The 70,081-nt window shown below is 48.8% G+C and overlaps 4 protein-coding genes across 5 annotated transcripts in view; 2 read left to right on the plus strand and 2 right to left on the minus strand.

Moving 5' to 3' along the window:
- The window catches only part of THNSL2 (threonine synthase like 2), a 7,698-nt gene extending 3,002 nt beyond the window's left edge, over positions 1-4,696 (minus strand). Inside the window, exons 1-5 of the mRNA XM_084263541.1 lie at positions 4,459-4,696; positions 3,595-3,789; positions 3,173-3,325; positions 2,258-2,488; positions 1,281-1,429 (exon numbers count right to left, since the gene is read on the minus strand). Coding sequence (XP_084119667.1) covers positions 1,281-1,429; positions 2,258-2,488; positions 3,173-3,325; positions 3,595-3,789; positions 4,459-4,681 — 951 coding nt within the window. The 5' untranslated portion in view covers positions 4,682-4,696. The remainder of the gene's footprint in view (positions 1-1,280; positions 1,430-2,257; positions 2,489-3,172; positions 3,326-3,594; positions 3,790-4,458) is intronic.
- Positions 4,697-15,954: 11,258 nt separating this feature from the next.
- FABP1 (fatty acid binding protein 1) lies at positions 15,955-20,104 on the plus strand. The gene is made up of 4 exons (XM_084263762.1): positions 15,955-16,098; positions 17,159-17,331; positions 19,348-19,440; positions 19,965-20,104. The coding sequence occupies exons 1-4, from the start codon at positions 16,032-16,034 to the stop codon at positions 20,013-20,015; spliced, it is 384 nt and encodes a 127-aa protein (XP_084119888.1). The 5' UTR covers positions 15,955-16,031; the 3' UTR covers positions 20,016-20,104.
- Positions 20,105-22,092: 1,988 nt separating this feature from the next.
- Positions 22,093-46,998, minus strand: SMYD1 (SET and MYND domain containing 1). Of its 2 annotated transcripts, XM_084263081.1 has the most exons (10): positions 46,554-46,998; positions 38,021-38,197; positions 37,171-37,384; positions 35,467-35,597; positions 32,794-32,832; positions 29,667-29,859; positions 26,849-26,941; positions 25,525-25,688; positions 23,912-24,080; positions 22,093-22,504 (listed from the first exon to the last, which is right to left on the minus strand). In XM_084263081.1, the coding sequence occupies exons 1-10, from the start codon at positions 46,688-46,690 to the stop codon at positions 22,346-22,348; spliced, it is 1,476 nt and encodes a 491-aa protein (XP_084119207.1). In that variant the 5' UTR covers positions 46,691-46,998; the 3' UTR covers positions 22,093-22,345. The 2 variants fall into 2 exon arrangements, with proteins under 2 accessions (XP_084119207.1, XP_084119208.1); XM_084263082.1 differs by lacking the exon at positions 32,794-32,832.
- A 9,306-nt stretch (positions 46,999-56,304) lies between these two features.
- On the plus strand, positions 56,305-59,936 carry KRCC1 (lysine rich coiled-coil 1; the record flags this gene model as incomplete). The annotated part of the gene is given in 5 exon segments (XM_084263287.1): positions 56,305-56,314; positions 58,403-58,506; positions 59,347-59,356; positions 59,663-59,881; positions 59,884-59,936. Coding segments are annotated over 5 exon segments (396 nt in total).
- Between the last annotated feature and the right edge of the window lie 10,145 nt (positions 59,937-70,081).

The following is a 70,081-nucleotide window of genomic DNA, read 5'->3' on the forward strand; positions in this document are numbered from 1 at the left end:
TTGGAAGACAGATCAAGCTGGGAACTGTTCCCAAGGAAAGTTTTGGCACGTAGACATGACCTCAGGGCCAGAAAACAGCCCCTGGTTGGCTTTAGGTACTGCAAAGACACTGCATCTGCTGTGATTCCCTTGGGATGGCTCCTTACAAGGCTCAGCCACACGAGACTTTCTGCTTCGCCTTCAACTCTTCAGTTGAAGTAACTCCAGTTACTTCAGTTGAAGTAACTCCAGTTACTAACTGGAAAGTTTTCTCTGCTTTAGCTTAGCCTGCAGAAGAGACAACTCTATATCACTGAAGGTTTCCAGCACCTGACTGGACAAAGTGCTCAGCAAGCCAGTCTGATGTCAGGGCTGACCCTGCTCTGAGCAGGTGCCAGCTAGAGACCTCCTGAATTCCCCTCCAGCACGAATGGTCTGTGGAAATACCTGCTATGGAGCCATGGAAATATCTGCATGGATGCTTCAGATGTGAGCTGAAATACAATGTCCCATGCAGTCATGGAGAGGGATGTGCAGAGGGCTACACCCATCCAGCTCCTCATGGATGTCTGGACATCACCTGCATGGCAGTTCCTCCAGGCTCCCAGGTGCTCCCAGTGTGTTTGCACAGCTTTTGGAAAATCCAGGTAGCTTAAGGCCAAAGTGATACAACACCAAGTGTTTCACACTTTGGTGTCACTTGTTTGGAAGCAGATCCAATCCCTGTGGATCACAGGGTACATGTGAGATGGGAGGTATTGGCTTCCAGATGTCTAGTTTCTGTAGCTCCATGGCTTTTCATTTCTGAGGCCTTCACCTGCCTGTTGAGACTTGTTCTGCTCTGAGCAAACTACAGATGGCCACAGATGAGGCGTTTCTTTTGGGCTTCCCTGCCTGCTTCCTGGTCTCTTCTCATGCATTTGGTGAAGCCTCTCAGAGCCATCAATGAAGCCCTTGAGACATGATGGGGTTTATAATTTTCTAAGGGTCACATTTTGACAAAACATCCCCTTCCTGCTAACCTTGCACACAGTGAAACCCCAGAAATCCAGCATTTGGCAATGAAGATGACAAAGTAAAGCTCCGACAAGTGAGGAAGAAGGTGTCTGAACTATCTCAGCTCAGCAGTCTGCAGCCTAAATGCTCAGTATGAGCACCTCTTAATGCATCCCTGAGAGGCATTGCCAGGGGCAGAATTATGCTCTCATAATCCAGGTAGAGCAGAGTACAAGAGGAAAAAAAACCAAACAAAAAACCCAAAATATTTTATATTCTCCCATTTTGGCCAGTTCATTACACACCTGAATATCCATGGCTGATGCTAATGTGGCCTTCACACTCTCTGACAGTGAGAAATCTCCATGTTGAACAGTCCTGTGAATGATGTCATTGCTGTTGACCACAGCAACAAGCCGAATCGGGAGACCCATCTTCTGGGCAATACAGCCAGCTTGGAAAAAGAGTGAGAAAATACAACGTATGCTTGGTGAAGAAACATTCAAAGGAATGTTAGCTCATGAAACTAACGTTTAGGGAAGAAGCTACTGTAGAAATTGGTTGAGCATATAGTTCAGAAGCAGACACAAATCACATTCCCTAATGGCACTCTGAGACACTACAAAATCCAGGGGTGCAATGTTTCCACCTGCCATGGACCCTTGGGCAGCTCCATAGTTGAAGACAGATGGGCAGGGGATGGAAAGGTCAGGCAGGTGCTGTTCAAGCAAGAGAGGTGAAGCTTTTGGGCTCCTGTGGTTTATTGATGCTGCCTCAGATGGGCAGACTGGAAATCGAGACAATGCGGTTGGGTGCAGTGAATCCTTTCATAAGGCAGTTGCACACCTAACCTGGGATGGAAGCAATCAAGGGCACTTAGAAGGCCAGTTTATACAACTAGGAGTGGTTCTCTTGACTGCACACTACCATGCAAACCACAGCAGGACCAGGCTCCACACCCCTGCTGATGTCTCAATTAGGAAATCAGAGGCACGGTATTTTCTCTCTTTTCTGGATCAAACACATTCTGTCCTCTCCATTCTCAAGATAGCTACAAGTCATCATCAAAGGGTGGTTTGGGCTTTTCTGCACCTTGCATCAGTGACATCTAAATGAGTAATAACCATACATGAGTAATAAAATATCAGTGGTTCTGAAGAAATCCTACCAGTGAGTGGGTGTTTTAATAAATAGCAATACCCAAGCATCTGCAAAGTGCTTTTAATCCACAGGTCACATCACTCTCTCTCTTCCCTATCTAACCTATCTTCTTTCTCTTCACCTGTGATATTTCCTCCTCCTCCTGTTGGCACAACAATTTCCACCACGGGCAGCGGGGTGGTATCCAGGGATGGGGTGCACTGAAAGTAAGCGTAGAAGTGGTGAGCAATCTGCACCATAATCCTCGACCAATTGACCGAATTTAGGCTCATCAGGTTGTATTTCCTGGCAAAATCCACATCAGCAAACAGTTCCTTGAGTGGCACATCAATTTCATCGCTGTTCCCACGAGCTGTGAGGAGGAGAAAGGAAAGATTAGATCTGCCAGTATCAGCTCATCGGGCACTAAGTGTTTCTGCTCTGAAACAGGGCCAGTCTCAAGCCCTGGGGTTTGCTGTGGCCAGGGGTGTCCTGAGCTGCCCACCCGCCTCAGGGGCTGTGCAAGCCAGAAGTCGAGTGGCACCATGTGGATGCTGGGTGGTTTCTGCACATGTAGCACTCTGGGCTCTCTCATATTCAGAGTAAATATACACCTGGCAAACACCTGCATCCCCTGTGACATGACCTGGTGAGACCTGTCTGGGCAGAGGAGTCCGTGGGACAGCTCAAGCACTCCATAGTGATCCCACAGGGATGGCCCAGCAGTAGGGAATGGACCACACATGAAGGTGAAGAGATGAAGGGAAGGGGTGACTCTTGATTCATTCAGTGCCAAGGAATGGGGCTGAATTCAGCTAAACACCAACTGCCTGCACGGAGGCAGATGGCCAGGAGAAAAGGAAGTCTCAAACCATTTGGCCATCAAACTGGGGCCATCTGCTACAGGCTTCTGTTAGCCAGATGTCTGGGCAGAGTCACCATGATGGCAATGACCTGTCTGGCTGGAACTGCTAAAGCAGCAGCCCCCTGAGACTTTTAGGGTCACGGTTTCAATACAGCAGGGCCATGAAGTGGACAGTCTAACAGTAATGCCAACCAGCAAAGACATGGACATTGTCTTCAATGACAGTGGTCATCTGAAGTTCCTGTATCTGGGTGCAGAGCCCCTTGGGCAGCAGAACAAAGATGTCCATGTTCTTCTGCCCTCTCACGCTCTCGATGGCCGAGCTCCCTGTGTCCCCTGAAGTACCTGTTTCAAAGTGAGGGAGAACAGAGAAAAGCAAGAAATTGATGGTGTCAGTCAAAGCTGCACTGCTGCACTTCAAGAAAGACACGCAGAAGATGTTCCATGAGATACTTTTGGCTAGAGCAGCCACCCTGGCATTGCCTAGAGGCCACTCACCAGCCACCCACCAGGCAATACAACCCCAGGGCATTTATGAGGAGGGCTGTGGGATCATGGCTCTCAAGGTGAAGACCTGCCCAGAAGTTTTAGCCCCCACAAAGAGGTATACTCACCCACCAGAATAATGACATGCTTCTGCTTTTTCTCCAAGAAGTACTGTAAAAACTGCCCCGTGCAGGACAAGGACAGATCCTTAAAAGCATAAGTAACCCCGTGCCACAGCTCCAAAACATTCAGACCATCTTTCAGCCTGGACAGATGGATGACGTCCTTGTGTCTGAACCTGCTGAAGGCCTTGTCAATCAGGTCTAGAGGGAAAATAGTGAAAGTGGCTGTTAGGTTGGGTAGACGACTATTTTTCTGACCCATAACTTCCTGCATTTCAGTTCTTCATGCTCCTGGGAAGCTTTCTGCACAGCCTAAGACTCTCAGTTGCTGGAAAGGTGAGAGGTATCCAACAAGTTATTTGTAGTTATTAGGAGTAAACTAGCCCACTTTATTAGCTTCAACAGCTCTATGGTGAGAGACCCCAGGGGACACCCGGCACAATCAGAGCAAACTGTGCTAGAACACAAAATACAGGAAACAACTTTATCACAGCGCTGCTGAGACAGGGGCTGCAGCTGCCCTCTGGTGGAAGGGACAGCTGTTAAATACCAAAAATACTACAAATCGGATCTCAGCGAGATCATAGGGCAGCAGACAGCCCTGGAGCAGTGAGCAGGACCATCAGGCATCTCTACTGCAGTCACCCCAATCCCTATTTACACCTAGAGGACACCTCTTCCAGAAGCTAACAAGCCCCATCAAAGGGACAGAGGAGAAGAGGGTACGGAAAGGAGCAGGCAACGGTGCAACAGGCTCCACCCTGCAAGGGTCTGCAAAGAGGGCCGGGTGAAAGCAGGCAGATGCATCTGAACGCCCCCAAATCCTTGTGTGCATCCCTGTGAGCAGCTCCCTGCATGGCTGAGGCTCACCATCCAGTGTGTCCCGTGGGATCAGATCAGCAGTGATGAAGATGGAGCACAGCTCCTTCACCAGCTCCCGGTAGGAGAGGCGGCTCCACCTCCGCAGGGTGTCCGGGTCCAGCGAGGGGATGTGCTGGGGCATGAAGAGGCCCCCATCGGGCGCGTAGCCGGAGAAGAGGGCTCCCTCAAAGTCAACAGCTCCCACACCTCCCCGCGTGCTGACATACTCCATGGGTGCTGGGGAGGCACCGCAATCACTGCCAGGCCCCCAGAGCATCCCCCGCACCAGTAACAGCCCTTCATCCCAACCTGACTTCCCAAAAAACTTCCCATGTGAATAAAACGGAGCTCCTCAGGGAAGAAACCACCTCTTCCCCCCGCCAAAATAAGCCATGGGGAGCAGCTGGGGATGGAAGAGGGCATGCAGCATGTCACGAGCAGTGGAAACGCTGCCTAGGATTTGCACTGAGGTGGCCAGAGCCTCTCCTGCATCCTTCCCAACCCTGCTCCGGGCACCTGAGTGGCACAAGAGTCCTGTCACAGGCTCTGAGCAAAAGCTGGAGGGGCTTTTTTTGGGGGGGGGGAGTTAAAATAACTAGCTAAAAGCCACCAGCTGTTTTTCCCAGTGGGCTGGCTTCCTTCGGAGGGGTTAAACCAAGGCTAGGGTTTAACTCCAAGGGCTCAGATCAAGCCTCCAGCTTGATCTCTCCCACGAGAGAGATCCTTGAACCCCTTGAACCCTTGATCCCCTGAACCCCTTGATCCCCTGAACCCCCCCCGCCGTCCTTCCCGCCTCAGGCACCCCGGTCTGCACCGGTAGCCGGGGTGCCTGAGGCGGGAAGGACGAGGCGGTGGGGGCTGCAGGCCGCTCGCCTGAGGCAGGAAAGCGGCCTCGCAACTCACCACCACCGCCACCGCCTCCTTCTTGAAAGCCGGCCCCTTTGTGTCCCAGAAATCCTTCTCCCCGCTGCAAGCCGCCGCCGGCGTTCCCCTGGAGAAAATGGCCCCTCTGCCCGGGAGTGGGAAATATAGGGGGAAAGACGGAGCCAAGCTGCTCCCTCCACCCCCAACCCCGGGTGGTGGTGGTGGGGGGCAAGGGGCAGCAGGCACGGGGAGGTGCAGCCGGGGAGGAAGCTAGTTAAATATTAGGATGGAGATACTCAACCGTGAAGGGTGGTCGAGCATGGCGGGGATGGAGAGCCCCAGAGAAACAGCGTTCAGCTGGGGGAGCGCGGCCCCACCTGATTTAACCGTGGGATTGGATTGAAAGTTGAGAGTTGAACCTGTTTAAAGCAACGTTCGGGTTGGAATCCTCCAGAGGTTTCCCTTCCTAGGAAAATCAGACAGCGATTCGGCTGTGCAAAGCCATGTGTTCAGCCTGAGAGGCTGGGATAGCATAACCGCTCTGTCCCACCAATGGGGAAACTGAGGCACGGAAGGGAGACAGGACATGTGTGGGGCTGTGCCCTTCTCCTCCCAGGGAAGGGCTGTGCATCCCATTCCTTGCTTTTCAGTTGAATAAACAGTAAGTGTTTTTTGAGAGGCAAGGTCAGTAGAGGACTGGGGCTGCGTGGCATGTGCTGCTGCAGCATGAGCAGGGACTTCAGCCCAGGAAGGCAAGGTGCAGAGGTACAGGGGATGGTTGATAACAGCCAGCAGTGAGTCAGGAAGCCCACATCTACAGTGAGGGACACATGGCCTCAGAGTCTGACCTGGCACGTATTGCCTCCCTTACCCTGACAAGTAATCAGAGCCATCAGAAAAGTCTCCAATAGAGAGTGGTCAAGTTCCTGCCTTGAGCACCAACACAGAAACCGGCTTTTTTGACCCCCAACATCCCAAAAGGACTGTCACTGCAAACTCTGCAGCAGGAGGCAGTGGCTCAAGGTCAGGCTCTGAGCACTTGCCCATGATGGTGTTACTGAGTGGAATGGGGCAGCTATAGCAGAGCAGGAAGCACACAGCAGCCTTTTAATAATATATCTGAACTTACCCAGTGGGTCAGAGCAGTGTTACTAATCTCCATTTTCTGACCACCTCTAGGAAACCAGCTGGAACGGGTTCTAATTATCTGTATCACCCAACCAGCCTGCATCTCCCCACCGTAAAGAGATCTCTGTGCCCTGTGTTTACAGTGCAGAGATGAAGCCTGATCCACCAATCCCACTGTGGTCCCAAGGTCCTCCCCATGCCTGCAGCTGCTGGGTCCTCATTGGCATGTAGTGGGGTGCTGATCCCATACCGGTGCTCTGTTCCCAGCCCAAATGTTCATCCAGGTCCTTTCACAAGACACTGGGAAAAAACATGCAGCAGGGCAGGACCCCACTTTTCTGGGGTGGCTCGGGTTTAAATCAATAGTGAAACCTCCCCAAGGTCATCCCCAGAGTCACCTAAAGCATCCAGCACCACTGTGGCAAAGTGGTATAAATAGGTGATGTTTTAAGTCCAATATGTTTTTAACACCCTGTGTATTTTTGGAAGGGGAATGATCCTTTAATACCCAGTGAGATATTCATTTGACACCCCATCATGCTCCAGTGGTAGCTGAGACAAAAACCACCAAGTAACACCTCTGGAAGAAACAGTGGAAGAATAGAAATGAAGAAGATACCAAAAGCTGCAGGATACATGGTTTGCTTCCTCTGCCCTACTGTCTCCCTCTACCATGCCAGCATGCCAAGGTGAATTCAGGATTTTCCTTCCCTGCAGCAGTCTTTGCCCACGCAGAGGCAGAACACGCTGAGCACAGCTCAAATTTAGACCAGAATAAGGGAAGGATCAAATCCTTAGGAAAAACTGGACAAGCTGAATAGCTTTTATTACTGATGCAATAGTTTAACATCACCAGCATGCATCTGAACGTCTCTGCAAGGTGCCTCAGCCCCACAGGGTCACCCAGCACATCCCAGTGGGACCTCACCTACTCCCAGCACCGTGGGACTTTATGCCTCTGGGCATTTACTTACTGTGCATTTGATACTTTTAATGAGTGCATCAGCTTTGTGAGCTCATCAATTAATCTAATTATTGTTTTTAAGCATTACATCCCTCTGGGCTTCATACAGGAATTCTGGAGGGCAGGAAAGAAGAAAAAATTATACTAGGACACCTGTTGCTCTGCACTCGCAGAGAGAAGTAGCAGCAGCAAGGCTGTTGTCACAGCTTTATCTACATGCTGGGCCTATCAGCAGTGATAGCCCTGGCTAATGAGATCATGGGTTCCTGCTGTGATGCCCGGGCTTGCTTATGTGGCAGCCCCAGGGGACTGCAGGGCATGGGACGTGCAGCAGGATGACAGTGGCATTTGCTGGGTGGGCTTTTTGTGCTTTCTTTAGTATTATTTTGGATTTCAAAGGACGGGAGGGGAAGAGCATGCCCATGCTACCGTATGCCAGCCTGCCAAGGCTTACCCACCATAGCCACCGGTCAAGAGCTGGAAACCATTACAACTTTGAGTTAACCTGCCCAGTGCCTCTGTACTCCTGCTAGGATTTGCAGTTGCACTTTGGACCTTGCCTGTTCGGAGCAGTTCATGCTCTTCGGACTCTCCTGTCAACCATCAGCTCCATTTGCATAGCCCAGCTAAGGCTGCTGTCAGATTTTCCTCACTCTTTTCCGTACCGCATCGGGTTTTACCCCTCCAGATGGAATTTCCTCAGCCTCTCCCAAATCACGGTGAGGAACAAGGAAGCAGAAGGGTGCAGACAGCCGTGAGAAGCCAAGTTCTTCCTGCACAACCCTCCCGAAGACCTTCAGGAGCCTTGCAGCACCCAAAGGAAGCACCGCAACACCCTCGGCTTCGCGTTCGCCCAGCAGCTTTCTGTCCTCCCCACCAATGGCCCCCTCCGTGTGTCCCGAGCCCAGCGCGTTGACTTTGGGCCCCCTTCCCATTACCCCCCCGCAGAGCATCCCCAGGCCCAGGCGCGCTGGGGACCACAGGCTCTGTCAGAGCCACCAGCGACTCCCCGTGTCACTAGATGGCGGCAGTGCCCCGTGTCCACGGAGGAGGTGCAGGAACGCAGCCTGGACCTGCTCACAGCCTTTCCCATCTTCCCACAGATCCCTCCACCTGCCAGCACACCCAGGCGTCCCAAGGGGATTTGAAACATCTCTCCAAAGAGCCCCATTTTAAGCAGAGGAAGAGGAGACGCAGGCCATGTGCTGCAGCAAGATGTCAGGCTGAGAAGCTGGGTGTGTTCATTGAAGTAAGAAAGAGGTTGGTCATGTTGACCCCCTGCTCTCCCTGAGATCCATCCTGGGATCTTTCACCCACTTTCCACTGGGATCTACCACCCACTTTCCAACACAGTCTCTCCTTCCCTGGGGGTGTCTGGGGGCTACCCCCAGAAAGGGGTGCATGGAAAGACCCCGAGTCACAACCAGGACCAGAACACAATAAATTTAATAAAAAAGCATCACATAAAGCCTGAGCAGCACAAAAATCTCACACAATCTCCCAGTCCTGTCTCTGCCCACCAGCTGTCTGGTGTCTGAAAACCATAAATAAACAAAAGCCTTCAGACCTCTAAGTGACCCAAACTACACCAGGCAGGTCCAGCAAGCGAGTGATGTTTGGGGTTTGGCAGTGCCATTTACTACCCCGTGCAGAGTACGTCCCTGTGAGAACCATGTTATGTTGGCTGAGAAATATATGCTGGTCACTGAGGGTTGTTGAAGAAGTTAACATGTCCCCTGCCCTCTCATGCACAGAAGTATGAGCTTTCACAGAGGAAACGGGGAGATTTCAGATAAAAACTGTAAGGTTTTGGCCAGAAGTAAAACTACTTCAGTTTTGCCTTTCCCAGAGGCAGACCCACAGGTCAGTGAGGTTTGGAGATCCATAGCAGGAAGGGGGCTAGGGAAGTTTGCAGAGAGGGTCTGCAGCTGCACAAGCAGGCGTGCACCCAGAGTCAATTCTTTGAGCCTCATGTCAAGGAGATATAAGGGAGAAATACACAACTGTAAATGAATTAACATGCACAAAGCTGCCCCTTCGTTACAGTGAATGTGGCGTTTCCCCCTTCTTTCTAAATATGATAAAATTGCCAGCATCCCAGCTGACATGAGGTAGGACTTCCACATGGGACAACACTTCTTCTCACCTACAAATGTGCACACACATACTTTTCCATCTCTACCTCTGGTGCTTTTGCAGGGCAAGGAGCTGCCAGTGCTTCAGCCCTTTCCCCACGGCTGGATGTGATGCTCTTTCCTCCTGGCAAGGTGTTTCACAACAAGCTCAAGGACATCCATGCTGCAGTTTGGGTCTTGTAGACCAAAGTGCAGGACCCACTTGTAGAGGCAGAGCAGAAAGGGAGTGCGAGGATGGGATTGTGCAATGCTGGTTCCTGTGGTGGGAAGTGGAAGATGCTATTACCTGAAGAAGGTTGTGCAATCTGCTCTGGGAGAAGGTTGTGTAATCTGGTCCTACTATTCCAAAGTTTACATTAACACCCAGGGCCAAATTTTATTTAGAGGCCATATCCACCAGGATATCTGTGCTCAGGGTGCTACTTTGGCTACAGTGTCAGTGTCCTGCCTCGGCACTAAGCCTCTGGCTGGTGCATCACACTTGTGCCATTGCTTTCTCCAGGCAAGGGGCACCATCTGCTCAAGAAGGTCTTGGGGGCTTGTGTTTGGACTAGTTACTTTGTTCAAAATATAAACTGCAATTATATATTTGGCTCAGAGAGAGAGAGAAACAGTGGTCCTTGGCATGGCACACCTACACATTCACTCTGGAGTGGTGAAGATACATGGGTGATCACCCCAGAGATAAGGCTCTTCTAGATCTCATGGGTGTGGGACACCAAGTCAACTGCTTTGACAGTGATACCACATTTACAAAAAAAACCCCACTTCAGGGAACAGGACATTGATACAGTGCACACGTGTGGTGAGATGGGTTGCATGGCAGGACTCACATGCAGACAGCACGGCACACAGACACACAGGGTCCACCTCATGCCTGTACAGGCCTAAGAACCTCTCCTTGACAAATCAGCAGCAACTCAGTGTAAGCAGTGATTAAGCTGGCTGCTGTGCTTGATAAAACAGGACTGAGGAGAGCAGGGGCCAGCTGGAGAGGTGAGCACAAGCCCACAGCCACAGCCAGGTGTCCCTCCAGTGCTGGAGTTCACCTGACCACCTGTAGGCACTTGGACACTCATGCTCTTTGCATCCCAACACACAAGTGTCCACTTGGCCAGATGAAGGTTTACTTACCCTCAGTGTGTCTCAGGGGCTCTTCCTGCATCTGGATCAGATGGAGACATACGCACTGAATGTGTGGTGGGGCAGGATGAAACACACGTGCCTTGGCTCTGCGCTGGGGGCCTCTCCCACACCTTTCTCACTCAAGAACGTTAACTGCCAATGGCTCCATTTCTTTCTCAGCATTTTATTTTCCTGGCCTGGCATGATCTAGCTCTGTAAGCAACCTGCACCATTTTCAATCCCTGTCACCTGCCTGCATGAACCGGCCAGTGGGATGGAAGACATCCTCATCCCACCAAAGGTCAGGTTGCAAGAACAGTACAGACCCTCTGAGGGTCTCTGTGCCTGGGGAGAGGCAACAGCACTATGCTGCAGGTATCTGGGACAGGAGAGTGGGAGTGAGTAGCACAGCCAGCAGCTCTATTCCCGCTCTAGGGCTGGACCCCAACAGCAAAGGCCAACTCTTCTGTAAACTCTGCTTCCCGGGTGACCGTTGGCCAGCAGAGCTAAGGCGATGATAGGCCTCACGCTATCAGTGAAACGGCTGCCTTGCCCTTGGAGAGGCAATACTGAGCCTTTGCTCCCTTTGGGACCTTTGTAATAATACAACAAGGGTGAGGGGCTGCCCTCCACTGAATTTCAGCAGTAATGGAAAGCTTTATCAAGCAGCAGTGCTCCCTGCAAGCTGCTGCTTTCGGCACTCTTATCAGGGCTCTGATAATGACATAACCAATCTCAATCAATAGGAACCAGCATGTCACTGGCTTGGAGGCAGCCAACCTCTAGGAGACTGCCATGGGCATTTCAAAAGGAGAAAAATCTGGGAAAGGTGCCATATTTCATCTCAGTGCTGTTTTGGTAAAGAGGGAAAAAGAGCTCATGGAAGCAGCAGCATCTTTTCCCATCACAGCAATACAGCCATGTGGCCTGCTGAAGAAACTTTTGTTCCTCAAGATTAAAAATAATCAGGGCAAAGATGTGAGAACTGGGCAGCAGACCAAGTTCTCAGGTACAAGCACACCAGAAAGATGGATGACCCAAGCAATAATATGGGTTGAGACAGAGGGAAGCCCACCTGGGCATCTGTGGTTGGCAAACTTGTGATCAATGTCTTAAGAAAATAGCTGGGGGTTCTGGGGTGTCCAATGAGACCTGCATTGGAGACATCCATGGCTGACTCAGGAAAAGGCATGGCTTGTAGCCTTTCACATTTGGGGTAAGAAAATCCTTGCATGAGCCCAGTCCCAGCTTTCCAAAGCATTGAGGTGAAACCAAAGGTTTCACAAAGTCTGGGTGGGTTACTGATGGGATAGAGAGAGGAGATAGAGGTGAGGTGCATGAAGATGCCAGGCTGCCAAATACCCTGTCCTGGGCCACAGCAAAGTGCCTCTTGCCACACGTTCTTCCAACTATGAAGTCCTTTCCAGAGTTCAAAGCTTAAAAAGAGTTTTAGTTCAGACTGGAGGAGGAGTTTTGCTGCAGGAACTCAAAATCCTGTTCCAAACCACAATGTCCAAATCATTGATAAGCAGTGTGCATAGGAGGGTTTCCCTTGCCTTGGCAGACACTGAGTAGGTTTCCCCTGCCTTGGCAGACACTGAGTAGAAGTGGGAGCCAGTGCCAGGAATCCCAAGGGAGGGTTGAGGGAAGGTGATAACACCCTGCAACTGCTCCACGGGCAGCTACAGAGGTGATGAAGCCAAATTCTTCCTGATTATGGCAGATGTTATGGGGCACCAGCCACAAATTACACTTTGGGTTCTCTTCAAGAGGTGGGTGATGCACCTCCAAGATGGGTACCCAGAGAGACAGAGGAGGTGGGGTTTGATAGGCTGAGCCACCCAGCTGGTGTTGGTGATGTTCTTGCTTTGAACAAGAGATTGAACCAGAGACCTTCAGGGGTCACTCCCAACCAGCATCTCTCTGATTCATCACCTTGGGACACAGAGCATTCAGATACCTCCATGGTGAGGGGGGAACTGAGAAGTTTTGCACATCTAAATCTTTGAATCAAGTGCAAAAAGCAGAAACCAGACACCTGAGTCTGTTTTTCTCACAAGCTTCTAAGATCCTACACTTTATTTTCCAAGCAACTTAAACACAACAGTAGCCACTGGCTTCCCACAAGACATAGGTTCTGCAATGGGTTTGGAAAACCATTTCTACACACCAGATTTTAGGGCATAGATTTACTTTTAATCAAATGGCCAATGGACTTGGCTTTGTGCTAATGCAATCAAGTGCATTTTCTTAGCCCTGGAAAGTTGAAGTGCTGTCATGTTTTAAAATACCCTATATTCCGGTGGAGAGATGTAAAAGTGTTCTGAACTTTGCTTTTGAGATTAGGTTTATCTCACCTGACATTTGCTCAGCAGTCCTGGCTAGATAATAATTACCCTGGCCAAATTTTGTCCAGCAAGAGTTTCTTTTTCCTATAAGAACTTCTGCATTTCTGTTCTTGGGAAAATAAAAGAGCATGAGTCCAGCAGAACACTTGCAGACAAATCAAAGAGGGTTTGATCATTGATCAAAACTCAGCTGGTTGCATTTCTAAACTACCAGCAATGATCCAGAGTTTATAATTACCCAACACACCGAAGCTGGGAGCATAGATATATTATATCTGTTCACAGTGAGAAGGGGAGAAGAGAAAACAATTTGGGTCTCAAGTGGGAGGAATTCTCTCATGAATTGCCCATTTCTGCCAACCAAGAAAGTCCTGGATAATTTAACATCTGGTGGGCAACATCGAGACCTTAGAAGGCTGGTCTGCCCAGGAGGAGTCCTTACAGAACTTCTGGTGGATTTCTCAGCTGCCCAGAATAAGCATGATAACCATTTAATGTTTTGTGGGACAAAACCTGATGGGCTTTTCCAAATCCTGTCTTAGGCTTAGGTCTCACTAGCTTGGTGGTTTTACCTCCTTTCAAGCTGGCATGGGTCTCCCAAGGAGACTGTGGGCCTGGGAAGTCTGCAATGGCTGAGATGGGTGGCCAGGAAAGATGCCAGGCACCTAAGATAGATTCATCTTGGCTGATATGAAGCACTTACAAGTGTCCTAGTCATGTAGGCTCCTTTTGGAGAGGCTGGACAGGGACAGGCAGCCCTGGGACACCTCTCATGATGTGTTTCTCCTATTTTTCTCCTTCAGGTCGTCTAGACACCAACTCAGAGGTACTCCTTGCACTGGACGTGGCTGAGGTTACCTGAAAAAGGTCTCTCCATTCTGACTTAGTGGCCACCCCTTCTCCCATGTGGAAATGGGTGACAACTGGGCATCCTCCCCAGCAGTGGGATGTATTCTGATGTGGCCACTCTGTGAGTGTGTCTCACTGAAAAATTAGTTAAACCCACAACTCCAGTTTGCTCCACTTGACAATAGTGAGGGGGAAAGGAGCCATGCAGAGGTGGGGCTTTCCCAGGGGGATCATCACCCCACAGTGCATCGGGATCGCTGGGCTCCAAAATGAGTCAAACAGAAAAATACTCAGGTGCTTTTGCAAGATTCAGTCTCTCTCTCCCTGTCACATAAAGAGAGGAGACCCAAACTGCCTGGAGGAGCAGCCAGGACTCCAGGGCATGAACACACAGGAGGCACACGTGTCCTTCCAGGTCGCAATGGCCAGAGGATATATGCTGGAGGGAGGCAGGGAGCTGCCAGGACCTGGCTGGAGAGGTCAGTCACCACTGTCCCCATGAAGAAGGCACTGAAAAGGGATGTATGGCAGTGCAGCACAGCGTGACCACGGGGTCTTCACCCACAGTGGGGCAAAAAATGAAGCACAGTTCCCACGGTGATGTAGTTCCTGTTGGGAAGCAAGGGGCAAAAGGGGAAAAACAAACCCTGAAATCTGTTTGGAGAAACTGCTGAATCAACCCACTGAATCAACCCACCCCCCAGGAGTGGTCTCTGAACCTGCCCGGCCCCCTCCATGGTGCAGAGGGGTGATGTCCCCTGCAGACTCCCTCCCCAGCCAGCTTTGCCCACCGCCCGCCCACCAGCAGTGGTTTTCCCTCTCCTGCCTGTACTAATTAACCAGAAACTGAGGCTGAATCTGGCCCAGGCGGTGTCACTGTGCAGCTCAGGGAGCAGAGCTGGGCAGCAGCAGAGCCTGCCAGAGCTGGATGAGTGGCTGCAGGGGGCTCTGGCAGCATCTCCAGCTTGGAAGGAGGTGTTTTTTTCACACTTGTCCACGATTTCACTTTTTAAAAGGCCAAATGTGCTATGAAACAGGCAGAAGGGAAGAATTGCAAAGAAGGCATGTGAGTGAAAACAGGGAAAATCCCTGAGCTGGGGAGTTTGGGAGGGAGGAGGAATCCGCTGGGGCAGAGGAGGAGATGGGAGCAAGAAGCTGAGCCTGGGAGTCCGGACCCAGAGGATGGATGCTCAGATACCGTGCAGCAACCCAGGATGCTCAGCCAAAGGGACCACACTGGGAGAGGAGCCCAGCCTGGAGTCCTGCTTTGGAGGGAGGAATCAGGCTCAGTTTGGAGGCTGCTGCTGGCCCTACATCTGGAGTGGCCATTGGGAGAAATGCAGCTCCAAGGGCCGGGATGCTCCTTCAGTACCAGAGTGACTCTGGTTCTTCTGGGGAAAGGAGGGGAAAGGTGGGGGGGGGTTAGTGGCAGCTCCTGGCAGTAGCCTTGGATGATCCCTAATGGCACCAGTCCATCTATCCACACGAGGCCCCATTCTGGAGGCAAGGCTGCAGTGATGGAGTCTGAATCCAGCTGCTGTCTTCAGAAGAGTCTAGTTCAAGCTCAGGACTTGATTTCGAGCCGTGCTTTTACCTCAGGGGACAAGGATGGCTGTGTGACTTCTGCCACAGCAGAGTTACATCAAAGCCCAACACTGCAGAGGGCTGTGAGGCAGCTGCAGAGTGACTGAGTTAGTCCTTGCCAGCACCCAGCCACTGCTCTTCATACCAGTGCACCAGTGAGCCCAATCCCCAGCTCCAGGGGACAACAGGGGACAGTCTTCCACTGCTTTCTCCTCTTCCAGATGTGCACTGCCAGCCTGCAAGCTGATTAGATGATTAATTATCATTCCTCTGATAATTAATCTCTTTGCACAATTATGTTTTTATCATTTGCTTATGGATGCCACGTTGCTGCCCCCATAAAATGGGTTTATGGGTCTCTCCCTGCCCCCCCACCCTCCGCTGTAAATCGAGGTCTGTAAAATGTAGAGCAATTTATCACTGACCATTGCCCACTTTTGTGTTAATGTTTGAACATGGCCATAAAAGAATTACATCATCTTACCTCTGGCCAACTTCTGGGGCGAAAGGACCTTATAAAACCAAGCTCTGCTTACCAGCAAGGGCACCTTCTCTTGTGTTGGGAGCACAGAGAGCCTTGCCATCATGAGCTTCACTGGGAAGTACGAGCTCCAGTCCCAGGAAAACTTTGAGGCTTTTATGAAAGCCCTTGGTAAGTGCCTGCATGCTTTGCCATGGGTGTGCTGCTTTGCCTCTGCAAATCCCACTGATGTTTGGGGCAGGGGGGAGTCTGACTCTGCTGATGTGCTGCTGATGTGGACAGAAAACCTCCCTCAGATCTCCTGTCAGCTTGCAGCCGCTGGGTTTTTGTTGGGCTGGCTTTCCAAATGCACGTGCACGGAGATGGGATCCCAAAATAGAAGAGCAAGCACGTCTCTGGTTGGTGGCTGGAGGTCAGGAGATGCCGGGTGAAACTTTGGGGCTTGCAGGTCACTCTGCAGGCACGGGCCAGCACGGTGGGGCTGCACACACACACACACACGTGGCAAGCTGGCAGGACCTGCTCAGGGCTGCTGCCACCTCAGGCAGTGATGTGAGAGCAAGCAGGACATCATCAAGCAGGACATCATCAAGCAGGACATCGCTCAGCCCACCCTGCTGCTGCTCAGCGGTGCTGCAAAGCCCCACGTCCCACCATTCATCCATTGGGAGCACAGTCAGGTTGTTTAAATGCTGAATGAGCATGGCTGGCTGGACTTTCCACACAGGATAGTGTCAGGGGAGGTGTTCCTGCAGGAATTTTGAGGTGTTTTGCACTATTTCTGCACAGTTATGTGCCAGAAGGGCTCTAGCAGGCAGATCAGCTTTAGGCTTTGGGGAAAGGCTTCAGTGAGCTGGTTCTGAAGGACTCTAAATCTCATTAAAGAAACACTTGGTTCTCTTCTTCTGCCTCAATATTTATTCCCTTTCCTCTGCTTGCCTCTCACTGAAGGAAGGAAAACAGGGTTTCTTCTTTCCCCCCATTGCTTGACCGGGGAGGCAGACAGCTCATTCCTCCACAAACCCAGGTTGACAGTGTTTGTTATTCTTCCTCCCCAGAAGACTCCAGACTGTGTGATCCTTGGGGAACCATCATCCTTGTGAGGCTTTTCAACACTAGAATAGAAATCCTCCCAGCTGTGGGTCCCCAAACCCCACTGTGTTCAGTTGGCAGTAGCAATCTGCCTACCGATGGCTCCAAGATCCAACTAACATCTCGTGTTCTGGGGCAGGGCTTCCTGATGACCAGATCCAGAAGGGCAAGGACATCAAGAGCATCTCAGAAATCGTGCAGGATGGGAAGAAGTTCAAGGTTACTGTGACCACTGGCACCAAAGTGCTGCACAACGAGTTCACCGTTGGGGAGGAGAGTGAGATGGAGCTGCTGACGGGAGAGAAAGTCAAGGTGAGTGATCAACTCCTCCTCTGCCATGGCTGCAAGGGCTCAGGGACATCACATGTCCCTTCCTGGCACTCCCCCTGCACTTGGGCAAAACCATGGGTGTTAAAACTGACACAGGGCAAACACCTAGTGCTCTCTCTTACAGCTTGCATGCATATTATAATGGGAAGGGGCTAATCCAAACCAAGCCTGCAGATGTGACTCCTGCTCCCCTGCTCCCTGCAGGTCCTCAGCAAGGCTCTTAGGGACACATTTCCAAAAAAGATGGTCTTATTTTTGAGCCACCTTCCTGGAAAACAGAGCCTGACACTCTGAAGTTCCCACCTCCCCTCTGCTTTCACAGAACCCCATACAAGCTCCCCAGCCAGCACGTCTGCAGATGAAGCCTGGCATTGCTAAAGCTATTTTAATGGTGTGTTTGGAAAATACTGGAAGTCAGTGTTTTACTAGCCTGTTTGGAACAGGGGTATAGAGATGCTTTGGTAAATCCTTCTGACAGCAAAAGGTCCGAAAGATTTGAGGTGGAAAAGGATTGATTTTCTGTCATATTGCAACATGAAACATACCCCCACCTTTGTTTTGTTGACTTAAAGGTAGCACTGGAAAGTCAGCCAAAGAATCACAAAGCAATAAATCTCTCCTTTTGAGTCCCAGGAGCTGTTAGCTTCCCTGCTAGTTTTTTCCACTGCTTCTGTTTACACTGGGTGAGATGATTTGGCAAGGTGAGGATTTATCACCCTTGAAATTGGGTAAGCTCCAGTTCCTGGACATTAGTTTCCAGTGGTTCATAAAATGTCAAGTCAGCACCACTGGCAAATGCTGCCTCTCACCTTGGCCTCAGGAGAAGATGATATTGGAGGGACTTTTGAAAGCAGGATGAATGGTCACCCAAGAAACAACCCTGTGAATTGGGATCCAACCATCCTGTTGGCTGTATCGTGGTGTCCCACATCTCTGAAGTACCTTGTGCATGAACCAGGGGAAAGAGTCGGTAGAAGAGTTTCACCTGCCATAAATCAGCAGCTCCAGGGCAGATGAAGATGTCTTACAGCTGGATAGACAGATGAACAGAAGTGGGGTTTGCTGGGTTGTCTAACAGAGTCATTTCAGTGACCAGCTGTCCAGGGGGTGTCTGTCCTGCCTGTAGCCTTTTTAAACATGCAGCTCCTTGGGGGGTCAGAGACTCAGCAGATGTGCCCACCCCCCTGAAAGCTTCCTGGCTGTGACAGTGTTTCTGAAATCTCCTCAAACTGATTCCCACCTTGCCCCAGGCACTGTTGCTAGATTCCTGTGACCCCAACCCCAGCCCAGCTCAGGAGACTCTGCAGTCCTCTCCCTGGAGGCATGCATGTTCTCTTGGCCTTGATGCTGCCTAAGGAGCTGCTCCAAGGAGCATCGGGGCTGCACAGAGGCACTGCCACTGGCAGGGTGAAAAGCCTTCCTTATTCTCCCCCTAAACTCAGGTTGGTGTGATTGCCAAGGATTGGCAAGAAGTTTTTTTCCAGAGAGAGTGGTGAGGGGCTGGAACAGGCTGCCCAGAGAGGGGGTGGGTGCCCCGTCCCTGGGGGTGTTCAAGGCCAGGTTGGCTGGGGCCCTGGGCAACCTTGTGTAGCTCCAGGCCTGGAGGTTGGTGTCCCTGCCTGTGGCAGGGGGGTTGGAGCTCTGTGATCCTTGGGGTCCCTTCCAACCCAGACCATTCTATCATTCTATGATTCTATGATCCCTGCTCAGGCATCTAACAGTGCCAAAGCCATGAGTGAGTCTCTGTTTGGAGGGGTGAGAGGGAGGCATGGCAGCAAAATTGCACCCTGTAGATCCCATAGTAAACATCCATCCCCTTGCTGTGTTGTGGTCACCACCAGCACAACCCCAGGAAAACTCCAAGGAAGCAGCTTGCCCCATACAGCTTGCAGAGAGGACAGTGATGACTCCTTACAGAAGGGGAAGGACAAGATGCAGGGGGGTGATGTGGTCTGCAGTGCTAACAGGAATGCCTCTATCTCCTCCCCTCTCTACCAGGCCATTGTTCAGATGGAGGGTAACAACAAACTGATTGCAAACCTGAAAGGGCTGACATCTGTCACCGAACTCAACGGAGACATCATCACCAATGTAAGTGTGGGAGGGAAGGCCAGTGGCTGGAGCAACAGCAGCTGCAGCTGCCGTGGGGGTTCTGCCCCTCCAAAGCCTCCAGAGATGCTGGGGACTTTGGAGAGGTGCTGGAGTTGAGCACATGCTCACACTCAGGCTCTGTAGCCAAAGCTGCTCAGCTGGCCAGGAACTGATGGCAGGTTTTGGTACAGTTTGATCCAGTAATATTCTTTGAGGCCCCAGCAGGCGTTTCTGATCAAGTTTCATGCAGTGGTGGATGTTGTCACCCACCCAGATGTGCCTGTGTGTGACTGGGCCTGGCACTTCTGAAAAAGAGAAGTGCAGCAGAGTGATGCCAGCTGAGTGATGTCAGACAATCTCTACCTGCTATGGGGCATTTATGAAGAAAGCCACAACTTTACTAATTCACTTTATAGGAGAAGGACTGGGCACCAGCCCTGCTTTGATTTGCAAACCAGATCCTTCCCCAAGCAGAGCTGCAGCCAAGCAGCATGAAAAGCTAACACTTTCAATTTGCTTTCCAGACCCTGACCATGGGAGACCTCACCTACAAGAGGATCAGCAAGAGAATCTAGAGGCCCTGCACACACCAATCATTTTACTGTGTAAAATGTGTCCATTAAACTACAATTTGTATTAAAGGCTTCTTCACTGTTATCATCAACCTCTTCTCCTGTGTTATAAAGCCATGCAAACCTCTCAAACTCACACCAGCCCTGGGGGAGAAGTTGGGCAACAGGCAGAGAGGCAAGGATGTGCTGCTGTCAGTGAATGGAGCCAGGCCAGGGCACAGGCTCAGAGTCACCCCCTGAGATGTGCTCCATGCTGATGACCCTCTTCCTGCACAGGTGCCAGTGTCCTGCTGGGGATGTCCCCATGGGTTGTGCACCCACAACTGGGTGGCTGGAGGAACACTAGGCAGGGAAAGGGGTCTGTTCCCTTTCCTTACAAACATGGCCAAAGTGACCACGAGGTGACCTGTGTGGCCAAAGGACAGGGAGGTTTAGGTGGCTGCAAGGAAATGCCAGTGATTCTGCCTAGGAAGCTGCCTTGGGGAAGCGACCAGTGTGGGGGCAGTTCAAGTGTCCCAACCACCACCCTCATCCTCACACCTCTGCAACAGGATCCAGCCCTACATGCTCTGGGCACTCCATCTCCACCCCTTCCCCATCCCTTCCCAGCAGTAGGAGGGTCTTATACAGTTTTTGGGTGTCTGGTATGTGTTTCACCCCAAAACCATGCCTGATAAATAGGGTTGGACTGGAATGAACACTTCTTCCAGGGTGAAATACAGGTTTTCTCTCCTGGCAGGAGACAGGTTCAGAGTATAGACACAAAAGGAGCACCAAAGTCATGTCCCATGCTCTTGCATCAACCTGGATGGAGATTTGGTTTCCTGATGCACACAGGAGGGGAAACTTCCCCCTTATCTGCCTTTCCAAAGCCCTGTGCTGGGATGATAGTTGGGAATTGTCACTGGGAAATGGGTATATATGTCTGGTGTGATGCACCTGGCTGGCATGACGTTCTTACAACTGCTCAAAGCTGATCAGGACATAGGGAAAATATGACAAGTGCTTCCCCATCTCCTTCTGCAACCCCAACACACTCTGCTAAAAGGACCACAGACCACGCTCATGCTGAGAACTGAACCAAAATGCATTGTCACACTGGATACCAGATGTGCACCTCATGTAAAATGGAAAGGCTTAGCTCAGCATCACCAGATGTTGGTCTCTAGTGAACCCATCTTAGATCTGGAGAAACATCAGCAAAATCACTGAGAAATGTAACAGAGGAAAACCCCTGCTTTCCTCTCCTTGCTATTCTACCAAGAATAATGTAGGGGATTCTTGAACAAACCATTTTGTGTCATCTCTTGGCTGCCAGTGAAGGTCTGGAGAGAACCAGATGGATTTGGGGATAGATGGACAGTCAGCAAAAGCTTTTTTTGATGTGAAGATCCAGCCATAGCCTTTAGACTTCTCCTTACCCCATTGGCTTCCTGCTGGCAGCTGATCCATTGACTAGCCCTTTGTTTGCTGGGTGCAAAATTGATTAAGCACCTGTCTAAGCTGAAAAGCGGGTGCTGAAAGGCATCAGAGCCCCCCCACCTCACCCTGAAGGTAGCAAAGGTGCATCCCCCTCCCTGAAAACCTCTTGTTCAGTCAGAATGATCCACACAGCCAGTGCACCACACCAGTATGACTGGCTTCTGGCACAGAACCATCTCATACCTACCTGCTGCCACCACTGCACACATTGTCTGATTTTTAACTAAGGAGACTCATTTACCCTAATTCATTTATCCTGATGTAGGAACTCCACCCAGTCTCACTTGCAAGGACCCACAGTTTGACATGGCACCTATGTCAGCTGCAGACTCACCTTCCATCTTTCTTTTTTTTTCATCAGAAAAATGCTGCTTTACACAAAACACCATCTTTCTGGAATCAGCTTACCACTTCCACTGGCCCATGGTCAACCAGCCATGGACAGCACTGGAAAGAAATGATGATCACAAGAAAGTGATGGGAGAAAAACCACCTAGGAAAGCATCAGTTAAAATTTAACCAAGGACTTCAGGGTCAGGGCCCAGGTAGAGAGGAACAGGTTTTCAATGAGAATGTAAAGAATTTTATAACAGGGGGGTTTTTTGTTTGTTTTTTCTTTGATTTTTTAATGCTAGTGGTAGAAAAAAAAAAGATGTTGTTTCTGCCAAGATCTCTTCTGCATTGAGCCCTCAGATTTTTCAGGACTCTTCCCCAAGCAGGTCCATGTTGTCAGACTGGTGCCACTGGAGACAATCCTTATGGATCTATCACACTCCTGCATCCCATTCCCCGTGTTTGGAGATGTCCCAGGGGATGTTATCCCACCGGCGTGACTGTGTCAAGCTCAGGGTTTATTCCTTCTTGTGGAAGAGGCTTGGGGAGGCCTCATTGCTGGGCTCAGGCATGACTTGAATCTTCTGGTTTTTGAGGGCAGCTTCCCTCATCTTGTAGTACACAAACTCGTTCTGCTGGAACATGCGCAGCTCCATCTCTGTCTGGACACGCATGACCTGAGGGACAGAAGAGGTTACAAAACCTGTCACACAGGGGATCTGGAAGCAAGTGAATCAAACTCTCCTTAAAAATGGGGACTGTCCTTCAGGGATGTCCTGTGACTGGTGCAACTTAATCTAGGTGTCCCTCCAGCAGGACCAGAGCTGACTGGACACAGGTAGCCAGTCACGTTCTCAAACCTGGTTACCTGCGCTCTGGGAAGATGAAGAAGGCATCATCCCTTCCTGCACCCAGCTCTTCTGCAGGCTGCAGGGAAGACTCACACTCCCAAACCTGATTCAGGACCTAGAGGTGATGCTGTGCAGAGCCAGGGAGTGAGTGCACTTCTCATCCATTTCTCATCCTGAGCCTTGTTGTGACTCATCACTGGGGTGGGAAGAGAGGCAGGAGAGGAGCAGGACGCTCAGCCCCTCTTTGACCACGTCACAGTTGCACCCCTGCATCCCTAGATTCCCCATGAGCAGTCATTCCCAGTGCTGCATTATGCCAGAGGCACTGCAGGGACTTTAAAAAAAATCTGACACCTCTGTGAGTCTATTCAACCTTTGGTTTAGGAGTGGAGATCAGCATGTGCCATATACCCACTGGTTTCCTCCTGAAGAAAGTGGGGAGATACAGAAACAGTGGTGCTGCTGTCTCACCCTCTGGCACAAGCGCTCAGCAGACAGGTTTGCTTTATTTTTTATAAAATTCATTTTTCTATTGATATACAATTGTACTGATAAAGTTTAGAGCTCTATAAAGGGGACTGAGACAACAATAAAGGCTTTTGGTTTGTATCATGCAAATTTGGGGGGCGATTTTGGGATGCTGTAAAGCCACATCAGGTGAGTTGAAGGGTGAAGAAATGATAGATCCCCAAGTGCAATTGCAAATAATTCATCCCAGCTGAGCAGACCTAATTCCCTGGGATCTGCAGTCCTTGATCCTAAACTAGGAAATACACCTCAGACATTTAAGAGGCAATACATTGCAGCTCAGAAGGTCTGGGGAGTAATAAATAGAGAAGGGCCTTCAATAAAGGAAATAGCTGGGAACATCCACCATACATCATTTGACATTCTCAAATTGTAATGCCATCCATCTGAATGCCACAGAAGCAGGCTGTTTGAAGGATGGGAGGCTCTGTCCTTGGGCACAGCAGTTTCAAAGAAGATTCAGGGACTCGGTGGCTATTTTGAGTGGATGTCCTGGTGCAGGATAAAAGCTGGATGAAAATTTCCCATAGGAAGGGACACACATTTCCCAGCAGACTGTCAGATAATCTAGATAAAACCACAGCACTAGTAAGAAGCAGTCAGCACTTGATCCATCTTTCAGCTCTTATGGATGGGTTGTTTCTACAGCTTGAATGTGATTTTGCCTAGACAGACAGCAGGGGCAGCACCAGAGATGACACCTACCTCCAGGTCTTTGGTAATTGGGTGGGAAGGTCCATGGGTTATCAGGAGAATGGCATAGGCTTTACAGATCAAGCCATGCCCTGCTTCAATGAGACCAGCGTGCCAGTGAGTCACTCCTGCTCGCATCACAGCCATCCCCAGCTGGGCGTTGTTGGGATGGTAGATTTTCCTGGAAAACCATTGAGTAATTTTAGTTCAGGAAAGGTCTGGGTTCCCAAATGTTTGTCAGTGACGTGACGTGTTTACCAAAGAGGTCACTGGTTACTCAAGTGGAGCTCTGACTGCACTCGGTGCCACTGAGGTCTGCAGCCCTGCTTAGAGAGGGGCAGGCAGGAGCTACATGAGGACACAGGTTATATGAGGTCACCAGTTGTGAAAGAGGATGAACAACCTGCAGCTGAGGAAAGCTGGACACCTGGGTTGGAGAATGACAAGCCCAGATCTGGGTCTAGGACCCAGAGCTCACCAACTTAGCTTCAGATACTTAATGAAGTGCCTAAACCAAGAAGGCAACATCCACCAGCTTCTCATTCTATGTGGGGAGAGAAACAGGTGGTTCCAGAAACTCCAGAGATGTTCACCTCACTCCCTGGAGACACATCTTTGTCTCCAGGGACTGTGAGACCGCTCCCAAGGTGGGAGAAATGAAACCTGGCCTCTACATTCAACTTCAGAAGCTCAGTCAGAGTTCAAGGCTGCCTGGATTTACCTGAAAACCTGCCTTAGGCAGCATATTGCACTGGCAGAAGAGCAAGGAAGGAAATTACCCCAGTGCTCACTCTGGACTGAGAAACTGAGGAACAAGCAGGGGAAGCAGTTTGCTCTGTGTCATTCAGTTAGCTCAGTGCCAGAGCTGTGACATGAGGTGGCTTGTGAGGCTTGCAAGCCAGGAAGGTGGTTCTGTCACCCCTCTGGAAAAGAACAAAATATCACAGGCCTTTTGGGGTAGAATTGAGCAAAAAGGCCTGTGATATGTGGGTATGAGATGCTCTCAGCAGGAGGGTCAACCAAATGGGCTTCTTTCTCTTCTGTTCTCTATGGTTTCCATTAGTCCCCGCCCCTTACTAATATTCATCAATACTGTAGTAAAACATTAGTAGTAATAAAGTACATAATTTTTAGGGTGAGGTTTGCCCTGGACCTGTGTGATCTTAGCCTGAATTTCTTCATTCTCACTGAGCTTTTACCACAGGATTTGCATATAGCAATTAGCCAAGACAAAAACTGAGGTGTTATTCATGAGTGAAGGGGTATCTTGAGTGACAGCCATCTGACACAGTTTCTCTTCTGTCTGCAACTTCCCCTTCCTGCAGCATGCATGGAACAGACCATGTCCTGCAGTGACAGGTCTGCTTCTCTCTCCTGCACCCAAGCTCTGCATCTTGCTACCAGGGCAGCCCTGAGATGCTCCTGAGACAAACAAAGAGGCTAATGAATGACATGCCCAAACCATTTGACAGATACAGTTTAGTAAATCAACATGTTCTTGAGCTCTTGTGGATGTAGGAAGGGATCCACCTCTGGTGGGATCAGACTGAGAAAACTATTCCTGTAACAAACTACTTCACATTGCATAACCACAGAGGGATGCCAAAAATAAGGCACAGACATACTGGTAGCCATCCACCATCCTCTTGGCATAGTCAGCTGCTTCCTCAAACATCTGGAGGTAGGAGAGCACCTCAGAGGCAATGCTGAGGATCCTCAGGAGGTAGATGTTTGTCTCCCCCAGCACAGGCTCCTGTTTCTTCAGGCACTCGCGGCACAGCTTCACAACCTGCACACCAGGGAAGCAGGGAGGGGAAGGGAAAGTCAGAGCACCCTTGGCCTCAAAGCTGCCACACCAAAGCCCAGTGGGTTGCATGGTCTGTGCCTGTACTAGAGGTCAAGTCAACTTCCAGGAATGTTGGGGAAGACAAGATAGGTTTTTATTTGTTAAGAAACATCAGCCTAACAATTGGTACCCAGATCTTCCTCTCTCAGGGTTACCTTCATAAAACCGATGAGGAAAATGTGATGTCTACTGTTGAGGAGTAGGAGGACTCCAAGATGCTGGTTTTTTTCAGAGATCAAGTGCTTATGGGACTCTTATACCCCAACACCATCCACCCAACCTCCTACAAGCCCTTGATGAAACTCATGCACTTAATGACCCCACAGGGCTGGAGACGTGCAGCTGCACTGTCCCATGCCTGGCTGCTTGGCTGTGTCATGGCTGCACCTAGTCATGACCCCAGGACTCTGCTCTGGGAGGCTTCAGCCTTTTCCCAAAATAGCTTCAAACCCGTAAGCTGTTGCTTGACCTGGAGTCTTTTCTTGAAGCTATAATATTTACTGGATGAGGGGGAGAAAGGAAGGAGTGACTTGAGTGCTCTCTCCCTTTTGATCTGAGCTCCAGATGGGAGGTGGATCTCCCACATTACAGGCACATTCTCAGCACCCAAAAAATGATCAACACACAGGAGCCAAGAGGCAAAGAGGAGATCAACCCAAGCAGCCCACAGCTCAGTGCTTGTGGCAGGTCTCATGACAATCCTGTCCCTCTCCCAGACCCACTGTTCTCTTTATGAAGCTGACTGGCAGGGATGACTCATTACACTTGCCCTGAAACTCATGTTTTTCTACCCAGGAGGCCCTTGGTTCAACACCTCTGTGTGAACCAGAGGTGCTGGAAGCCATTTACATCTCCTTCTGTCATCACTGCAAGAGACACCAGGCTGGGATGTCCTCTCAAACAGGGTTGTGCTTTACAGTTGCCAGAAAGAAGTGTCAGCATTTGCAGTCTGAGCTGCCAGGAGGGCAGGGAGCGTGAAGGGATGTTCAGATTACAGCAACAGGGGCTTGTTTCATCCTTAAATCACTGACCTGGAGTGGGACAAGACCTGCTTTCCCTGGCAGTGCCTATACAGTGAGAGAGCAGAAGTAACTGAGACTCACTTCGTGGTACAGTCCCTCCATGCGGGCCTTGTTAATCTTCTCCAGCGTATCCTTGGAGAACTGGATGGCCTCCTTCACCGCCTCTGCAGAAGGCTGGGGACAAGGGGAGGGAAAACCAGTGAGGAAAATGCACTGCCTGACACATGCAGTGTGTGCTCAACACCCTGGTTGAAGGGATGCTTGTTCCCCTTTTGCCAACACAGGTCAGCTCAGTGAGATGCTTCGCACATCACAAAGATGCTCAGAGGGCTGGAGCAGCTCCCCTATGGAGAGAGGCTGAGGGAGCTGGGCTGGGTCAGCCTGGAGAAGAGAAGGCTGTGGGGGGACCTCACTGCAGCCTTCCAGTCCCTGAAGGGAGCAGAGGAACAGGAGGGGAATCAGCTTGTTCAAAGGGCAGAGACTGGCAGGACAAGGGGGATGGATTAAAGCTGAAGGAAGGAAGGGTTAGATTAGATCTTAGGGGGAAGTTTTTTCCAGAGAGAGTGGTGAGGGGCTGGAACAGGCTGCCCAGAGAAGGGGTGGATGCCCCGTCCCTGGAGGTGTTCAAGGCCAGGTTGGATGGGGCCCTGGGCAACCTTGTGTAGCTCCAGGCCTGGAGGTTGGTGTCCCTGCCTGTGGCAGGGGGTTGGAGCTCTGTGATCCTTGGGGTCTCTTCCAACCCAGACCATCCTATGGTTCTATGATTACTTTTCTGCAGGGGATGGAGAGGAGTGGTCACCCCTCACAGTCCCCATCTCTTTTTGGGCAGCATCTGAATGGTGTCAGGAACCCCAGTGTGCACCAGGACATGGCACAGGGGTGATGCTCCCTGGATGAATCCTGACACAAGGGGCATTCAGGAAGTTGGGAAAGGCTCTTGAAAGTTCAGGATGGAAGGGAATCCAGTAGCTTTTCAGAGCCATATGCCCCCCATCTATTTATGGATACAAATGTATGTGTTATGATTTATCACTCTATATTATTAGGCTGAAGCTACCAAGGCTAATCAGGTTTTGGCAGCTGCTTGAGCAGCATGCAGGGTGTCCTAGTGGTCAGGGCACTTCCAAAGTGCAAATCACACTGCTACACTGCCTGAGTAAAGGCTCTGAGAATAGGTGCTTTAACCAGCCCTTCCACAGCAGCCTTGTCAAATACAAATCCCCTCCTGCGTTCCCCAGACCCACCAGCCTGTTGCCATCACAAACAATAGGACCTTTGCTGCTATTTGGAAGGGGTGAAGGAGTGGGGGAGCTGGGAGCAGCTGTTGAGGGTGTAAGATGTCAATCTGGCATGTATTCATAGTGCTTTTTCCACACAGCTGGGAGCACTGCTGCCCTCAGGCAAGGCAGCCTGGATGCAAGGCAGCCACGGTGAGCAGGCGTGCTCAGGGGGTGAGGTCAGTCTGGATACCTATTGTCTGTGGATGGGGTATATTTTTAAGAGCTGAAATCATGCACCTCACATAGTTCCAGGCTTTTTCTCTACAAGCTCTTCAGATCATAAAGGACACTGACCCAAAAGCGCCTGTCTGAGTGGAGCAGAGCAGCCCTAACACTCATCAGAAGGGGAGAGGGCATCTCACTGCTCGCTCAAGGCTTGGTAACAGGTGTTGAATGAACACCCAGATCTTTTTCATGCCATTCACTGGAGGAGATGTTCAAAAATACTGCCACAGAGAGCCAAACCGAAATGCTTCAGCACCAGAGGACTGAGCTTTGGGACAGCTTTACATTAGAAGCGGGTAGATTCACGAGTCAGGATTAGCTTTGAAATGAAGCTTGATGATTTGGTGATGGGATTATACAGCAGGGTCTTTTGCACTAGAGGGGAACCCAACAAGCAAAGGGTTTTGTCTAGCCCCATGCCCTACTTCCTATGGGAGTTTCCTGATATCATTTTGATCCTGGTTTCTCCAAACCTTACTCAAGGAGAGGCTTTTGTTCTGCAATATCCATCCTTTCCTGGGCACCAACTATGCCAAAGAAAAGTCATGGGACTGAGCTTGGCTTCCTGGTGACTCTGCTGAGCTGGTGGCCAGGGGTTTTGTACTCCTGGCTACCAACACATTCATACACTGGAGCTGCTGGACAAGCAACATGTCCCACTGCCGACAGCAAGACACAGCCTTACACCCTCTCCCTGAATTCCTTGTGAAACCTCCAAGGAAATGACAGGTTACTTAAAAAGGAGCTGTCAGACATGTTAATTCTCCACAGCCTGCCCACAGCAGCTGTGCACAAATGTCAAGTGATGGTACAAATGCCATGTGAGAGGACTTTGCAGAGTGGGACTGGACGTTCAGGCTTCCCACCTTCCTGGAACCGGTGTGAAGGTACACGTCCTACAAACCATACAGCTTCAGCAGCACTGCTGAGTGCACTGGCACCCACCCATCACCTGCAATACATTTGCCTTCCTGCTGCCCAAAGCTTTGATTCCCTTTCAGTTCCTCAAATGAAACCCACCTAAATTTCCCTCAGCATTTCCTGAGCATTTTCCTCAGACCTGGACCTGATTTTACAGTGTTTTAGCTTCCTTCCTGCTGAGGCACTGCTAGGTTAAAGGCAACTTTTGTGTGCTTTTTTAAACCAAAAAAACCCCAAACCCTGCAGGTATGTTACATAATAGGGGTTAAACTGGCCCTGCAAGGTGGCTTCAAGCTGATGTTGTGCTCAGTCAGGGTTCAGTTTTGTTCTCACTGCTCAGTCAGGCTTCTGCCAACATCTGTGTCACCATTCAGAGTGTCCCCAGGCTGAGGAACCAGGGTTGCAGGGACACAGATACTTGGGTGGAGGAGATGTAGCGCCTCTGGGTTTGGACACAGCAGGACAAGCCATACCTTGCTTTCTCCCTCCTTCACTGCCAGCATCACATCATCCTTGAGCTTCTTCTTGCAGTGCTCACAGGCGCAGTCAAAGTAGTACTGCTTCTTCAGCTGCTTCTGCCTCTCCTCGCTCACGTTGAGGAAATCCACATAGGAAACAGTCAGCTCATCCCCTGGAGAAATCTTGCTCAGGGCCCGTAGCTCAATCCTGGGTGCAAAGGAGGTGAGATGTGGACTTGGAGAAGCAGGAGAAGCAAAGGTGTGACCACACAGCCATCAGGGACAGTCCTGTGACCTGCCCCTGCCTTGCAGCGCCGAGTCCTTGCTCTAAGGGACTGCTTTAGCTCTTCTGGGAGGCAATGAGAGATGGGCAGCAGCTCCCTTAACTGAATGCAGGGTAAAAGCACTCACACTGGTTTCTCCTGCCCTCCTGCAAGTGCCTGGCAGGGACACATAAACTGAGCTATAACCAGATTAAGGCTCCATTACTTTACCTGCTTGGGGGCTGAGCCTAGACATACAGTTTTATTATGTCCCAGGGGATCTTGCCAGAAGAAAACCCCAAGGTCAGAAATACCCAAGAAGCCTTGCAGAATGCTGAGTTTGGACTTTGGGTCTTTACTTTTTAAGCAGTGCTTTGCATGCTGCCCACACCCCCCTGGCTGGACTCCCAGATCCTGGGCTGTGCTGCTTTCAGTATCGTTTTCATCCGCAGAGGTGAGACACGTTCCTTCTGGGTGCTGGGCAAGAGGTGCCCTCACCCTGAGCATGGATCTCTGCATAAAGGCTTAGGAACAATTCTCTGGAAACAATCTGGTGCTTGTATAGCCCATCTGACCTGATATCACTAGTATTACACAGGGAAACCACCAGTCTCCCTTACTAAACCAAAATCCACAGCAGATCCTTAACACCAGGATTGAAAACCAGATCTTTGCATTCACCTTTGGCTCATGTCTTTCCTTACAAAAGGTCTTAAATAACTATTCCCTTGCTGTTTCACTCTACATGGGCATTCCCCCTGTTACTCTGGGCCACCACTCAGTCATGGGGGCTGGACAGTCACAACTGGCTGAAGACTTTGGCCAGTGAGGGAAAACGCTACCACTGGATACCAGCTGCAAGGTGATGCTTCTGTACCCATCTGCTCCCCCATCTACTAGTGACTCTACCCACAGTTGGAAACAGTTCACTTGAGACTGGGGACCTTGGGCTCTCTGGTCACACCAGTGAGTTGGTTAAACATGTTTTTGCAGCTAGGCATACTTAGGGGTTATCAAAATGAAGCCAGTCCCATGGTGTGAGGTCCCACCCTACCACTGCACTGCAGTGTGGTACATCAGTCCTGGGACTCCCTCACCATGGGCATCATGTGCCTTGATTGTCCTTCTGCTGAGCTCAGCAGCGAGGTTGATGTACAAGCCTGCTACAAGATGGACCTGGGGAGGACCTGCTGGTCCATCCTGGACGTGAGGGGCTTTAGATGGGATCCAATGAAGTTCTCACCAAACACATAGGTGGGACAGAACCTAAAGGCATCAGCAGGTGCATTAAAAACGCATCCTTTGGGGAGGACATGATGTTTTCCTGGCATGTTTTTGTTCTGTGTGATCGTGTTTCCACAAAGGGGTTGCAATTCCCTTGTAATTCCCCTTACACCGAGGTGTAACTCTGAGCCTTTCCACTGTGCTAAAGCAGCTGTGAAAACTACTCCCCCAGGCCAGCACCGACCTTCCCTGGGTGTTAGATCACATCAGCAGCGTGTTTCATACAAACCCTCTCACTACACATACCATCACCACGAAGGGCAGCTATTAGTTACATCACAACCACGGGGAAAATGCCAGCCAGAGAAAGGGACGACCCACTGCTGCAGGAGAAAGTGCATGGAGAAGAGCAGTTCCAGTCAGGAAGGTTTTACAGGGATAAACATTCCTGCTCAGACTTCATGGGGTCCTCGTTAAAGGGAGTCATGCAACCAGAGAAGCAGAATCAAGCCTCTGACTTTTATGATGCCCCTGATAGCCTAAACACCACAGGTGTATTTTAAGCAGCCATCCCTTGTATGGAAGGGATTGATAGCGTTTGGGATGAGCCTGGAAACACATGGCATGTTTTAAATGCTGCAGTTAAAGGGACACTGTCAGCTCAGAGCACCCCAGGGAGCTTGTCTCCGTGCTCTTTCCCCAGTGTCTGCCCCAAGCACCTTGAAAGACCCATGCACAGGCACAGTGACTGCCCAAGTCACTCCAAAACTCAAATTGCACCCCCCAACCCCCTCCAAAACCAGCACCTCTGATGAGAAGTGAAACCCATTTGCCCATTTTTATGGAGTATTTTTATGGTCCTATCTGCAGTGCACCCAGTGAGCGTCGATGGATGGCAGAGCAGAGCCCTTCAGGAGGATCTCCTGCCTTATTTGAGGAAGTTGCTTGGGATGAAAGCTTAAAGACAAGGCTGCCCCTTTAACAGGACTGACTGTAACACACTGAGCACGCTGAGCTAAGCAGGCAACTTCTCTTCTCCTTGCGCTCATATTAACAACAGCCTTGTTTCGGCTCAGCTAACAGCGGCATCATGAAAAGGTAAAACATTAATCAGGGCTTATGATAAATAAAGGATGGAAACCTCCATCTGCTGCTGTAGTGAACACATTCAACAGGCACCGTTCGTTGCAGGAGAAACGTGGAGCATTTAGTATGTCAGTAATGCAGTCATTTCTCATCTCCTAATAGGCGAGGGTTTATTTTGGGATGTGCAAGATTAGAGAGACCTTGTTCTGACTTTCAGGCTCTTGCTGTAATCAGGGGAGGAGAAATGAGAAGTGGAGAGGGGGAAATACTGACAGGGAGGAAGCCAAAGGAGAGGGTGGGAAGGCAGGGGGGCATGGGGAGGCTTTGCTCTTTGGGACACAGTCACGGTTTTACCCGTTATTGTTTTAATTTACTCCAAAATGCAGAGTTAAGTGAGGTTTGGGTTTAGTGGGGCTTTACACACAAGAGGAGTTCAGTAAACAAGGAAAGTGGAATTTTTTGCAGAGAAAAAAAAACCCAACTTGGGCTGTTTTCAGTTTTTTCCATTAAACACAGGGCATGAGGGGTACAGGGCAAGGGGAAGGACGATGCTTTCAAGACCGACCCACCTCATCTGTGTGTGGAACATTGATCTTACAGCCTCATGACTGAAAGACAAAACAAAGATCTGCAGTTTACACAGGTACAAGTACAACAACAACAATAAAAAATTGGGTGTAGAGCACTGGGACGTTGTCCTGATGGGGGACAGGAGAGTTCCTGGTGCCTGGTTCATGTTTCACTGCATGAAGGGCTTGACCTTTGCTCTGCAGCTGCATTAACTGAATCGCCTGCCTCTGGGTCACAGCAGATTTGGAGAAGAGCTGTCCTGGCACAGTGATGTTAGGAATGATATCAGCCAGTGGATGAGCAAAACCTGCTTGTGACATGTGGCAGGTGCAATAGGGCTGGTCATCCTGCACAGAAATGTCTCCACTGACACTGTAGCCACGTTCTCTAAAACACAGCTTGAAGTGGAAATCAGACTGGGGTGTCAGCAACAAGCACTGTGCTCTGTGTGACGAGTGGAGTGGGTTGTCAAGTCTGGCATTGCACTCTGAGGTCTGATAGTCCCCACAACTCAGTTCACACAACGGGGGCTCATCCCAAACTTTCCACAGCAAGACAAGAATCCTTCATCATTTGCCTGGCCAACTGAACCACATAACCAGATGGTCAAGGTTTAGAGTCAGTAACAGGATACATATGGGAAGTTCAACAAGCTGCCAGGCAAACAACATGCCATTCCTCTACTTACCACCAGAAACTCAGACCCCAGGGTTGCTGTCACTGCTAGCTACCTTCTCCACTTCCCAGGCTGGTTGGAGAGGCTCTCCATCATCCCACTATGGATCTGATCCAGGGCAACTAGATATCAGAGCACAGACTCCATTCTGACTTTGGATCAGACCCTGTTTCCCACCAAAGTCATCATCCTAATGCAGTTTCGTTTTCACTTTGCTCATTTACCAGCTGCTTGATAACTGCTGGTGCAAAGTCCTGTGTTAGTTACAGAAGAGATGGGCTGGGGGGAGGCTTGACTTACAGCACTAAAGCCTGGTGATCATGGGAACCTGTAAAATCTTAAGACCTTGTGGAAAACCTGGATGAAATATTGTGGCTGTGCAGTTTTTGACAGGCATTTCCCCACAGTTAATGTCTTGCACACAACACAACCTGCTGGATCAGCAGCAGTTTATACCTGTTCTGACCTGGGAGGAGGCTGGGAAGAGCAGAGCATCCCTGGTGGCTAAAAGAGCCAATGTGATCCTGGGGGGCATCAGGAGGAGTGTGGCCAGCAGGTCACAGGAAGGGATCCTCCCCCTCTGCTCTGCCCTGGTCAGGCCCCACCTGGAGTGTTGTGTCCAGTTCTGGGCTCCCTGGGATCAAACAGACAGGGATCTCCTGGAGAGAGTCCAGAGGAGGCTACGGAGATGCTGAAGGGCCTGGAGCATCTCCCCTGTGAGGAAAGGCTGAGTGAGCTTTGGCTGTTCAGCCTGGAGAGAAGAAGACTAAGGGGGGACCTGATTAATGTTTATCAATATCTGAAGGATGGGATGCAGGGGAAATGGGCAGCCCCTTTTCAGTGTCTGTGGGGACAGGACAAGGGGCAATGGCTGCAAGTTGGAGCACAGGGAGTTCCACACCAACATGGGGAAGAACTTTTCCCCAGTGAGGGTGAGGGAGCCCTGGGACAGGCTGCCCAGGGGGTGTGGAGTCTCCATCTCTGGAGAGATTCCAGCCCCGTCTGGACGCCGCCCTGTGCAATATGAGCTGGGGAGCTGCTTTGGCAGGGGGTTGGACCCCATGAGCTCTGGAGGTCCCTTCCAACCCCAATGGTTCTATGATTCTATGATTCTGCAGGCTATCCAGAGCACTGAGAGCAGGAGCCTCCACTCCCAGCTCTGCTGAAAGGTCCCTGCATTTCCCACTTAAGCTCTTGCCATCTCACATGTCCCACAGAAGTTTTCTTACGGAACTTGGGTGGGAATGGGGAATGCCCAGGGATTTAGGACATCCTGCATTCACACCTGACCCAATTTGCAGATGACATTCATTAAGATCCCATTGCTAATGAGTTAATCAGTGATTAATATAGGTGGCACACTGTGGCAAAGATGAGGGTTGTGTTAGGAATGTTTATACACACATCAGCAGATAGTGCTGCACAGCTGATTGCAAGCCTTGGTTGTAAGAAACTCTTGGTCTGTGGACTCAGTATAATCTTTCATACAATCACAGAACAGTTTGGGTTGGGAGGGATCTCAAAGCCCATCTAGTTCCAACCCCTCTGCCATGGGCAGGGACACCCTTCACTAGCCCAGGTTGTTCAAAGCCCCATAACCATAATTACTCCTTACCTATTTATAAATAAAGCCTGAATACAAGGGGTGATCAAGGCTGCTGCTTAGTGCTTGAACTGCTCATTTTGAGCCTGGTTTCCAAACTCATAGAAACCAGGGAAAAATTCTTTGCTGGTTCCCTGGGATTTTGGGGTCAAATTATGTGTATTTGTTTAGTGCATCAGACAACAGCTTTAAAATAACAACAAAGAGAGTGAAAATAGTTCCACTTTAGAAAGAAGAACCTGATATTGATTTTTCTGAGCTAGCAAAGGAAAGGAAAAAAAAAGAAGAATAGATTTTCTGGGGCAGGGATCTGACACTGTGGGGTTAGCAGAATCTGCTGAGCTGCCCATTAGGATGCATTCCTGCTGTACCAGAGGGAAGGAGCCCACTCACTTGCCGTTGTTGAAGATGACGGTGCAGTTGGGCCAGCAGTCGTGGTTGGCCTGGCAGAGGTTGGGGAAGATTCCCACGCCAACAGCCTGCAGTCCTCTTTGGTCACTGAGGGTAAAGCCATTGCAGCTGATCTAATCCCAAAACATAGGCAGGAAGAAGCATTAAAGGAGAAAAAGCCACACTCAGCTACATTCTTAATTCCTTTCAGTGCTTTGGAAGAGGCTTTCCCCTGGCATCCCACCTCCAAACTTCAGGGAGAATGAGTGCCTACAAGATTATTGCAGAAACAACATCTTTAGCTGGGATCAAACATCAGGAGAGGAGCAGTGCAGGAGTCACTTGGAGTGAAGCTGAGTAAATGTTGCAGAATATTTGCTGTTAATATTCATTTGGGATGTCTAGGCTAAATTTGGGTCAACCATGCATTGGTTTCCTTATATTCCCTTTCTGCAAATAGTTCAGAGAAAGGTCACAGGAAAATGAATTTGAGGCAATTTAAGCAGAGGCTGAGGCAGAAAGCAAAGTTCAGGCTTATTAAAAGAACTCTCAGTTAGAAATTAACCTTGAGAGGTGCACTCAACCTGGTCACATTTACTGGGTGGCCCACAGAGCTTATAAAAATCAATTACTACTGTTTGTTATCAGTTCTCAGAACAACTACTTCTGGGTGACATACATGCTGAGAATAAATCACTACACTTTTCTACATGGCATCCCACTGTCACCCAGGAATGGAACAGCTTTGACTTGCAAATGGAAAGAAAGGAAATATTTCCAAAGAGAAAACTCAAGAGGATACTCCAAAGGAAGTCATTAACAACTCAGCTGCTAATTATTTTACTCTGTTAATAGTGTTATTTCCGTTCTTAACTGATTCTGCACTTTATCTCCACTTCCTTGCATGGACAGGCCATGTTGGTCAGTAGGACATAGGTCTCCCTTTGTGGGGTGGGGATGAAAGGACTCTGTGGCAGGGCTGGCCAAGCCAACTTCCTATCCACACCAGCCAGCAGCAGAGGTACCAGCAAAGTGGGTTGTAGCTCAACCTCAGCTCACCCTGGCCCTTTGGGTAGGGCTGGTAGCTGAGGGGTTGGTACACCAACTGGTACCAGGGCTGGGGGCAGAGCAGCTCAGCCTGAAATAGCTGCTGGGAATCTCCCCCTCTGCTGCACTGAGAGCAAAAATGTGTAAGTAACAAGTCAGCAATGGATATTATGACATATATTACATATAATTTCATTTTTATTATATAAAAATGACCATTTGTAATATATATAATAATAGACATTAATTTATATACTAAACCAGGTCTGCTATATTCAGATATATTCTAAGTATAATTACTGAAAATATATTTAAATAGATTTTCTCAGCCCTCCCAGGTGCACAGAGATGCCCAGCAGGACTTGTGATGACAAGGCAACACCTATGGTTGGGTGAGCTACTTGCCTACATGTTCAGGGAGAGATAAAAGGTTCCAGACCCTGCCCTTGCTGTGCCTCAGTTTCCCAGTGTCAGGGAAGAAGCAAGTGGAGAACAGGAAGCACTCCAACCACCTGCAGCAAATGCCAGTCTCATCTATCCCAAAAGCTGTGGTCGTGAGGCATGAACTCAAGGCCAGCTGGAGACATTCTCTGGGAAGCTGGCATTAAAAGCAGCCCCCCTGCCCCCCACCCCATTTTCTCTCCCACCCCACCAACGTACCACTCCGAATATGTGGGAGATGTACTGCAAGCCGAACTGCTGGCTCTGGGGAGGCCAAAACTCCAGGAAGCTCTCCACATCAGCATGCAGCTCCTTCTTCTCCTCCTCCCCAAAGCTGTCCACGTGGTTCTGCAGGTCATCGATGGAGACCAGGCAGCCTTCTGACAGCCCACTGCCTTCCCTCTCTATCTTCCACATGATGCGGGCAGCCAGCCTGGCCAGGAAAGAGCCCCAGTGTGTTAGCAGCACCCCCACCACTGTCCACTGCCAGGACAGCACAGTGGGAACATCAAGAGGACATTGAACTTCGTTTTAAGGGTGGTCAGGCTCAGCATTGGATGGCTGGTCATCACCCATGGGCTTTTGAAGGGAAGGGAGATGCAGAGTTTTGCCCAGAATCTATGTTCTTATCTGAAGAAGTGCTACAGACTCCCCCTGGGTTCTCAGCCCTATGCAATGGCTCTTATTTCCTTGCTATTCCTATTGATTTATTATGACAGAGCCAGACATGAAGCCAAATCAATGTATTCTACAGACAAACTGGGAAAGAGCCCATCTCCTCCTCCACTTTTCCACCTACACCCCACTTTCCCATCCCTGCTAAACCACCCCAGGCAGTTGTGCCTCACCACGTTCGGCTGCAGTAGGGATTTTGGGGGCCCAGCACAATCCTCTTGCAATCCAGATGCTCCTCCAGGTCTCCACCACCTCAACTCAGGGATGCCCCTGGCCTTTCCCAAAACCATCTCCCACCTCCACCCTGTCCAAATCGGGCAACCCAGCTCTTCCTTGGCACCCTCCAGAGGGATGCCCCGTCCTCTGGCTCAGGCCCTGGGGGTGAAGCTCTCACCTGATGTTTTCAGTGGGCACCTTGCCATGCCTCTTGATGGCAGAGCACTCGTTTTTGTGGTTCAGCCACGCTGCCCTCTGGCAGGTCCGGTCGCAGTAGTAGGCGAACTTGCACTGCCCACAGCGGTGCAGCCTCTCCTGCCTCTTGAAGCACGTGTGACAGATGACGTGTGTCAGGCTGGAAGGACAGAAGGACCCCGTGGCTCTTACCTGGGGGAAGGGCCAGCTCCAAGGCTTCTGCCAGCTGTGTGGCCTTCCACTAAGGGTGGATCCCCTGAGATATTTTTGAAGACAGAGAAACTTTCCACCCAGCTTAATCCTCCTGCCCTTGCCCAGTGCTGTTGCTCTTCTGTTTTGGCTATGCCAGAGACAAATGTCTTGTTTAAAGCAGGACAGCAATAAAGCATTCCCCAGCTCTCAGCCCTCTCGCCTGCAGCTCATCTGCTCCTCCTCAGCAGTTAATAGGACTTTCAGTCTGTATTCTTTTTCTGTCTGTCCCGTGCTGAAGCACCAGCCACTGATGTGCTGGGCAGAAAGCAGATGCTTAGGCAAGCATGAGGAAGAGTGCAAAGGCAAAGAGTCAGCCTGAGAGCTTCATCTTCCTGCAAAGACTCTGAATTTTGCTGAAGCGAAGCCCCTCCTGAGCACTAAGGCATCCCTGGGCCCTGCATGGGCCACCATCATGCCTAAGAAGCTGAGGAGAACATTGGGAGAGAGGAACCAAATGGGTGAATGGCTCTAAGCCATCTGGGGGGACCTCACTGCAGCCTTCCAGTCCCTGCAGGGAGCAGAGAAACAGGAGGGGAATCGAGTTTTTGAAAGGGTAGACGCTGGCAGGACAAGGGGGATGGATTAAAGGAGGGAGCAGAAAGCTCACTAACCACAGAGGCTTCATCACCAAGGGAACATTATTATTGCCCACAGCCCATAGAGAGGAAACTGAGGCACTGGTGGGAAGCAGACCCACAGCCCCAGTGTTCCCAGCCACAAGACTGTCCTGCCTCTCCACTACCCAGGTGTATAAAATCCACATGTATTCATCTTTATGTCTATCACAGCACACTTAAAATGCTCTTTCATTTCTCTGGCACTACTGCATGAGCTGCTGACACACCCCACCTGGTGCCTTGGCTCTTGCAGGATTAAGAGGGCACTGATTTAAAGCAGAGGGCCATTGATTTAAAGCAGATGACCCAGAGCAGAGAAAATCACACGCAGAAAAAATGAGGCTTGGAAAATGACAGTGAGTAGCACTGGAGGAAGCCTGACACAAGGTAAGCACCAGGGATGGGGCAAGGGGGAGCACGTGTCTGGGAAGGGGGATGCAGCCAGCTCCATTAAGTCAAATAAAAGGGCTGGGAGCTGGTGAGAAATGCGAGGCTGTGCTCTGTCAGCTGTCAAGTCAAGGGGGCAGAGAGGTGCAAAAGAGACTACACTCCTTGTAAGGCAAAGGAGAGCCAGAGAGCTGATAAAACCTGCTGGGAAGCAGGGGGAGATATCTCCCATGGGGAATGGGTCTCCCTCCTGCGTGCTTTGAGGGCCATCAGAAAGTGAAAAGGCAGTTAAAGAAGTTTCCCTGTAAAGCAGAGTGACAGGTTGGAGGGGGATGTGTTGCAGCAAAGCCCAAGTCCTGACACAAAGGCTTCTTCTCCTCCCAGTTCCCTCTCTGAGAACAGAACATTTTTGCTGTTTATTGCATAAGGTATCCAGAGTCTTCAAAGCAAACCCAGCTGGTGGGACTTACTGCCAGCCCTGGAAAGTCCTCGTGTCTAAGGAGATGCATAAATGCCCCCCAGAAAGTTACACAGGACTTCCTGAGGAGGTGAAGGAACAGCTCCTGTGGTATTGAAACTGCAGCCTCAATTACTCACAGGTAATCTGAGTGGTAAGTATAAGAAACACCACACCTGTCACACTCATGGGATCCTCCCTGCTCAGAAATGGTTTAAGTGGTAATGGATGTATTGATAATGTGCATTACCAGGCACCCAGAGGCCTGGGGGTCTGAAACCTCAGAGACTCAGTGCTCAGCTTCCCTTGCTTTAACACAGGGATAATACAACTGCTTTCTGCTTTGCCTGTGTGCACCACAGCCTCTGGTGTGATCTCCTGCCACTCACTCACTGCCCTCTTCCACACATAGTGAGAACTTCTTTATCCACACCCCCCCCCTGCCCCAAAGCAAGATCTTCATTAGCACAGCGACGTGTCCAGCCCATCAGAGCCTTGCCAGGCCAGGGATTTCGGGCTGACTCGAAAGGCAGGTGCCACTGGCTGACTCACTCAATTACCTTCTTGGGAGACTCAGGTTTCCTTGGCCTCTCATCCAAGCCTCAACCAAGCAGAACTCTCAGGGCCTGTGAGCTCTGAAGTTACGTAGCTGAGACACACAACTACTTACTAATCCTGGACGTAGCTACGGTGACAAAAGCAGTAACTCAATGTGCCAGCCAACAAACACAAGAGGTGACAGAGCACTGTCAACTGAACCATGGCTCCTGTGAGCACGACTCCCAGTGAAAGCAGAAGCAGCAAACAGCTCCTGTGACTGCTTGGATTGGATTCAGATGGATTACAATCTGTTGGACCTGCCAGGACAGAGGGCTGAGCACTGCTATAGGAAATACATTAAACTCGTCTAGGAGACACTCATAACCCAAACCTCTGCCAACCATTTCCCAGCCAGCACCCACAGCATCTCATTCACTGATCTGGAAAAGGCAGAGGTGGCTACAGGGCAAAGGAACAGAGGAGGATTTAATCAAATGGACACCCCTCACAACCTCTTTAACATGAATTTACTCTGTACATCACAGGGGACACACACAAATGACCCAACTTACACCTAAATCCACCTGATTCATATTATTAACTGGCTAGGCATCTCTCTCAAACATGTCCTACAGAGAGGACAGGGTAAGAATAGCCTAAGAGGTAGGCAAAGCCCAGTTGGCTTTCACAGCAGAGGCTGTAACACTTCATTACACACAACAGCTTAAGGAAAGGCACCTCCCCTTTCAGCAGTGGATGGCTGACTTTCAATAGCTGACTTGTACCTGTGACAGTGAGTTACTAGCACAGGAGAGGTTTTGCTCCTTTAAAAAAGGGGATTGAAAGGTAGTGCTTTTATCTTGAAGATGTCAGGGATGACACACCCTAGTTTGTCTGATTTGAGTGGAGGATTTATTTTAGACTAATTTGGGGTTTTTTAAGAGGTGTGCCTGTGGTTTCCCTTAAAAAAGGAAATAAAAAAGGTGATAATTAAAAATCAAACCTCAGCAATGTTTAAACAAGGTGAATGTGATCACATTAGCTCTTGGTTGTTACTGGTATCAACTCAAAGAATTTGCTTCCATCATCTTTTCAGAGGCATACTGTCTTGGAAAACGTTGCATCTCTCATATCCCTACCTAGGCCATCCCAAATACAGTAATGGAGTTTTCCCACATTTCTCTTGGGAATTGTTTTGGACCTGCTTCACACATTAAAAAGGAGAGTAAAAATGGCATGGCCTGAGCTTTTTAGCAATTTGCAGGTCACTCATCACGCAGATCTTCAGGTGATCTTGCTTTTCTACCACATGACTCTGTTTGCCTTGACTACTGTCCCTCCAACTCCACTGGTTAAAGAGCAAACCTTCTCCTGATGAAGGTTGACAGAGATATATCAGGCATCCCCATGCCTGTAGGGAAATGCAGACTCTTACAGGCTTGAGAGCCAACTGACATGCCAGAGGAGAAGGTCACATACTGTACATTGAGCCCAGGCGATGGGAATGCCATGGCCCTGCAGCTGGCTGTGAGGAAAGGAGACCTGGGGTCTTGAAACAGAAAGTGAAGGAGGAGGGAATTCAACCCCAGCATGTAAGCAGAGCACTGGAGAAAGCTTCAGTGAGAGGTTATGCCAATGGGGAAGGCACAGGGGCTTTATAGAACGAAAAATGACCCAAAGAAGGTGAAGAATTCCTTGAGAAGAAATATTTCTGACCTTATGCATCTATTTTAGGGCAAAGTGGGCCTGACACTGGTGCTTTCTGAGTGCTATTTCAGCTGATAACAGCAAGGCTGATCCAAACACACATCAGAGAGTGTGTCTGCACTTCATCAAAACAGCAACATAGTAGAGATGGCACTGAGTTCTGCACCCCCCTTCAGTCAGTACTCACTGTCTCCCTGACCAGCCTGTTTCATTCAGGCAGAGGTAACAGGCTTGATGCAGGGAACCACTATGCTAAGCAAAAGGTTATAGAATCATTGAGTGCTTTGGGTTGGAAGGGACCTTTAAAGGTCACCTAGTCCAACCACCCTGCAATGAGCAGTGTTAGCCTTGTGAGTCATACCTTGGCCTTCATATCTAAGAACATATGAGCTGGCTGCTGCCTGTGGAAACCTCCTTTAGCTTCACTTTGAGTTTTATCTACTTTTGGACTAAAAGTCTCTAGCAGCAATTACAAAACTGCTGCTGAGATGACCATCACTGGCTTAAACACAAGCCCTCACCAGCCTTAATGACTGCAGGCTCCTTCTGACCTTCAGGGACTTCAGGGGTGGGATGCAGTCTGCAGATACAGACATCATGTGCTCATCCCTAGATGTGTAAGTAGAGATCCTATCAAAACCCTCAGTGGGATCTGGAAAGCCATCCAGCTCACCAAGGGAGGTGTCTCTGTTCAGTGTGCATTGTAGTGCTCCACTGACTGTAACACTTAGGGTGGGATTCTCCTGCATAGGAACTGGTGTTATTTTAGGCTCTGCAGGGACTGTATGGCCTTGGAAGCAGTTCAATTCTTGTAAACCCTCTTTTGTACCTGTCAGCCCTAAGAGCATGTCTCAGACACCCTGGAGCTGCCACCGACAGACAAATGACACTAAACACTTATGGCAACTGAATCCTGCCCTTAGCTCTGTGCAGACACTTATCACAGACCTTAGTTTTGGGAGTCTTCATTTGCAAGCTGAGCCCCCAAGCTGGACAAGCCATCACATCACCCTGCAGACCCGTTCAGCTCCATTGATGGGTCACTGATGAGTATGAGGGCAGATTACAGAGTTCTGTCAAAGAAAGCTATTATCCTTTTCCTGGCAAGAGAAACTTCTCAGCACCTCCTGGAATGCAGCCTCCTAGTCAGAGATATTCATACAGTGCTGGTGGGGGACAGTCTCAAGTCAACATGACTTCAGCAGTTCCCCACATCAATGTATACAGAAGGGCTTTTGCCTTCAGCCCACGGTTCTCTGCCATGAGCACATAACACTGGGTGCCCAAGGTTAGTTGCTTTGGTTTCTTGGATCCCTGTACAGCTGGGGCAAAGAAGCTGGTTCTTCTGACCGCTCCTCAGAGTGTGAAAGGGAGGTTTCTGCTACACAACCACCCTGAGGAGGGGCCCTGAAGGGCTTCTCCCTTACACACACATCATACTCTTGCAGCAGGTAATGCAATTTGTTTCATTTCACAATTATGTCCTTCACCAGGTCAAACGATGATCAGCTGTCTTGGGGCTCCTCCAGTTCTGACCAGTAACACCTCCCATCTCTTGACACAAACACATGCTGCTTCCCACCCAAACCACGCAGGGCCAAGCCAAGGAAACCACCTTGTGTCCCTGAAAAGCTGCTCCTACCAACCTAAGAAAGAGCCCTCTGCTTTGCAGGCTGTGTTTCCACATCACATGCAGCCACACAGAAGGCTGCAGCGTGGCCACTGTGGCATGATGGGCATCCACACAGAAGCTGGTTTCAACTGATAAACCAGGGGCAGGATTTCAGGGCTCAGCATCCACACTGGGACCAGACTTCCCAAAGAACTCAGGTCGCCAAAGGGCTGCAAAGTACAAACCAGCTTTTCCAAGGACTCTGCTTCTGTGGAGGTCTTTATATACAAAGGAAGCAGAGCTTTGTGGAAAATCTGGTCAGCTCTTTGGTAGGACCTGAGCTGAAAAAGGAAACTTGCCAGTCACTCATATTGGGGTCCCCTTTCCATAGTACACTCACACACTGTGCTTTCAGAAAGACATAAAGATGCTGAGTGGAATTAGGATGGGAGACTCTGGACTTTGGGTTTCCCAATGCAGGGTGAGATCCTTTTTAATAGTGTAGGCTCAACACCAGTTTTAGGACCTATAAATGTCTGCAGGCATGGAAAAGCATATGCCTCTTCATTGGGCTCTTCAGCCATGCAGAGGCAACAGCAGTTCTTTCAGGGAAAAAAACAGCCACCATGGGCTGGTGTAAATTTATTCTTGCAGGTTCTACAAGGATCCAGGTGCCCCTTCTGGGATAACAGTCAAAACCCTGGGACAGCAGTAGAAAGTGCCCTCAAAACCAGAGGGTTTCCATTTTGTGTCAGGCCCAGGCCATCCCCTGTTGAGCACTAACCAAACAGGCTTTGAGTTATCACTGCCTGTTCCAGAGATGTTTGGGAATGCACATCACCTCTAATGTATATAAAGGGCTTTGGGATGACATGTGCCACAGGAGGGTAAGAGTTTGTTATTGCACAGCTGCATGAAGAAGCAGTAGAGAGGTAAGAATGACTGAAGCCATCCCCATCCTCTGCAGCTGTACAGAAGGGAGGTGTTTTCCTTACCCCCAGTCACTCAATGTCTGGATCACCCCCCTGGAAGCTAAACAAACTGAGCATGGGGAGGGAAAGAAGCACATCTCTCCCCATCCAAGGTTTTCTGCTGGAAATCTAAGCCTAAAACACAGTCCATGGCCTAAGAGCCAATGTGGTGACAGTTTCCCCCCTTACCTCACCTTGCACAAGTGACATTTGAAAGTGCAGTGAAGCTGCAGGTCTCCAAGGTGGGCTGCTCTACTCCATGCACGACACTCACAACATTCCACAGAGGAGAAAAAGTATTTCTCAACCAGCAACCAAAAGGCAAAATGTTTTCAAAAGCTTAAAAGACAATTAGCATTTTTAATAAGGCAGATGGGAGAAATCATTATCCATAGGCCCTTTGGAAGCAAACAGAGTATCACAGCAAGATTCCAGCAAGTGACATAAGTGAACATGAAGTACAAAAGCTAAAAAGACAAATCAAGGAAGGATGTTTTTGTCACTAACTGCTCCAACTCAGGGTTAAAAATTCAAGAACTTAACATCTCAAAGTCAAACACCCCACATTTTTGATGTAAGCTCTTGCAATGGCATATTAAAATTTAAAAAAGCCCTTCATTGCTGCTATTGTAAAGGTTCAGAAACATGTTCACCCACTGGCAGGATAAGGGCAAGGGAACAGTGAATGAAAGACACAAAAAGAACATATTTCCTGTTCTGTCCTTTTAATCCCCAATTCTCTGCTACTGCCAGATCACACAGGAGGGTGAATCAGCTTCAGCTACAAGGTGACCGTGATTAAAGCAGCAGTGGGAGCTCTGCTTGCATCCCAGACTTCACTAGAGGAGTTGGTTCAATCAGGAAAAGCTCAGCTAGGCAGCACCACTCATCACTCTCTTTAGTGTGCAGAACATTCACTGAGCTCACTGGCAGTTTGGGGCAAAAATATCAACCTCAGGACTCACCGTGACAGCCTTGAAGAATGTTCACAAATTTCCTAAGCCTACAAGAAAACCTTCAGCTAGAATCTGGCTCCTTGGTTAAAAAGTTTCAGCCAAATTCTGTTCTCAGAACATCATCAGGCTGAACCAATCCCATCCGTGTCTGGGGCTTTATTCCAGATTTATCCTATGGGAGATGAACACAGAAGTTGATTGGTGTCTTTCAGATTTCAGGGTATTTAAGTGAATCTTCCACTGATCTGGAGGGCAGAAGTGGGCACCTACCAGCCCCAACAGCTCATCAAATGTGGAGTCTCCCTCTCTGGAGACATTCAAGACCCATCTGGATGCCGACCTGTGCGACCTGTCCTAGGGAGCTGCTTTGGCAGGGGGGTTGGACCCAAAGATCTCTTGAGGTCCCTTCCAACCCCTACAGCTCTGTGATTGCCCTCAAAACAAGCAGCAGAAAAGGAGAATAATACATTTGCACCAGAATTCAGCTTCTGGCTACACCAGTGTAAATAGAAAATCACTTTGGCTGAAACAGTGTCACTCACAGATCCCCACCAGCTTCTCCTGGGAAGGCAGGGGGTGGTGAAGCTGCCAGGTACAGCTGAGAGGTGGTGTATGAGAGCAGAGCACAACGTAACTGCCCTTCACAGCGCAGTACACGTGGGAAACGTCAGCAGAGGCAGGCTGAGAGTGCTGCACCCACACTACACCTACCCCTGGCCGTGCACCGGAGCACCAAACACACACAACTTTCCCTGCGTGTGCTAAAAGCTGCCGGCACCAAACACCTTGCAGGATCCCATCCTGGGAGCAGGTTACACCCCACTGAAAGGAAAAAACAGCTGATCAAAGCCCTGGGAAGAACAATCAGACTGCACCTTTACACAAGTGCCTCTGACTTCCTTCACACTCCTCTCTGACACTGTCCAGACGCTCTCACACCCTCCCCCTGCCCAGGCAGAGGAAATTTCGCCTGGAGATGACACTCAGTCTTGTGCTTTACAAGGGCTTTGCTCTTACCTATCAAAAACCACGGCTGCGTAGGCTGGCTCCGCAAAGATGACATCCCCAGGCAAGAATTCCTTCTGTGCTCTCAAGCCCCTGCCTTTGCCTTCGGACGGGAACACTTCCACTGACTCCATTCCTCCTCTGGTCATCCCAAGGGGACCCCAAGGCTTGGGAGGTGGGTATCTCCAAGCGAGCCAAACCTCCCGTCACTCCTGTCAACTTCGACTCGCCGGCAAGACCAGGCTTATAAAAGGGCTGGTCTCCCCCCACCCCCTGGCCACACCGTTTCCCATAGGAAGGATGAGGGGGTGGGAGCAGGAGAGGCAGGAGGCAAAGATCCTCCACGCAATGCCACCGACCTATGCAGGGAAGGCACAGGGCCGGGACTTCTCCTTCATTAGGAAACCCCTCTCCAAAACCCACGTTTGGAATTGTTTCTCCCAGCCACAAGCAGTTGTATATGTTACAACTCGGAGTAATTTATGCTCTCCCACTGGAGAGAGAATGTATTCTCTTTTGCAGGGTATTTTTAGCAACCACATGCTTCTGTCTCTCAGGAAGCAACAGCTGAGGCAGTGGGACAGGGAGGGCTGGTATGCATATTTCTGACCCCTTCCACTGTCATCTGGCTTTTTCCAGAAATTAAACAATGCTGCTTTATTTTTACCCTCTAGGAGATGGGCAGCACGTCAAAAGCCAGGGATAATGGCAAAATGCTGTCCTAAAGGTTCTTGGCATCACCACCAGAGCCTGGAAAAGGGGAGTCACCTCCCAAATGGCAGTGGTGGGCGCACAGAGCAGTGTGGAAGGAGCCAGAAGAACAGCAGTGGTTTGGCACAGGTTGCAGCAGCAAGCAGGGTATATCTTAGATATCGGCACAATTTTGGACACACTCAAACTGTGTGACACAGCAGTGAGTTTTGAGGGCTCTTCCCTCCTCCAGCACTGTGGAAGAGATGGGGGAATTTGAAGGACCTGAGGAGCAAAGGAGGGTGCACCCATGAGAAGCCAGGCCCTGGCTTTGCTCTGCCTCCAGCAGAGTCCAAGTTTGGGGTGCCACAAGGGAAGACCTCCATGTATAGAAGTGAAGTTTGATGTAGATTTTCATTCAGCATTTTAAAATCATTTAATAGCTCTTTGTGGAAATGGGTTTTGCTAATCCCACCCTCCCACCCCTAGGAAACCTGATGCTACTCCCTCCTGCATCTCTAAGCAACGCACAGGCATCAGTGTCTGCAAACCTCTCCCCACACCTCCCTGCTGCACAGGAAAACCTCTGTGATTTAACAGGGAAAGTGAGGTGCAGAGAAGTAAAGAGGCTAATTCCTGTGCACCCCACGACTGTAAAAGAAATGCTTTACCTTGTCAAGGGGTGGGAAGCATCGTTGTGCTCTTCAAGACAGTTACAGCATCTTCCATCTTCTCCTAAAAGCTGCTGGCAATCTTCCTTTGCCTGTGAATGAAGGATGGTATCACACTTCAGCACAAACACCCTGTGTCACAGTTTGGCTGCGTGTGCCAAGCACAAAACAGAATCAATCCACAACTCCATAAATTCAGGGTGATCGGGGTGTTCATGTGATTATGAGCAACCTTTCCCAAACAACCAGACTCCTCCAATCACACTGAGAAGGGCCAGAGCCATCGCAGAGCTGTCAGCACAAACCACCCTGCATTTCTAGTGTGCAGCTTAGAAAAGGCACTCCAGGCAATTAGCCCCTACAAGCAATTACAATTTTAATTGCAAAGCTCCACTTAGCTAATACATGACGTCAGGATGCTCTTGTCTCACCTTTTACCCAGTATTAATTCTCCTGAGTATAAGTGCCTTTCAGATATATATATTTGCCAGCAATACTTAAGCACCTCAAAATCAGGTATTATTGGGGTTTTTTTCCCCCAAGTCCCCACAATTTGGATTGTGGCTTTATTGAATTTAGTAATCACACTAAACATGGTTTCTGATTCCTAGATAATAAAGAATATAGCACAGAACAGAACAGAATAGAACAAAATAGAATAGGAGTAGAATAACTAAGAACATAGTTTTTCAAAATAGGCAATGAAACCCAAGAGATCAAAGTCCTTCTGGAGCAAGTCCTTCTGGTTACAAGAGGCCAGATCTGTACAGGCAGACAACTGTGGTGTATCCAGTACCATGCACCCCTTCAGATCACAAACCCCACAACATTTTGGCTGAGACAGAACATAAAACAAGTCCCCTTCCTGCCAGGTGAAAGCCACAGTGGGGTGTGCTCAGCCAGGTCATACAGGGGGACATCAGCCATCTGGTTGCACATCGCTTCCACCCCTGGGATTGCTGGGTCTCAGCTTCAGGCTTGGCTCTGTGCAAAAATATGGTGGTAAAACTGTCTGTCTGAAAAGAAAAGACCAGGAAAGTTGGAAAGGGCCAAAAGAGGCTCGACAACAGGGATTCCTGCTTAAATACCTATTTGGAGCGGTGACCCTACTCTCAACCCCTTGGAAGCACATTGAGTTTCAAAGCCAGCTTGAGAAGCACACAGGGTTTTGTAACACTGAGCAAGGGTGACTCTTCAACAGCTGGTTATTCTGCATTTTGGGTCTGTCTGGATGTTGGGCTGGACCAGTGAGTGGCCATGTCCTCCCAGCAGGAGAGGAAACAGCACCCTCTACTGCCCTCTCAGTATTTATCAAATGTATTGGCTGCTTTGAGAATCAAAAGAACAAAGAAAAGGGAGAGGGGAAAGAAGCCTGAGCTAGTCAGGTTCTCCTTGGATTCACCCTGTCATGGTAACTCAGCTTTAAACATTAAGGACAAGAGCAAGTCGTGCGTCTCAATTAAACCCTTTTTTGGGGCAACAGTAGGGAAAATCAGGTGGTAAACTAGGATGCTTCTTCTCCTGGGGGTGGGTACAATGGCTCTGGGAGGAATTCGGTGACCAAGAGGGGTGGATTGATGGGGTGAGGGTCAGCTGGTGGTTTGGGAGCAATTTGGGGGACTTTGAAGGTTCTTTGGGTGCTGGTGGCACTGAGGATGTACCCAATGTGATGGGACAGGCCTGCAGTTATTAGTAGTTGCTAGTCACTAGTTGGTAGTTAATTGCAGCTACTAGTCACACACTAAGCTGTTACCAAGAGCTAGTAGAAGTTACCAGCCAGCTACTGCATTCCTAGACTCTTACTAGCTGTTACTATAAGGCAGTTTCTAGGCTCTTACTAGTAGGCACTTGGCAGTTAGTAAGTACTAGTAATTCTGAGGCAGTTGCAAGCTAGATACTAGGCTGATACTGATAGTTACTAGTACTTATGGTGCAATTACTAGTTGCTACTAGCAGCTGCTAAGTCCCCAGTCAGCTTGTAGGGTTGGGAGTCCCCCAAGGGAGACTGGGTTGGGTGAAATGAAAGCAGTTGAGTTTCTGGGGACACCAAGCAGTTCAGAATAGCTATAGAATACTTGCAGGTTGAAAGGCTTTGATCAATGGTTTGTAAGTGTTGCCTGTTCAGTTGTTTAATGAAAATAAAGTTAAAAAAAAAAAAAAAAGAAGAAGCCACACACTTAGCAATGCATAAACATGGCCTTTTGTTTAGTATGTGAACCATCCATTAACAGCAGATTTCCCCATTGTCTGTTAAATTTAACTCTGGTTGAATTAATCACCCTGTTTAAAAAGATGACAGCTATTTTAAGCAGTTTTCTGGAGGGAAAATAAAAGAGCAACACAAGTATCTTCAAAGAAATATGCTTGGGGGAAGTTAGGAATGCAGTCTTGGAATATTTAGGTTTAAATTCCATTTTTCACATGTGTTCTGCTTGTACTGACTTGTCCTGTTCCTGAATTCCACAATGTGCTTTGGTGCATTACCAAACCAGCCTTTAACTTTAAAAGTACTTAGACTTCCTGGGGATTTCCAGGGGGTTTAGGGGTCTGTAGGTTGGATTTCCTCAACTCTCAGTGTTTAGAGGCAGCTCACGCAGCTGGTAGAGGTTTTGTCATGACTCAGGCACAGCAAGGGTTGCTGGTTATGTTTGGTAATTCATACCTGTGACAGACAGAGCTGTGCAACTGGATTTTTATGGGTCCTTTCTGCTTTGATAGCTTGTTGAGGAGAGGGTATCCTTTTTCTTAAAAACAAAATTAGCAATAACTTTTGGCTTTGGAAACTTTTTGCAGCAACAACTCTTTCTAGCTTCTTAGAATACACATTCCTGGGGTTTTTTTTCCTAGGAGCCCAAGAAGCTTCTTTTGACAGAGTCAAGATAAAATCCCTTGCTACCTGTAAGAGTGTCTCTCACCAGTAGTTAGAGCTGTGCATCCTTTTTCAAGGCTCAAAAAGTAGCACTCCCATGTTTTAAATGACTGGTTTTCCCCCTCTCCCTCCTTTTCTAGTCTATATATATCTTCTTCATTTACTGAAAGGGGAAAGATAGTTTGGTGCCAATTCACTGCTTGTATTTTTCCTCACCCAGCGTTCCACAAGCCTGTCTTGGCACTGAGAGTATGCTGAGAAATAAGGTAGCACAAACTGCTATCATGTAATCAGTATGGGAGCATTTCTGTGCCAGGAGAGAGCTGGCTAGAAGGGTAACTCACTCATCTTAACCTTCCTCAAAGAAGGAATCACAGAGTGCTGACTGGGATGTGTATTTCTTGTGTGTTCTTAAGATGTAAGGAGGGTTAAACCACAGCAGAGTGGAAAGGGAAAAGGGTCTGCTATCCTAAGGAAATAACTTGATGGCTGGAAAGGAAACTACCAGCTGATGCTGCAGTGGGTAAGAAGTCCAGTGCATGAAGCCCTGCATAGCCTTCAGCAGGCTTCTGCTGTGCCTTAGTCACATTTTGACAGCGTGTTTCAAAAAGCAAAGTAGAGCTGGATCAAACTCTGCTCACAAAAAGGAAAACTGGTGATAGAAAACCTGTTTTCTGAGCAGTTTATTGCAGGAGAAAAGACATGACAATTTAAAAAAATAAGCAGGTTTTTTTTGCTGGTAAGAGCAGGACAGCTGATTCCAGTCTGCTTCAGCTGTGACAGGCTGGCTCTCTGGGGAGATAGGTGTGATGGGGAGCAGAGCTCAGTGGGATGTTCATCAGAGTAGCACAAACAAGAGAACTTGGACCAACAGGGAGAAATTAAAAGAACTGAGGAAGTGTGTTGCAAGAAGCAGACGTGGGAGTTTTATTAGTAGTGGTTGGTGTATTGTACTTCATTCTTGAAAACATTTTCTGTGTGAACATGTTCTGAGTTCAGAGAGCTAAGAGAGCAAGTGGAGTGTCTTGTTGCTGCTCTCCCTAAGCAAAAGGGGCAGCATTGTGTTTCACATGAACTGCAGGCAGCTTCTGTTGTGTGTCAGGGCTGATCCATGCAGCCACCAAGGAGGTTTGGGCAATGCTGTGTTTAACGTTTGTTTTGGCCCCTTCAAAGGGCCTCCTGTGTGTCCAGGCTTAGGCATCTGTCCTAGCCAGATCTGTCATAACATGTAGGATCCAGAGATGCACATAAATGCTGGTAAGTTAACTTGTTAGGGTGTTCTATGGGGGGGGAAATCTTGGTGATGAAATTAGTTGGTGGACACATGCAGTGCTGGCATTAACAGCGTTTGTTTCCAAACAAGTCTACTTTGGCATTTCATTTTTTCACAATCACCTCAGCTTTAAATACAACAACAACAACAACAAAACATCCAGAAGGATCTTCAGGGACTCAGCTCACAGAGAAAATGAAAATGTAGTGCTACCACAGCACTGTTTGCTTGGAGAAACATCTTCAGCCTAACTGCTGAAACCGAAATCTCCCTGATTCAGCCTCCCATCTTCAGGTAGGAACACTGTGCTGTAACACCACAGCCCAGTGTGTTTGATAAGGGTTTTAAAGTTAGTGATCTCTGCCTGCCCTTTCTACGTTGAGTTTATTTCCCAGGTTGCTTTCTGACTGTTGCTGTGCAGGGCTGGTGGTTGCCAGAAGTGACTGGGTTTCAGTGATGCCTGCAGTTTCAGGCAGCTGATGCTCTGAGCATTCAGCCTCTTGTTCCCCTTTTACCCTGTTATGGAGTAGGAATAGGATTGCCTGATTACAATATGATAGAGTTTGCTCATGGTGTAAAGTTCCAACCAGTCAGCTGAGATGAGAGAACTGACTGTGGAGGCTCCTGCCTTTCTGGCTTGTGGAGGGAAGCCAATTAATGCAGCTCATGTGATGTAAATTAACTCTGCAGCCTGGAACAGGCTTCAGCATGCACACTCAGTTACTGGGAGGCTGATGGGTTGTAGCCTGGTAAGATGCTCTAACCCTGTTGCTTGTGCTGCTCCAGATGTGCCTTGGAGATGGCCATGTGAAAGGGCTTGTGACATGAGGGAATGTGTGTGGCAATATTTGGTCTGGAGGACTTGCAGTTGTTCAATCTGATTCATGTATACCCATGTATTTTTCACTAGAATGCTGTGTTTGCTGCTGGTGTTTGAGGGGGCAGAGTTTGGCTGGGCCATTTTGTGGGTTTAGTACCTTGAACTTGAAACCTTATACCTTTGCCTGAAGGGATTTGTCTAGCCTGGACTATCCCTATGCTGCATCATTCTGTTTTCTGTCTTCCCTACCCTCAAGAATTGGGACAGAAGAATCAATAGAAGACTAAAGGTGGGAGCATTTCCTTTTTAATCAAGTTGTAGAACATCCTGGGCTTAACAGGCTTTTCAAAATTACCTGGCTCCTGATATTTTAATTAATGTTAGTATTTTTCCTGCCATGTTTCTAGTGCCCTGAGGAAGGGCAATTCCCAGCCTTTCCTATGTGTCGTGCCACAGACTCCTCTACAGTCAGCCTAGTGAAACAAGAAGGCAGCAAAGGTTTAAAGTTGGAGACATCCTTGGATTTCTCTCAAGTAATGAAATATACAATAATGTTAAAATATCCCTGAGCCTTTTCACATTGCTGTTTAATTCCTTAACTACTGTTCCATTAAAGAAAAAAACATTGGAAAATGCTGGGAATGCTTCTAATGCAACTGAGAATCAAGACACAATAAGCAAGTCTTTGTTTTTCAATTCAGACACCAGGAACCTGACTTGCTGCTATTAGCCACCCTCTTTGGCTCCAGATTTCCAAAATCCACCTCCTGTTACTCTGAGTTTTGTAAAAAATACATTTAAAATACTTCAGTCTTCTTGTTGAGAGATGCTGAGCACCTGCAGTTTCCATTACCTTCTCAGTGCCCATATCTCAGTGTTTGAACATTAAATCAAGTTGATCTTGTTTTAGGGACACATTCCTCCTTGCTTACTGATTGCTTCTCATTGTCTAATCAGTTAAGTTTGGGCTTCTTTTCAACATTAAAATTGTCTAAAGCTCAACACTGGAGATGTATTTTTAAAAATGCTAAAAATGAGCAAGAATGTGAGTTTATTGGAGATCACCTGAGTATTCAGGTGATAACTTGATGTTTCCTGTCTTCACCTCTGTTATTCACCTGTAATGTCAGACTGCTTTTAATTTCACCTCGTGTTTTGCTAACATATCTCTTGAATGCTCTCAAAAGATGTCATTCAGAAATGTATACCAGCAAAAGAATACTGGCTTTCAAGTATCCACTTAGTGGTATGATCTACTTCTGTTTTATTAACAGATTTGTCTGTTTACTCAGACATTTTGTAAGTCACACTTGAGAGAAGAGTCAGAAGTCATTTTTAAGAGACTGAAAGTCTGTTTTTAGGAATCTTTTCTTGCACCAGCTTTTGTAAAGCTTGAGTGTTTTTCATAAATGAATAAATATTTAGTGATTCATGGCTTGTCTTGATGGAGAACTTGCAGCAGTGAAGCCAACTTCCCAATACATTAGATTGGTATCAAATTACTTGGTTAAATCTCAGTTCAAAGGTGGCATCATAAGGAATAAAATTCTGGAGAACTCCAAGTGTGACTTAAAGGAAGCACTGACTTAAAGGGAACTTACACTGATGGTTGTTTCTTCAAAGAAGAACAGAAGATGTGATTGTTTTGCCCAGTAGTTGCTTCTCCAGCCTTTGCAAACATCTGAAAATGTACTTATTCTTCTCATTTGGAACTGTATTATTTTCTTTAACTGCTGACTATGTATTGAGACTACACAGCTTTTTAGCCCTTCAATACTAGGTGTATCTTTGCCATCTGGAAAGTGAAGTGTCAGGTGTTGCACTTGGGCCAGAAGAATCCCAGACATAGATACAGACTGGGAGAAGAGCTCCTGGAGAGCAGCCCTGCTGAGAAGGACCTGGGGGTCATGGTGGGTGAGAAACTGAACATGAGCCAGCAGTGGCTCTGGCAGCTCGGAAGGGCGATGGGATCCTGGGCTCCATCAGCAGAGGGGTGGCAGCAGGGACAGGGAGGGGATTGTCCCTCTCTGCTCTGCCCACGGGAGGCCCCAGCTGGAGTCCTGTGTCCAGAGCTGGGGCCCCAGCACAAGGAAGATGTGGGACTGTTGGAGAGGGGTCAGAGGAGCCACGGAGATGATCAGAGGGCTGGAGCAGCTCCCCTATGGAGAGAGGCTGAGGGAGCTGGGCTGGGTCAGCCTGGAGAAGAGAAGGCTGTGGGGGGACCTCATTGCAGCCTCCCAGTCCCTGAAGGGAGCAGAGGAACAGGAGGGGAATCAGCTTGTTCAAAGGGCAGATAATGGCAGGACAAGGGGGATGGATTAAAGCTAAAGGAGGGAAGGTTTAAAGTAGATATTAGGGGGAAGTTGGTGTCCCTGCCTTCAGATTCTTGACTTTAGAGGTTGGTGTCCCTGCCCGTGGCAGGGGGTTGGAGCTCTGTGAACCTTGGGGTCCCTTCCAACCCAGACCATTCTATGACCTATCTTTCTACATGTGCTCAGGGCTAGCTGTATGTATCTGTAGCTTACCAGGCTCCAAAGTCCCAGTGTGCTTTGATCCCTGAGGAGTTGAGCTGGTGTTAATAACTTTGAGCAGGACCTGATAGGACTTGCCATCTCTTGAGGCCACTGCACCATCAGAAAGAAGAACCATTCCATCTTGCTGACTGGTTGGGATTTAGTGAAACATCCATCAGTTTATTCCTGACTTTTTTTCCATGGAGTTCACTAGACGACCAGCTCAAAATATGTTGTCTAAGGCATATATATACATATTTGCCAAAAAATCTGCCAACTATGCAGAAAATGAAAAGGGCTACACATTTATGTGTAGGTTTTCATGTGGTTTGAGGCTGAAATTATCAGATCAGGGTTTTTAAAAGTGGCTACCCACCTAGATGTGCTACGTGTATCTGTGCTTCTCATCGCCTTGGGTAGCACCTGCTGTATCGTTCCAGGGATCAGGATGTTCTGGCCTTGTTTGGCTGAAGGGAAGCAGACAGGGTGATGTTGGTACGTGGCTGTATCATCCTGACAAAGGACAAAACCAGAGCTGAACTCCCATGCTACTGCTAGTTTAGCAGCAGGTGAAAGCTCAGCTTCAAATTCAAGGCAAACATTGTGAACTCTTTGGAGGTGTTTCTCTCTTGGGCAGGGGGGAGAACCCATTCTCAGGCTTAGAAACACTGCAAGTGTTAGACTGAGGTTATTGCAGCTCTTCATTCATCCCTGCTGACTCAGCACAACCTTTACCTTGACAAAAGATTGAGCCAAAACACAGGGACAACAATGTTAAGAGGTGAAAAATGGGAAGACTTAATGAGACATAGCAAAGGCAACACTGTGAGGGGAGAGCTAAGATGTGGTAAATTGGAAGAGAGATCCTGAAGTCAAGCCCTGTCAAACTCTTTACAATACAGAAGAATGAAACCAGCCCTTGTAACCATGAAGAGTGGTATTTAAAGCTGTCCCTAGAAGATATTTTAGTGCAATTAATCAGTTACTGCAAAATGCCACTGAAGACAAGGACACAGAGGGGTTCAGGACAGCTCCAAGAGGCATAATAGATGTTACTTGGACAACCAGACTTCTGCTCCTTGCAATGTAATCTTTTCATTGCAGTGATTGGCCAAGAAAAAGCTGGACAACCCCCTGGGTTTAATTTCACATGATAATGCTTTTAATTTTTCATGTTATAATGTTTTTAGGGGTTGTGATGGTTTGCTTTGGGGTGGTTTTTTTGGTGGCATGCATTTGGTTGGGTTTTGTTTGCTGGGAAGGCTGTGCAGTCCACTGCTACAGCAAGGAAAATGCACCTAGAATACTGCCCTTGACTAAGACAAAGAAGCCTGGCATGGACACAAAGCTATGTTTTCCAGTGAGAAGTTGCACAAGTAGAAATAGAGTGAATTCTGCCCCTTGTAGGAGCATTGCTTAGATTTGTGCCTACTTGAACTGCAATTTGCCTCTTGTTTTGTGGGTTTTTTTTAAAATAGAGACTATTCCATTTGTCTTTCTCTAGCTGGCTGTTCTTACAGTTCAGTACACCTGAGCAAAGAGAGGTAATTTTCCTCTGGAAGTGGCCTTTTCCACTACAAACACTGGCAACTCATGCATTTCAGGGGCATGATGGGGTTTCATCTAATGCCCAGAATTAATAATTGATCCACTTGAGTTATAACAATCTCTCACTCCTCTGCTGGAAGGAGCTAAGCCACACAAACCAGTAACTGTAGAATACTGGTAATTTCTGGGTGACTCATACTGCAGGATGCAAAAAGCTCTAAAGGACTTGTCACCTGTCCATTGTGTCTCATGAAAATGGAGTTTTTATTAGAAAATGCATTATTATATTGAGGAATGGTGGGAAACCATGCCAGGCAGTGGCATTTGACCAGAGAGGATGCCTCATCCCTGGGGGTGTTCAAGGCCAGGTTGGATGTGGCCCTGGGCAACCTTGTGTAGCTCCAGGCCTGGAGGTTGGTGTCCCTGCCTGTGGCAGGGGGGTTGGAGCTCTGTGATCCTTGGGGGTCCCTTCCCACCCAGACCAGCCTGTGATTCTATGATTTTGATACCTGGGGGTTGCAGTCTCAGCCAAAAGCCTCATCAGAGGTAGCTTTATTAAGATGTGCCATGCACACAGTCAGAGAGCAACCTCTGCATCTGCTATTGCTCAGGTTTTGTCAGTGCCCATAGAGCTGCTGATAAATACTTAGCTGGTCACACGTGTTTATGTTGGCTTGCCAAAGCAGTTTGGCATTCCCTGTTTATGGCTTCCACTGGAACCACATTCCCAAGGTGGTGCTGGCTCAGTTAAAGTCTGTGTCACACAGCTTGTCCTGGAATTCCTGCTCTGGTTATTAACTGGCTTTTGACTTGTGCAGAGATGATGGATGCGTTGTCTGGGGCAAATGTAGGGTGCTGGGTAGACTCTGGTCCCCTCTTAATCATTTGTGAACTGCTCATCCCACAGCTTAGCACCGTTTTTTAGAGGTATGGGACACAATACAGAGTATTTGGTTCCATTTTGTCCTGTCCCCTTGGACTCTGCTTTGGCAAGGGGCCAAGAGGGCAGTCTTTAGAAATAATGGTGAAGGTTGACTGCCTCTCTGGGTTTCTGCATGCCTCTTGGCAGAGTCTCTTTTGAAGGAGTGGTCCCATTTTTAACTAACTGTGACCTAGTCCAGTTAAAATCTGGTTTCTTTAGACCATTTGTCAAGTGTTTCTGGCAGTGTGGCCTATTCACAGTGGACTGAAAAACCAATGAAGAGTCTCTGTCTTTGTTTTTAAACTCCAGGTGCTCTTATATTAATGCTTTTTAAGTCCATGAGAGCAATACTTCTGTAAGTAGAAAGGCTTAGGTGGCTTTACAGCACTGAAGCCACAGTGAGACATGTTGTGATCCAGCAAGTGAACGCTGGTTCCTTCATCCTGTGTTGGGTGTGAGTGTTCAAGTGGTTGATGTTTAGTGGAAGCAAAGGCATGCAAACATGCCTTGCCCTAACTACTTGGCTGACTTTTGTCTTTTGCTCTTTCTGTTTAGATGACATTTTAGATGACACAAGGAAAGGCCTCTTCACTGACACTTTCTATAAGGTTTGTGGGGCAGTGCTGCAGTTTGAGTCTCAAAGGATGTCCCATTACAAGGTAGGACGGGAAGGAGAACTTCTCCTAGCAAGCCCTGGGGCTTTGGTTTGTGTGTTTTGCCTTTCTACCTATTGTTATAAAAAGATGTATAAGTGTTTTTCTCAGGGCTTAGACATTAACCAGGCCTGAATGTTGTACAAGTTGTGGGTTCAGTGCTAGTGAAGGGTAACCACCTGCGTGGTGCAGCATGACTTTAGAAGGAACAGGGCAGGTTCAGGCCATGCTGTGTGTGGGACTGGAGCAGATGTGCACCATGTGAGCCACAGCATACCTATGGCATGGGGCAGTGCTGGCTACAGAGGGCTGAGGCCACGTCTCCTGACACTTCACCCAGTGATGGACACGTGCTGCTCTGTGCTTGGGGCAAGTTGCATGAATCATGCTGAAGGTGTTTCTTCAAAGAGCTGGGTGCCATGGGATACTGCAGTAGACATGGGAAAAGCTGCTTTGTTTTGAAACTTCATCTTGAGGGTGTGCATGTTTGCAAGCCAGGGCATTTCTTCTTGAAAGAGTTAAACTTTAAAATGTCATTTTCTGTCTGAAGTCTTTCTTGCTATTCATGTTCTTCAGGCTCAGGTCTTTCAAGGTGTTGTATTTACCTACTTCAATTTAATGTAATTGAATTACTGTCAAGTTGTCAGAACTGAGCTCAGACCCTCATCTTGATGATGTTCTTGGATCCAAATCCAGTTGAGGATAATAGATGCAACTGTAAAGTTACCTGACTTCACAGGTTGCCTGAAATAACTGTACTGCAACTGTTCAGTAGAACAAATGTCATAAAGGAATTATTAACTTTTTTAGTTGACAGTACATAATGTAATTGCTTCTCACCTACAGCTGATTGGAGGTAAGTTAATGCAAGAGAATCTTTTCTTTTTAAAGTAGTTTTTTAAAAAAAATGTATTCAATCATTTTAAAAGTACATTATTCTTGAAGCATCCTAGGTCACAAGAAACCTACTTGGTTTTCCTGAAGTTTTTCTGGATTTCTGGTTCTCCCAGAGTAGGGTATGTTTCCTGTAACTTCAGCTTTATAGGTAGGATCATGTGTAACAGGTCTGTGTGGTTACACAGAACAACAGGCTTGGGGTAGGCTCTTTTCCTAACTCAATAGATACTGGGCAAACTGGTCAGTATTAATAACTAATATGAAGAGATGAAATATGTGAAAGACACCCCAAAGAGGAAAAGAAGGGAAAATGGCAAAGGTGTGGATTTTGGAAAAGAAAGTGAGAAGCAGAAGAAAATTCAATTTGAGGCAGTTTTGGTAAATGAGAAGAAATCAAGACCTTGTAAAGGCAAAAGACTTAAAGAAAACCCAGCTGAGAGAGAGAGCAACATATCCAAAAGGGATGAAAAGAAGCCACAGACAGATGGCAAAGAGAAGAGGAGCTACTTTGGGATGAATCTGTCTTGGGATATTACTAAAGGTTTTGCTTAGCTTTAAGAACTTGGTTTTGTTTGTAGACTCAACTATTTGTTAGGTGAGTCAAAAATATGACTTTTTCATTTTTAAGCCAAGTTCTTGTTCTGCTCTAGAAGTAAGAAAGAGCCTGTCTCCTGAAATTTTTGTGCAGTAGGTATACATCAGTTTTAAATCATCTTACACATACAGTGGCCACTGCAGTGATGTGAGTTGGAAAGTCTGTAACTTCTTCTGGCATATACTGCAGGTAAGGATCAGTAGCTTATGGAATACTGTTGGAATCCCACCAAAATGTGTAGTTTCTATCTGATACTAATGGCTCCTAATATTGAGTTTTCTGTTATTCTTCTAGGAAAGTGTGTAAACCCATAAATAAGGGCACTTACAGTCTTCCCAGCTGTGTCTGTAACAGTGTCTCTGGCAGATTTAAAAGGAGAATGTGACATGCTTTTGCTTCCAGATCTTGTTGCTCTTGGGGGTGTTTGGTTTGTTGGGTTTTCTTGCCCCCCAGTCCTGAGTGGAAAATGAGTCTGTTAACCATGCAACTGACTGTCAGCTCTACATAGTCTGGTAGATTTTTTTTCCCATTGTAACCATGATTTTAAATTCAATTTAGGAAAGACACACAAGGTGCAACATGCAAATTAATTGCTGCCACGAAGCTACATCCTGCTTCATTTGCTCAAAGAGAATGTCAGAATGGAGCTAGGCTTTTCATCCAAGCAGCACCCTGAACATCCAGTTCATCACCCTGAACATCCAGTTACAGCTTTGCATTTCCATGTTACAGGCAGTGCCACCATTTCTTCATTCCCACTATGAATTCATGTTACTGTGGCACAAGCACTGATGTCCTACATATAGCAGTTAATTGAGAAACTTAAGTGATGGGGTTCAAACTCTTGTGTTGTTCCCAGGAACCTCAGGTGAGACCTTCAGTGAGACAAGGACCCTGGAAAGTGCATCGGTCTCTACAGGGCCTGGAGCAGGTCGGCTGCCCAAGAGGAAGAGGGAATTGCAGTGTCTGCCTGCACTGTGCAGAGCTGCTGTTGTGTGAAGGGTTTCTGGACTGTGTAATGTCTTGCTGCAACCTCTTGGATTGGGTATAGAATCATTAAGGTTGGAAAATACCTCTAAGATCATCAATCCAACACCACCAATGCCCACTAAACCACGTGCCACATGTACATGTACTTTGAACACTGCCAGGGATGGTGACTCCACCACCTCTCTGGGCAGCCTGTGCCAGTGCTTGACCCCTTTTTCAGTGAAGAAAATGTTTTTGATACCCAATCTAAACCTCTCCTGGCACAAGTTAAGGCCATTTCCTCTTGTCCTATGGCTGGTTACCTGGGAGAAGAGACCAACACCCACCTCACTACAGGCTTCTTTGAGGTAGTTGTAGAGAATGATAAGGTCTCCTATCAGCCTTTTCTTCTCCAGACTAAACAATCTCTGTTCCATCAGCCACTCATCATCAGACTTTTTCTCCAGACCCTTCACCAATTTCACTGCCCTTCCCTGAACATGGTCCATCACCTCAATGTCCTTCTTGTAGTGAGGGGCCCAAAACTGAACACAGTATTTGAGGTGTGGTAAATACATAAGCTCTAAAAATCAGTCATTTAAAAGTAAAGTCATAAAACAACATTTAGTATGTCTCTTATTGCCTTCAGGTTGCAGGAAGACTTCTTCAGAGCCTTGATGTGGGATCTGAAAGCCATCGTGCTGTTGAGTTGCACCACTTTGCTCTTATCTACAGACTTAGTCTGTTTGTAGAGGCACCTGTGCTAAGCTGCTGCTTTTGGTGAGTCTGCCCAACTGAAACTTTCTGTTGTGGGTTGTTTTGGTGTGGGATGGAGCAGAGACCAGGGCCCTCAAGCCTTGAATTCTGTCTGATTTGCCTTAGTTTTAGTTTTGTGGGTATAAGAAGTAGGTTGAAAAGCCCTGAAAATAATGTGATCTGCTTTATTTTTTTAAGGATTTGTGTTTTGTGGTTGATTGCAATCTTGGATTTAGACTTTTCCTGCTCCTGATAGAGTAACAGAGCTGAGGAGTTAGTCCCTGAGCCATCAGATCAATGCTCTAGTAGATGAGTTTAAGTGGATAGGTGTACAACTAAAAGTTGAGCAGGAACATATAAGTGCCAGTAGCTGCTCATGGGTCTCAGGAACCTGAACACAGGTCCACAGAGGTTCAGCTGAAAGCTCAAAGGGAGTCTTGAGTTAATCATTCATAACTGCTTGGCTCCCTGGGATAAAACAGCCAGGGATCTCCTGGAGAGAGTCCAGAGGAGGCTACGGAGATGCTGAAGGGCCTGGAGCATCTCCCCTGTGAGGAAAGGCTGAGTGAGCTGGGGCTGTTCAGCCTGGAGAGAAGAAGACTAAGGGGGGACCTGATTAATGTTTATCAATATCTGAAGGATGGGATGCAGGGGGAATGGGCAGCCCCTTTGCAGTGCTCTGTGGAGACAGGACAAGGGGCAGTGGCTGCAAGTTGGAGCACAGGGAGTTCCACAGCAACATGGGGAAGAACTTTTTCCCAGTGAGGGTGAGGGAGCCCTGGGACAGGCTGCCCAGGGGGTGTGGAGTCTCCATCTCTGGAGAGATTCCAGCCCCGTCTGGACGCCGCCCTGTGCAATATGAGCTGGGGAGCTGCTTTGGCAGGGGGTTGGACCCCATGAGCTCTGGAGGTCCCTTCCAACCCCTGGGATTCTGTGATTCTGTGGGCAGGGCATCAGGCCAAAGTTTCCATCTGCTTTTCACGTTGGGTCAGTAGATCCCATGAAAGGTTTTTGTGAAACTTGCCTGCATCTCCAAGTCAAATAAGTAACACGACTGTGTTCACTCCCAGGTGGTTTTGCCCATCCTCTGCACTCTGGAGCAGAGGGGAATCTGTCTGTGAAACCCCCAATCCATCTTCTCCACCAGCAAAAACAAGTTTCCTTGGTTCCAACCAGATCAGCCACAGGGACAGTTTTCAGTGCTGGCCCAGCCTCCCCTTTAGGCTGTGAAGATTGATGCAGGAAGGTCACTGGCCTCACTGGTCTAGTCCTGGTGGCAGTAATTCAGGTTAATTTATGAACAACTAGGGGCTAAGATGTGGGATTTTGACCCAAATGCACAGTGAGGCTGGATACTACCCCAAATGATGTACAATCTGTACATTTACTGTAGCAGAGCAGTTAAGAATGGAAGAGCCAGAAAGCACCAGGGAGAGAGTGATACCACCAGACAGTGATGTAGCACACCATGCTGTATCCTGCCTGACCAGACAGTGATGTAGCACACCATGCTGTATCTTACCTGACCACCATTTGTTATGTATGGGCAGGATGGAGGAAATGAGTTATAGGAGGTGGCATAAAGAAAAGCATCAGGGCTCAGGGGCACCATGAGGAGGGCTAAAAACCTGGGCAGCTCCTCTGGGATGTCAGCAGATTCCAGCTTGTGGTGATTTTCTTCTTTATTGTAGAGTCCCAGAGAAATCCTGTGATGTGCCAGCACTGGGTGTGAAGGGAGGCACTTGATTTACTCCTCGCAGCAGCCTCAGGAAGCCATCAGATACACATCAGCCTGGCTGCCAAGGGGCCATGAATAACTCAGTAGGGAGTTAGTTTACTCTTAGGAGTGGTGAAAGGACTGAGGCTGTGTCCCACAGATGCTGGGAATTCTTATGGGTTCACTCATTTTCTTGAAAAATAAACCACAATAGCAACAATTTCCAATTTTAGAGAGATCCATGGTTAGCATGACTGGTGAGTTTGGCAAAGCTAACACAAGGCAGTGTAATTAAGGCCTTCTAGAGCATGGGGCAATCAAAATGCCCTTGTTCCTCCAGATGCCCTCAGCACTTTCCCCAGCAGAAGAGAGTTATGGGTACCTGCTGGAGCAGTGAAATCATAACAGAAGGTGAGGTGGCCACGAGCTGAGCGTTGGGGAGCGGGTCAGGCTGCACAGTGGCGTTCGAGAAGGACACCAGCTTGTGGGTGCTGTCTCGACCTCCTTTTTCCTCCCCATCTGGTGCCTCTTGCTGAAGGTGGAGCAGTGAGATGAAAGGCAAGCTGTGCAGCAGTGCACATACCCCTGCACCCAGTGAGCCCCCCTGCAGCCTGAGGGCTGGGCGCCACGACACCGTCACCGCAGCACCGGGGCTGGCACGCCAGCGCTCCTCGCCGACTGAGGATGCTGTGTGCGGTCTGATGGCTTCGCTGGCTGAGCTAGAGAAAAGAAGAGATGTAAACAGGCCAGAAGGCAGGCAGGGAAGCAACTGGCATCAACCTCTCCCTCAGTTCCAACAGGGGTTGTTTCTCTCCACACGACCCTCTCGTTTCAAGGGCAGCTCTAAGGAAGCGAGGCCGTGGCGGCTGCTGTGAGCGCAGGCACCCTCGCACAGCAAGGTGAAATAGCTTAGCAGGGGAGGGACACTCATCCTGAGAGGTTTCAGAAAATATCTGTAAGGCCTGAGCAGAGCCACAGGCCAGTAATGCTGACTGCTGGCTGCTGACCTAGGGCCCTGAGCCCCAGAGGCTGTCTGCTATGGGGTGACCCGGCAGCTGCAACAACACGCAGCCAGTAGCCAGCTCACCCTCTGCCCTGCAGTGGGATGGGGGAGAGAATGGAAAAGGGGAAAAAGAAGGTGGAACCCATGGGCTGAGATCAAGACAGTTCATTAGGATAGAAAAGGAGGAGGAGGATGATGATGATAAATAGAAAATAGGCTAGACAAAAGAAGGGATGCACAGCACAACTGCTCACTGCTCAAAATCAATACTTGGCTAGCTAGTTCCTGAGCTGTGCCACCTCCCAGCCCACACCCCCAGTTTATAAAGGGAACAAGATGTAGTATCGTATGGAATATCCCTTGGGCCACTTGTGGTTTTCTTTAAGTGCAAGGGATGGATTTGAGAAAGGCTGAGGGCATTGCAGGAGAGAGCTGAGCTGATGCAGAAAGCTCCCACAGCTTCTCTCATCACACTCTGGAAACCTGGGATTCACTTGCATATGAAGTCAAATGAAAGGAGGATACAGATTTTGGAGTTTTGATTAATGCTTTGAGAGGAGCCTGTATATCTGCCAGGGTACTTCAATGTGTTATTTACCATTGACCTCTCTGACACGGAGGAGCAAAGAGAAACAGAGATTGTTGTGTCTGCTGATTACAAAAGGGAAGGTTTTGCCACTGGGGCTCAGAAATGCATCAATGGAGACTGATGTAAGGCAGTTCCAAAGGAAACATCTTGAGGGGAAAAAGCTTAGGTGCCAGCAAGAGGTACCACAGTCAACCCATTTCCCACACAGCGTGGTACTGTCGGTAGCTGCCATTCAGCCTGGGGAGCTTGAATTTATAATGCAGATGGTTTGGGAACTCTTAGCACTTAACTCAGAGGAAAATGACTTTATTTGAACTGTTTGTTGGCTTAGTGCTCCGGACATTACTGTGAACAGTCTCATTGCTGATTCTAGGAAATCCTACTTCATATTAAGCGTTTCTTTTAAATCCCCCCTCCCTCCCACACACAGATTTTCTGTTTTCCCCACAGCTCTGAGAGGAAAAAAAAACAACCCTAACAACCCAATGTACAACTTCTTTCACATTCCCCCACTGAGATTCTGGGGTTATTTCAAACTTTCATGTCTCAAGCAGAGAAACTGAAAGGACCTGAGCCTGCAGATGCCAGAAGAAAAGGTTTGTGACTTGAGGGTCTGCAATTTTGCCTATTGGCAATCACAGGGGTTGGAAGGGACCTCCAGAGCCCATGGGGTCCAACCCCCTGCCAAAGCAGCTCCCCAGCTCATATTGCACAGGGCGGCGTCCAGACGGGGCTGGAATCTCTCCAGAGATGGAGACTCCACACCCCCTGGGCAGCCTGTCCCAGGGCTCCCTCACCCTCACTGGGGAAAAGTTCTTCCCCATGTTGCTGTGGAACTCCCTGTGCTCCAACTTGCAGCCATTGCTCCTTGTCCTGTCCCCACAGACACTGAAAAGGGGCTGCCCATTTCCCCTGCATCCCATCCTTCAGATATTGATAAACATTAATCAGGTCCCCCCTTAGTCTTCTTCTCTCCAGGCTGAACAGCCCCAGCTCACTCAGCCTTTCCTCACAGGGGAGATGCTCCAGGCCCTTCAGCATCTCCGTAGCCTCCTCTGGACTCTCTCCAGGAGATCCCTGTCTGTTTTATCCCAGGGAGCCCAGAACTGGACACAACACTCCAGGTGGGGCCTGAGCAGGGCAGAGCAGAGGGGGAGGATCAACTCCTGTGACCTGCTGCCCACACTCCTCCTGATGCCCCCCAGGATCCCATTGGCTCTCTCAGCCCCCAGGGCACACTGCTGGCTCATGGCCACCCTGTCACCCACCAGGACCCCCAGGTCCTTCTCCACAGAGCTCCTCTCCAGCAGCTCATCCCCAGCCTGTACTGATACACGAGGTTACTCCCAGGTGCAAGACTCTCCACATGCTTTTATTAAACCTCCTCTGGTTTCCTTCTGCCCAGCTCTCCAGTAAGAGCAGCAAGGCACAGGCTGCACCCAACATCCACCACATCCTCATTGACACTGCTAGTGCTGTGAAAGCAGCCCTCCTTGGCTTGTGGTGATGAACAAATGACACTTAAACAGGGAGGAACCTGATAGTTTTGCAGACTTCCTGGACACGAGTGCACACGTGTGCCGGCTCTGCAGAGGACAGCAGCTCATTGCAGCTGCAGAGGATGCTGCTGCCCTGCAGTAGCTGTGCAGGGGCTCAGCATTCAGCTGTAGATGTAGGAAACCCTTTCCCTATGGACATACCATCATCCTGGGGCTAACCCTTGTTATGCCACGCTGTGGGCAGGCGTGGGGCTGAAGAGTGGACAATGAGAAGTTGCTGCCGTGCCTTTTCCCCCTAGGGGTTCCCTAAACAGGTTAGAGGGGATAAAGGGTCTGGGTGATTATTCACAGGGAGATGAATTCTCATGGAATGTGTAAGGTGTTAGCAAGCAGGAAAATAACCCTGTGCTTCCTGCAAGGCTTCATTACAGGCAAAACACAGGGAGCTGCAGAGCACAGAGGGGGACCCAGCACCAACCCTTCCCCAGGCAGGCTGGGGGGCAGTGGGCAGAGTTCAACCTCCCATCCCAAGGGTGAAGGGGGTGTTTTCACAGTGCTCAGAGAGGGAAAAGGATTTCTATGGGTTTTGACAAGGATCAATTTCTTCACGTTTTCATGAGCTCAGTTATACCCTGTGCTTCTTAAGGAGAAGCATCTTTAGCAAACCCACTCATTGAAGTGGTGGTGTTTCTTCACGTTTCCCAGCCTGGGGTTAGTGAAAAGTGGGTTTTTTTGACTCATTTCTCAAACTAACTCAGCAGCTGCCTGCTGGGTTAAAGGCCAGTTCTTTAATCTTTTAATTTCAGCCTGGATTACAAAGGGCTTTTTGCCTGTGTAACCCCCTCCCGATTCTCATTGCAGCGCCTCTGAGATGAGGTCAGGCACATGGGCTGGAAATGAAGTGGTTGATTTATTTGCTGAAATTTCCAATGGTTTGAACTCGTTTGAGACCCACTATGTGTATTTTAAGGCTCCTTCTGGGTTCAGAGGCAGGGGGGTGATGTGAAACAGAGGAGCGGGTTTGTGTACCAGCTCTTCAGCCCAGGGCAGAAATCTTTTGTGTTTCAGTGACTATTCTGCAGTCAAAAAGCAAGTGAGGGATTCTGGCCTATAAAAGGGGGTGGGTGGGGGTGGGGGGTGGAAATCCCCATGCCTTCTCTTGTTACCAGAAGTTTTCTTTACCAATGTAGCCAAAGCTACAGGTGTGGGTATTGAACGGTGGCGATTGAACAGACAGTCCATCTTCTAACAGATAGATTTTATTTGGTACATGCAGAACTAAGTAAAAGATAAAAGGTGAAGTCCAGGCTCTGAAATCAAGATCCCACCAAGCCGTTGGCCAGACGTCCTGGGAGTCTCAGGAGCCCAGACAGAGTTACTGCAAAGGTCCATGTGGATTCAGCTCCTTTAAGTCCAAGGTGATTACAGGGTCTTTCATTCTGCTCATCTCTTTCTTTCTTTCCAAGCTTTTGAGGCTGGTGACACCTCTGCCATCTTCAGGTGTTACATTCCTTTCTCTTTTCTTCCAAAGACACTGTCTTTGTATTTCTTTGACCCCTTCTCTGCTTAAGGAATCATAAATCGCACAAAGAGCAGCCTCTTCACATAGAATTAGGGGATAGGAGATTCAAAGACAAGTTACTTATGCTAACTCTTACTATTCTACTGTGAGGGTGATTAAACACTGAAACAGGTTTGTCCAGAGAGGTTGTGGAGTCTCCACCTGTGGAGATATTCAAAACCCAGCTGGACAGAGTCCTGGGTAAATTGCTTTAGGTGACCCTGCTTGACCAGGGGGGTTGGACACGATCATCTCAAGAGGTATTTCCAGCCTCAACTGTTCTGTGATTCATGCCAACCGCAGGCAGCTTGGCCTGCCCTCCCCACCTGGATGGCTTTATTTTACCAGAAGAGGCCATCCATCACATCAAGGTCTGGTATGGCATGTGTCCCCACCGCTCAACGCCTACTGGGTTGCAGCCAACAGCGGAGCTAGAAGTTCTTCTTGGTGGCAAACACAGAGGCCAACCCAGTCTTGCCCTTGACTAGGGTAGGAGGCGCTTGGCCAGCCCCACTCTTTCCACCTGTTTGTCAATGCAGAGCTTCACCTGCCTCATCCAGTAACAAGTCACTACCATGGCAAAGCACACACAGATTTGCATCAGCAGTATCACTACAACGGGGTGCAGCAGCGCATTGAAGATGCCACTGGCCGTGGGGGACCAGCCGAAGAAAACTTCCCACCAGTGGTGTTCTCCCACCCCCTTAATTCGTTCCATTACGTGTTTTATAACACTGCCATCGTGATGGACAGTTATTAGGATCTTTTTAGCTTCTGCCTTGGCATTTTCTAGCAGCTGCTGCAAGGTTGCATGCTCTAACATTTCTTTTACAAGTGATAAATCCATACCAATAGGGGTGGGGGTTATACTACGATACAAGGTATAGTTTCTGATTAGCAACTGGCTAGTAAACATGGGTGGTTTATAGGTAAAATCACAGCCTCTAATAATAGCTACATTGCAAGCACACATATTGGAGTCATTAAACACTGTCTGATTATAAACCTCATTAATCTGCACGTATTTACACACTGTTCTGAAGCACACACAGCCCTTCCCTACGTACACTAAGCTGGTTTTATTGCTGCTCTGGGGATTGATCTCAAACTGGCACACTCCTTCTTTGGTGTCAAAGCACACATCACTTGCCTTAAGGGCATCGTCTTCGCAGATGAATCCCAGCCCCCTTTCCAAAATGCAGGCTTCCAGATCTACCGACTGCCACCTCCCATGGGACACCCTTGCCCACATGCGGTGCTCCAGGGGGTAGACCACTGACCCGTTTGTATTGATGCCCAGCGCCACGATGGGGTAGACCTTCTCGATGCGAGCCTCTGCCACGGTCAGGACGTGGGCGATGACCGTGTTGAGGTCATGGGTGAAGTTGACCAGCCTCCACCAAGCTTGGAGCTGCCGCTCCTTCTCCGTGGCTGCGTCCCACACGATCTTTCGGATCTCGGTGGGGAGGACGCCGTTGTCGCCATCTCTCAGGATACCTGCAATGACACTCTGCACCCACATCTGGGCTTGGATGCAACTAAGAGCAAGAGAGACGTTATTTTGCTCAATGCCCAGCACTCTCAACAGCACCTGGTGGTCTTTCTCATTTATTTGTTCCCAGGTGGGCAACACCTCTGACACGAGCCACTGCCCCATCCCAAGACTGGCCAGGGATGAATTCAGGGGGTTGAGGAGGCCCTGCATGCCCGAGGTGACAGCCTCCAACTTGTTGGCTAAGACCTCAGCATTCATGCTGTTGAGGACCCCCAGCCCGGCGCCTCCTCCTCCCAGCGCCGTGGCCAGCAGGTCTCTCCTGGCCCTGGTCCCCTGGATGGAGCGGCTGTGGAGCCACGCCAGCCAGCCGGTGTGCAGGGTGGACAGGAAGGGGGTACAGTGAGGCCTGACAGATGAAATATTCACAGTGGACAGGGACAACACTACCTTCTTCAGTGACCGGACAGGCCCGGTCAGCAGCTCTTGGATGTGATTTTGCT

Source organism: Gallinula chloropus (assembly GCF_964237585.1).
Source record: "Gallinula chloropus genome assembly, chromosome: 4".
Lineage (NCBI taxonomy): Eukaryota > Metazoa > Chordata > Aves > Gruiformes > Rallidae > Gallinula > Gallinula chloropus.

Excerpts from the sequence above, each read along its gene's own strand:
- SMYD1 (XM_084263081.1), bottom strand. The coding sequence starts at position 46,690 with ATGACCAGAGGAGGAATGGAGTCAGTGGAAGTGTTCCCGTCCGAAGGC. Across the intron at positions 26,942-29,666 it reads TGAAGGAGGGAGAAAGCAAG|CCTTCTGCAGAGGCGGTGAA; the intron begins GTATGGCTTGTC and ends CCTTGTCCCCAG. Across the intron at positions 25,689-26,848 it reads TGGAGGGACTGTACCACGAA|GTTGTGAAGCTGTGCCGCGA; the intron begins GTGAGTCTCAGT and ends CCTGGTGTGCAG.
- FABP1 (XM_084263762.1), top strand. The coding sequence starts at position 16,032 with ATGAGCTTCACTGGGAAGTACGAGCTCCAGTCCCAGGAAAACTTTGAG. Across the intron at positions 16,099-17,158 it reads GGCTTTTATGAAAGCCCTTG|GGCTTCCTGATGACCAGATC; the intron begins GTAAGTGCCTGC and ends GTTCTGGGGCAG. Across the intron at positions 17,332-19,347 it reads TGACGGGAGAGAAAGTCAAG|GCCATTGTTCAGATGGAGGG; the intron begins GTGAGTGATCAA and ends CCTCTCTACCAG.